Genomic DNA, 72,089 nt, shown 5'->3' with positions numbered 1-72,089 from the left:
TCCTTCTGCAGGCACCTCTTAGCCCACGTGATAATCTTGGGGCACTCCACCTCTATGTTGATATTTCCTAAGACCTCACAGGCATGGAACCAGCTGTAGAAAGTGATAAAAGAAAGGTCCACATACCCAAATGTTTCACCCCCGAAGTAAGGCTTGTTACCAAGCTCCACCTCCAATGTCTTTAAGATTTCAAAGAATTCCTTCTTGCCTGCCTCTTGCTCTTCTCCTTTTGTGCTGCATACCTTCCTTGAAGCTCCATAAACCTGAATTTTCCACACATTGTATTACTAGGATGAACAATGAAAGAAATGAGTTTCAAATCAAGTCTACTTGGCAAACTGAATATTCCTCTCGACATTAGCAAGTGGGAAAGGCCCATAAATATGTTTTTGATTGTATGATAGAGAGAGACTAGAGGACTGACTCCTAAATTTTATTTTAATTAGTGACTTTTTTTTAATGAAAATTTTAATTAGTGACTTACAAAAAAACCAATGGGTCTTGAACATGACTAATGCTAAGAGAGGGCAGAAATAAGGTTAGAATTTGGTACCCAACAACTACATAAATTGAACATGGTCAGTGAAATGCAAATATTAACCATCAAATTTTCTTTCCTTCTTTTTCTCCCTGCTCTTATTTCTTTCATTTTTTTTTTCTTTTTCTGAAAGACATCTTAGTAATCACTTAGGCGTTTAACTTAATTCACTGCTTACACTCTGCTTTGATCTCTAGGATCTCCTAGGATTGGAAACAAAAACTTGAAATTGAGTGTGAACTGCAGGAGCAGATGTAAGAGACTGAATATTAGTTTTATGTTCAATTTGAATTTCTTAATACTTCTTGTTACACTTCAAAAACGACACTCCTAAATCCATAAATGGTTTCTTGAATTCACAAGGAGAACTACTCTAGTAATGAAACAGGGGCTACTTTAGTATCTTGAAGCAAATTTAGGGCCCGTTTGGTAGAGGAGTTTGAGTAATGTTATTTGTAATTTTTTAAAATACATGTGGATGAAAAAGTGTGTAGAAATGTGTGTAATGTTGTTTAAAAACTGAAAATATGTTGTTTAGATAGTCTACCAAACAGGGCCTTAATCTTCCTCGTATACATGAAATCCTTGGCAAACACCTTAAGGGATAGAAGAACAAGACTCAGTATCTTAGTCTACTCGTCAAATATAAAACTCAAGGAGTTTTAAGATTTAGTCCAAATTCACAACTTCTTTCTTTAATCACAATATTTTATGTAGTTTCATAGAATTCGCAGTTCTTTGGTCAAATATTTTCTAGGGTCATCTTGCATGTCTAATTAAATCATTTCCTTGACATGACCTACGAACTAGTAAATTATTATCATTATCTTTTTAGTATAATTTAAAAAAAAAAAAGAACTAGTAAATTATAATAGAATTTAAACATTCCAAATAACATTTTTAAAAAAGAAATCAAGCGAATCCAACCTCATAAACATAAACTAAAATATTTCAACTAGTATTAAGTATTAACTGAACATTAAAAAACTAAAATAAAACAACAAAAAGGGTTAAATGTATGAGACACCCATGAAAACCGAGAAATTAAAAATTAACTTTGAATCATATACTCTTTTTTTTTTTTTTTTAATAATAATATTTGAGCTTCCTAAGAAAAATAAATACATAATATTTGGGGATTAATTTATTTATTCGAGAAATATAAATATTTAACTGCTTAAGAATAATGCTAAAGCTCAGACATATTTCTTAAACCCAAAATGGAAAGAAATTAAAATAGCAAAAAGAAAAGGACAATGAAAAGAAATTGCAGAAAAAGGTACCTTCTTATCAACAAAATCGGCCCAGAACCTGGCTTGAGCTCTCTGGTAAGGATCAGAGGGAAGCAATGGAGACTTATCATTCCAGACCTCGTCTATGTACTGAACAATGATGAGGGACTCACACACAGGCTTCCCGTTGTGGATGAGAACTGGGATCTGCTTGTTAATGGGGTTCATCTCTAATAGCAGTGGGCTCTTGTTCTTCAAGTCTTCTTCCTTGTACTCATACTTGATACCCTTCTCAGCCAGAGCAATCCTGACTCTCATCCCAAACACGCTAGGCCAGAAATCCAACAGAACCACCTCGTTCCCCATTGTCACAGAACTCTAGGTGTTGAAGCAATGAGAGAAATGCAAAGATAAGTGGCAAAGAGACTTTGAAGAGAGAGTCGGATTTTTTTTTTTTTTTTTCCCCACTAATATTCACTAATATTACAAGGAGAATGTTAACAAGCACCGGAGTCTCCTTCTTGGATCCCACTTAAATAAAAAATTTGAGTAAATTAGTGCAAAAACATGACATGACATTGTAAGGAAAATTTGGACGGATTTGCCCTCCTAGTATGGGACACGGCTGGCACTACTGAGGGTTCTTTTTTCTTTGCATAAAATTGCCCTCTTATCACATTTCCTTACCTTTCACTTTTTATTTTCCACCAAATCTTATTTTACTTAGACATGGCAAAACTCTGACTCGACCCGAAAAATATCCGATCCGAATCTGATTTTTTTTTGACCCGAAGCAAAAACGGGTTGACCTGTGACTCGACACATGTTTTTTACGAGTCAACCCGACTCGACCTGCGACCCGACCCGAACCCGAACCATTTTTTTAAAACTTTTTTTTTGGGTAAAAAAAAAAAAGTGAAATTAAGACAATATTGGTTTAATTGTTTATTGTGAGTTTTAAGGAAACAATTGATACATTTACATAACTGCATGCAAATTAATTGAAAAATAAATGGTTGAGCATTCTGTAATGAGTAAAGATTTTTAGATATCAAATAACAAAGTACATGCCAAGATAATCTGGTTACAGTAAAATTAAAAACAGATTTAAAATTATAGATATGTGTGAGACACATTCACAAGTGTAAAAATAGTAAATCCAAAGTATCAAATTAGCGTAAATTATGAATGCTTAGATCTATTTTTTAACAATTTATATTCAAAATAAACGGTTTTTCAAAATAAATTATGATATTTCCTAAAGTGTGTGCTGGGCAAAATTTGCTATTTAGACTGAATTTAGAAATTTTTTTGGAGAATAGCATGCGCGTCAAACTAATTAGTTAGTTGGACTATTTTTGGAACTCTAGTTTGCCAAACTCGATTTTGGGCTGGAAAGCAAACCCTATAGTGGCGTTTTTTTAGTTCCTATAGCAGCGTTTATAGAAAACGCCACTAAAAAAAATGCCACTATAGTTTGAATTTTGGGCTGGAACTCAAGTTTGCCAAACTCGAGTTCCAAAATCAGTCCAACTAACTAAATAGTTTGACGCGCATGCTGTTCACAAATTTTTTTTTTTTGAAAACAGTCTAAATACCAAATTTTGCCGTGTGTGCTGCTTAACAATGATATGATCTTCATAAAAAAGACTATGTATAAATAAGTAAGTAATCAAACTTTAATGTATATCTCAAATTGAAATAGAGTGTCAATCACAATTGATAATAGATTATAAAATTAATTTTTAAAATTGTAACTTTCTTATATGTTTTTATTCTTTATCAAATGAGTTATCCAATAAGTCATTTGTAATTTTTTTTTGGAATGTTGATATTGTGTAAAAATAAAACTTGTATATTTGTTTTACTTATCTTTGTGTTGTTTTGGTTTAGATAGCAATGTTAGGATTTGTATAATTTTAAAATTATTGAATGAGTATTAATAAGTTTAACTGAGTTTATTCTTGATATAAGTAGTGAATTCAAAATAATGCATTTTACATCAAGTAATATGTTGCATAACTATCTAAATGACAAATACATATTGTTTTCTTTATAAAAAAAATAAAAAATAAAGAATTTCATGTGAAAAATACGGGTCAACCCGACTCGAACCCAACCCGACCCGCCTGTTTTGCCATGTCTATTTTTACTAATATTTTATCATCCACTTTCTTTCACTTTACCAATATTTTACCATCCACTTTTTTTCACTTTACCAATATCAAATTAAATTTCTTCTCCTTTACCAATATCAAAAAAAAAGAAAAGATGAAAAAATGTCACTAAAAGATTAAGAAATAATTAAACAAGTTACCACTATTGTATTTTATTTGATTCATAGTTATTTATAAAAAATAGGTTAAAATTAATATGTTGTTAATTTTTATTTTTGATACATGTATATTGTAGCACTAATGGATGGAGATGTAGTTTCAAAAGATTGCTTTGACTTAAATGAATCACTTCATGAAGGTATTATAATTTTATTTTATTTGTGATTTACATTTCATTTATCATAGAAGATTTTTAAACTCTTGTTTTTATATAGCACCAAAATTAATATGATGTTAATTTTTATTTCTAATACATGTATTATAGCATCAATGGATGAGAATGTAGTTGCAAGTGAGAGTCACTACTTTACTCTAAAATATTGTTTTGACTTAAATGAACCCCTTCAAGAAGGTATTATAATTTTATTTTATTTATAAATTTACATTTCATTTATCATAGAATATGATGTTTATATTTTAAACTCTTGTTTTAAAATATAGCACCAATGGATGACAATGTAGATGCAAGTGAGGCTCATTAATTTGTTCCAATGGATTGTTTTGACTTAAATGAATTATCTCAAGAAGGTATTATTATTTTCATTTTATTTGTAATATATAATTCATATATCACATAATATGATGTTGATTGTTTTTTTAATTTTTGTTTTAATATAGCACAAGTTGATGATGATTTGATTGCAAGTGGGGTTCATGGAAGTGTTTCAAAGAATTGTGTTGAATTAAATGAGTTTCCAAATGATGGAATAATTGATTGGAATGAATGTCCAATAGATAAAATGGGAGAACATGAAGATATAAACTCAATAGAAAATGAGTTTGAGCCTTTTGTTGGTTAATGTTTTTCTAGTGAAGAGGAAGCTTTCATTTTCTATAAAAATTATGCAAATCAATATGGTTTTACAATTCGAAAAGGTCATACTGAGAAAAAAAAAATGAGAAATAGTAAAATGTGATTTCTTTTGTCATCGACAAGATAAACAACCACTAAAAATAGTGGATCCATCTAAGGAGCAAAGAAATAGGAAGTTTTTAAAATGTGGATGTAATGCTCATTTAAGTATCATTTTGCGAAAGTCATTTGATATTTTTCCTTGAGAATGGCATGTCAATAAGTTTGTTGTAGACCACAATCATGATTTGTTCTCCCCTTCAGAGGTGCGATTTCTTCCAGCCAATCGAGTTATCACTATAGATGATGAAAAACGCATTTTCTTATTGAAAAAAGCTGGACTTTCAACTAGAGAGGTAATGCGTGTTATGGAACTTGAGAGGCATTTGAAACATGGACAACTTCCATTTTTTCAAAGGGATATTCGTAATCTTTATGTGAAAATGAGAAGGAAGAATGCAAATAATGATGCTATGGATCTTATACAATTTTACAAGGTTGCTAAAGAAGAGAACTCTAGATTCCAATATGCATTTACAACCGATGAAGAAAATAGATTGGAACATATTTTTTGGTCACCTTCTCATTGTTTTGATTGGTACCAAAAATATAGAAATGTGGTTGTTTTTGATACTACTTATAAGGTGAATGCTTATTATATGCCTTTTGGTATTTTTGTTGGTGTCAATAATCATGGAAAGACAATTCTCTTTGGTTGTGCACTTCTTCAAAATGAAACAACAAGTGCCTTTCGATGGCTAATGAAGGTACATTCTTTGTCTTATAAATTTGTACAATTATTTTTTAAATTTTATTTGATTAATTAGTAGAATAATTACGTATATCGTTTGAAATATTTTCATGCGTTAGCAAATTTGTATTTGATTAGCAGACTTTTGCATGCTTAATGAGGAATCAACCCAAGACAATTTTGACGGACCAAGATTCATGGATTATAGAGACAATATCAAAAGAATTGCCAGCTACAAAGCATGCCTTTTGTATATGGCATATTACCGCTAAATTTAGTGGTTGGTTTACATCAATTCTTTGTAATCAATATTCAAATTGGTGCATGAATTTCTATGAGTTATACAAGTTAGAGTCATGTGAAGATTTTAACAATCAGTGGCTTCAAGTTATAACAAAATATGACATGCTCTCTAACAAACATGTAATTGGTTTATATTAAATCAAGCACTTTTGGGTACCATGTTACCTTCGTGGGCATTTTTTTGGTGGAATGACAACAACCGGAAGATCGGAAAGTATAAATGCATTTATTAAACGATTTGTTAGTTCTCACACAAACTTGATCCAACTCATCAAACAAGTAAGTCATTATTTACCATTGATTTCTTTTGTTGTATAATTTTTTTTTTTTTTGTAAATATTTCTGGTCTTCATGTGTCATACAAAAGTTTTTAATTTATTTTACTATTTGTAATTTTAGGTTGATCTTGCCATTGAAGATATTGAACAAACACAATCACACGATACGATGTTGGAGACATATAGAGGTTCTTCTTTAAGATCATTGTCACCATTAGAAGACCAAGCATAGTGTTTTGACACCCTATGCTTTCAAGATTTTTCAAGAGGAATTTGGGAGAGCAACACAATATTTGGTGCTTCAAGAAAATGGTATTGAATTTGTGCTACAATATTATAAAGATGAAACTAGTCAAGGGCACAAAGTATTATGGGATGGTAAGATGACATATTATAGTTGCAAGAATTTTGAATTTTGGGGTATACTTTGTCGTCATGTACTTAGTGTATTCCTTCATAAAGATTATTACCAAATTCCATCCTTGTATTTACCACCACGTTGGTGTCGTGAAGCATCATTAAGTGAAAAGGAATTGCTAGTGGTGGATGATGAAAATTTAGTGGATAAGGAAAATATGGTTGATGCTAATGTTAATTACTTTTACTTCTCCTTTTTTTCTCAACCACACGTATCCCATCACCCTTACACTTATCTTCTCTCATTCTTTATGCTTCTCCTTTCTCATCTTTTGAAATTTTTATGTTCTCCCATCCGAAACTCTTGGCTCAACTTCCTTGTCTTCTATTTTTTTTTTCACAGCTTTCTTTTCTAACTCAGCTCATCTCCTCCTTGATTTCCCCTCCATCGACCCAGTTCATCTCCCTCAAAAATTTTTTATGTTCTCCCATATGTTCTTATGGGTTTTTTTTTGGATGTATTGATGTTGTTGTTTTTCTGTGAGATGGCTTTTTTTTTTTGGATGTATTGATGTTAATTGTTTCTTGTGAGATAGTTTTATTTTTTTTGGATCTACTGATACTTTGTTGTTTCCTGAGGATTGTGATTTTCGTTTTTTTTTTTTTTAAATATTTTTTTATGTTGGTTGTTTCCTGTGAGAGGATTGTGATTTCAGTTTTTTCTTTTTTGTAAGATGTTTGGTGTTGTTTTCCTGCGAAAGACGCATGAGTTTTCAAATTTTCCTGTGTGAGACGCTTAACTAGGCTTGAGTTGGTGAGAGACATGAAAAAGGGTATTTTGGTCTCTTTGTTCATTTTTCTTTTTGCCTATAAAGCTGACCCACATCTGATAAAAAGATACGTAAAGCTATGTAAAAGACTGCAAAAAAGCTGGGTATTAACGGGCATCGTAAGGTGCCCGTTAACACGACCCATATTACAAAAGCAAATAAATAGTGCACCAAGCTCTGCAGCCTATATTCCTGGACTCTTTCGCACTCTGGACGATGTCATTGCTTTCGTCATATAATTTATCACTTTTGCATTTCTCACTTTTCATTGCGTGTTGACTATTGAGTCCCTCAGTATTTCTAGCCTTTCATTGGGTGTTGAGTCTGTCAGTCTGCATCTCTTTTACTTTACTTTAAAAACCAAAAAAAAAAAAAAAAAAAAACCAAACAAAATAGACGTGACCTTTTTCTATTTCTAGAAATTTCGTTGTCCTTGCTTCCGAGGGTCGTTTGGTAATGTTGTTTTAATAACATTTTTTGTATTTTTTAAAAATATGTAAAAAATGTGTGAAAATTCATGTAATTTTGTTTAAAAACTGAAAACATATATTTAAACACATGTACCAAATGGCCTTGTCTTTAGTTATTGTTTTGTTTGAGAAATCGAAATGTATATTAATTCATAAAAGCTCAGTGGTCAAGTTCCATTCACATACATCTAAAATTTAACCAAAAAAAAAAAAAATCTAATAAAAATTTACTTTTATTTTTTATTTTTCACAATCGTCTTTCAAAATATCTACATTACACCATTTATTATACACATTATTTTATTTAAATAATAATTTTTATTCTTTTATTAATATTCTCTCCATTAAAATATATCTCTTATCTCAAGTCTCTCTCTATTCATGTCTCTTCATCTCCTTCCTCAACTCTTTGCTTCTCTCATATACCAAATCCATGCCACTCTCACACATGGAGGCGAGGAGATCCGACAACGATGACGACAACTCTGAGGTCATATCGGTTGCATCTTCGACAATTTTTCTGTTGGGTTTGGTTTTGAATCTTCTGATTTCATTTTGGTTTGGATTGGTTTTGAGTTGGGTTTGGGATGAGTTTTTTGGTGGGTTTGGGTTGATTTTGGGCTGTAGTGGCAGTGTTGGTGGTGCTTGGTTGTGGTGTTGCTAGTGGTTATTGGTGGTTGGGTCTTCTTCTTCTTCTTCATGTTGAAGAGACTGAGGAAGAGAGAGATTGAAGAGAGCAGAGTTGAGAGAAAATAAATAAATAAAAAAGCGGTATACACGGCTATAGTAACCGTGTAAATATACAATTACTATAGCAATTGTGTATATTAACACAACAATAACTTGACTGATGTGGGACAATTTTAGAAGATATTGTTTAAATTTTGCACCCATTGAATGACCCCTTGTGATAGAAATTAATTAGCCAAGTTATTAATTAATCAGCCAAGTTATTAATTAATCAATTTATCATGCAAACGCGTGGTAGCACAAACAAATCACCAATAAACTAATAACGCAGCGGAAAATAAATAACACGATGATTTGTTTACGAATGGGGAAAACCTAACGGAAAAAACCCCACCGGGTGATTTTCAGGTCACCACTCCCAAAATTCCACTATTATCACAACAAGCGGTTACAAGTAAAGGAATTCCAAGTACCTTACCAACCTACAGTTGAACCTTTACCCCAATACCTAATTGAACTTGTTCTGTAGTGACAGTTCCCCTTTCAGATGCACGACTCCCAAGCACGTGACTAACCAATTGCGCGGATCCCAATACGCGACTTCAATCATCAACTAAGAAGGTTGTTGGTTGCAAAGTTCTTCAGTTCATCCACACGATGAAGATCAAGAAGATGCTTGGTCACAAAACCCTACGTTGCACATACACAACAACTTCTTCAGGAGAAAGAGATGAACTAGGGCAAGAACTTCGTCTCCGATCACAATTTGCTTGAATAGAGTTTGCTCAAAGCTTGTGCAACTTGTGAACTGTTTGATGGCTCTTAAAACAATCCTTTTATATGTCTAGGATTAGGAGAAAAGAAGGCCCAAAGACATATTCACGGATCCCAAGAAAATTAGATTTGAATTCTGAAAATCTTAAATCTCGACGGATAGGAGGTGTCGAGCACACTGAACTTTGAACAGCTTTCTTTAGCTCGATAGATACAACTGTCGAGTTTTAATGAATTTGCACTATCAACTTGTTTTCTTGGACAGACTTGAAGGCTATAACACTTGAAGGCTATAACACTTGATCTTGAAACATGGTTTTTTGAAGTATTTAAACACATCCTAAATCTACCAAAGTACAAGTAAAGTACATTTTGTCAAAGGATAAGCCAATTACATAAAGTCATGACATATGTTCTTAACATGTGAAACACATATGTCCTAACAATCTCCCCCTTTAGCAATCCGTGACAAAACCACAACAAACAAATGAACATATGAGAGAAGTCATAAATCACTCAACTTATATTCACTTGTTAAATACAATAAAATCTATTCTAACACAAACTCTTGAAAAACTTTGCAAGAAGAGAGTTTATGGCAAGTAGACTTTAACAACCTGTATTTCTGAAATACTTTAAAACAAAACTTATCAAGGTATCTTTTTGTGAAATAGAAATAATAGATTGCATACAAATATAAGAAACATGTGTATTAAGGGAGAAAAGAACAACACATGAAGGGGTAGGTAAAAGAAAAACATACATCAATATAAAGAAAGAGATAAATACAATGTATGTCTATAAATGGTCACAAAACCTCATGTACAAGAGTTATGTATCTAAAAAGAAAGAAAAAAAAAGATATATACTATCCTCACTACATCCCTCAAAATGTATCAACCCCCTAACAAAAAATGGCCCTATACTAACTCTCCCCCTACGACTGACTACTCTCATATCAAAACTACTCCCCTTTTTTGTCACAAGTGACAAAGGGTTAGAGTGTCAAGTAGACATCTCATCGGTAGAGCTAGCATCTCCATCAGCATCATCCGAAGCATCATCATCATCACCATTAGCATCATCCTCATCCTCAGAATTAGATGCCACGGGAGAAGGTGGTGAAGGAGTAGCCTCAGGAGCAAAACCACCTATGGACGCCTGTCGCTATGCAATACGACCGACACGAACGTTCACCTGATACAACTCTGTAAAGAGTGTATCTAGGCAAGCATCCATGTACTGTAATTGCGCCATGATGTCTCCTAAAGTCACATCACCCGAAGAAGAGGGAGGAGCGGATGTGGATGGAGCAGAACGGGATGGAGCTGAATGGGAGGGAGGAGTTGCTGAATCCGACTGCCGCGACCGAAGCTGGGCCTCGCTACATTTAACGGTAGCGTAATCTATGGCACACATGATGGTGAAATGATCGGAAGAGGGAAAAGGAACGGAAAAGTGGCGTAAGATCCTCGTGATAGTGGAAGGAAAGATGAGCTTATCACGGGACGCCGAATTTAGATGAACATCTATAATAGACAGAATGAAATGAGAAGGGAAATCTATAGTAAGTTGCTTAAGAAGAGATAACAAAAATCGAGCACGAGGCTCTGTAATGGAGTTATAGTGAGAGAGTGGATGCAAAACAAAGGTCATCACCATGTTCATGAATCTAGGACCTTTAGCAAAAGGTCGACATGGTGTAAACAGACGCTCACCCCAAGCAGAAGGGCGCTCACAAAAAGCAGACATGAGCTTATCCCTAGACACAGTCCTCAGACGCTCACAACTAGGATAGTCAGGAAACTCTATCCTAGGGACCCAAAGCACATCCGCAACAAGTTGCGGTGTGATAGGAATGTGCGTACCTCGAACGCGAGTAAAGAAAAGAGATACTAAACGATCAATCCCGTGCATGTTGGAGTAAAACTCCTAGATAAGCATGAGAGGATAGATGACCAGGACGTCACACAGTGACTCCCATCCCCTACTGTGAATGACAGAGGGAAGGCCGGTGTCGGCAAAGTCTGACAAAACGACTTGGCATTCTGAATGAATGCCTCGTCTAGAAAAGTTTTCCGAAAATGCCTTAAAGGCATCATCATCACGGAATCGAATATGAGATAGAGTAGGATCAAATGATGAAGAAGCTCCAGAATGAAGAGGGTTCTGGGCAAGAGTGGATTTACGCTTAGGTGCTATAGACACGACTAACGTAAACAGAAAGAGAGGGAGAGAAAGAAAGACAATAAGAAAAGTCCCAAGCAATTTCAAGTATAACAAGTATTACAAGGGCATGGCTATAGCTCCAGAATCTAGATTGAATAACGAGAGAGAGGAGAGTTTCTAAAAGTAAAAGGTACAGATTTATATTTTTAATTTTTTAAGGAAAAGTGTGGATCTTTGTGAAGAATGAAATTAAAATATGCATGACTGGGTCGGGTATCTAAAGAATGCCTTGCACCTAAAAATAAAAGTCTCTAAAGGATAAGAACTGGGTCGGGTGTTTACAAAAAAAAAAATTGCATCAACAGTGACCATCATAAGGAAATTGCATGTCCTACAACGCCTTCATCACTTTATTTGAAAAACTGGATCGTCAAAACTCTACTAGTCATAGCAGAATGATTAAAAAAAAACTGGCCATAGTTGGGAGCTGATGACGACTAACAGACAACAGTGTCATCAAAAATAGCTAGTAACAAAATATATAAGTTGCTCGAAAATTCAGCTTCAATGTTCTTGACTTAGTCTGGAAATTCCCAGCTAAGAAAGCCAACATGTCAAACCTTGCCTTGCTATTCAAGCAGTGGCAAAAAGCTCTAGTGCATGATGCTAAGAATCAAGTAGAAAAGCATGTTTTCATTTCACTTCTGCGGAATATTATGCAACGATATTAATCATTTTTAGAGATCTGCGGTTCTAGTACATCCATGCATGGGCTTATTGAGATTGTGACATGTGGTTAAAAGTGGACATGTGTTACAATTTCAATGGGTCCAGACACTGGACCAAAGCTTTATCCATTTGTAAATATCCATACCAACTAGAAGAATAGACCCACTTCATATAAAATTTGAAATCTAAAACAATAAATTAATGTGAGGCTTTTTATATTTACATACCAATTAAATAAATTATTTAATACTAATCAAAATAATATAAATTGATTAATTTCATATAAAAAAAATCAAATATCACGGTTCAAGTATAGAAATATTTAGTAAAAAGAAATGAAAATTTATCATTATTTTAAAATAGATATTGACTTTTATCTTAGATAAGGCTATACATAATTAAGTAAAGTTGTGATCTAATTTTCACTTTTGATTTTGGTTGAGAGAGAGAGAGAGAGAGAGAGAGAGAGAGAGAGTTTGATGTGTGGCCATTGAGAAATTATGTGGTCAATGTTGGCAATTTATTGGTTTATTAAAGTTAAAACCTTAAGCTACTAAAGGGAATTAATCAATTTCATAGATGACTTTTTTATATAGAAAGTTTCAACCTATGGCGTTCGTTCCTGATGATAGCTCTTTATTTTTAGACCAAGACATTAATCGATTTTTGGTGTAGGTGGGAATTAAACTCCAAAATTCTTATTTAATCATTAGAGACTTTATTAGTTGAGCTAACTAGAACTCACCATCGTAGATGATTTGAAACATCATTTGGGTTTCACTTGTAATAAGGGTATTTTCATAATAAGATCAAGATTCTTGAATGACAGAGCCCATCAAGGAAAAGGAATTGTACTGACAATAAAAGCCGACGGCCTCAAAGGAACTATCGGCCCCAAAGAAACAGTTGGTCTCAAAAGAATTTGTTCGAGACCTCGTACCCTACGCTAGCAAGAGGCCGATGGCTATGCCCAGACGGGCAAATGAGAAGATGTTGGGAAGAGTATTGCACAAGCTTTGATTTGAGGGGTCGGTTATGAAATTTCACAATATATGCTTTAACTCACAAAGAAGTGGAAAGTGGGATTTTTTCTTGAAAATGGTTTAAGGTACCGCTTTCATGTGCTTGTAACTGATCAAATAGGAAGCCAAAAGAAACAAAATAGATAAGGTCAAAAAAATTGACATGGCAAGCTTTCCATAGACACCTAATTTGAGCAAAACCGGGATTGGGAAGGTCACGATCCAAATGGTTGAAAGTGGGAAGATTGCCTGCATCTGAAAGTCATCTGCACAGAAGTTCAAATCATGTAAACTTGATTTCATTGGAAAGAAGTCTTCAGTAAAATTCCAACAGTACCAAGTACCAACAATGCACAAAACGAAAAGATCTAAATGGCTGTCAAAAAGTTAATTGGAAGTTAACTGATTGACTGAAGATCAAAATGTACAAAACCAAGAATTGAGTCGCATGGAGCAGGAAAGCTCTTGGGCATTTTTCGAACCTAGGAAATATATCGTACAAAACCATGGTCCTGCATCAAAAGAACACAAACCTACCATCCCCAACTTATGAATTTTGACAACTTTAATATGTACATGATGCTCAATAGCTAAAGAGAGATACACAGAAAACTAGGATCTAAGTGCTCTTATATGGCGGTGGTTTGTTGATATTGGAAACTTCAAGGAACTTGCTATTAGAACCACTAGTTTGCATCCTTTTGGATTTAGGAGCTTGTTAATTTTTAAGCATACCACTTTTGATGGAATCCTCCACTTGCATGCCCACTGCTATTAATTTTTTTTTTTAAATTTTTTAATTTATTTTTGGACAATAATGGGAAAATAGATGATTGTGATAACTGGGCAGAAGATTCTTTATAATCATCTGAATTTTTTCTTTTTCACCAGTTCTTACAGTCATTTGGATAGTCTACCCTCCATCTACCAATGAAAGCTATAAATGTCTCATGTGTATCTTGTTCGTAGTCTTAAGGTCCCTTTGAGTAATATTGTAACCATAGTATTGTACTAATATTGCTTAGCAAGCTCTATGTAGATGTATTCCTAATTTCTTGCCCTCATATCTTCCAAAGTTAATGTTATGTTTTAGTAGTGGAAAATTCCATGATGTGAAAATACTGTTTGCGTTGTCATGTTGAATAACAAGTATAAGATTAAGTGTTCAAGATTCAGCTTAAGAGAAGACAATTTTTGTAATCTCAACTAACCTTTGATCGAGGCTCAAAACACTCTCGATTGATCGAGAATAGCATCACAAAATAATAAGATAGAAGAAGATTCTATAATCTTGATTGACTCTTGATCGATTGGGAAATTAGATTTTTCTTGAGCGTTTTATTTGAAGTTGGTTGTGTTTTACTAAACACTATTTGGGTCACATATAAAGACTTGTTATACTAGACTTCATACAACTAAGAGGCAAACTTTTTAGAGTTATCTATATATAATATCTAAAAGTTGAAATGTGAAATTTATTGTTGTTATGCTCTTGTTGAGCCATATCAAGGTAGCATTTCGATCCATTTAGGTCCAATTTGGTCCATTCAGTCCATTATAGTCTACTTTGATTCATTCGGTCCAAATCAACCCAATTATATCTCATTTTGTCCATTCAATCTACTTTAGTCAATTCAGTCCACATTTTCAAGTCTTAATCCTTAAGTTTCTGAAAGACCTTTCTTTGAGGCATATAAAGCTCATGGAAATCCTCGGTGAACTAGAAAAAATGATCTTGTATGGTTGTGGTAATTTGTTGATGTTGAATACTTCAGGAGACTTCTTGTTCGAACCTTTAGAATTTAAGAGCTTCTTCATTATTTAGTATATCACTATTGATAACATCCTCCACTTGTGTGCTAACTGCGAGTAATGCTTTAGAGTGAGGCAAAGTAATGGGCAAATATATGCCTAATAATTGGGTAGAAGATTATTTATAATCATCAGAATTTGTTCTTCTTCATTAGGTCTTATAGTCATTTGGTAGCCTTTGCTCTCCATCTACTAATGAAAGCTGAAAAGGTCTCCTTGTATGTGGTTTAGTAGTCTCTAGGCCCTTCCCTGTGATCCTTGCAACAAATTTGGAAATAATCTGGGAAACAGTGGCATTTGGAGCTCATTGTACTCTGAATGTAAATTACCAATCCAACAATTGAAAAAATTAGCAAAAAAGATTATAGATCCATCCTCCTCCTCAGGATCTTCTTTTTCTACCTTGGGCTCATTATTTGTCATAAACACTTCTTCTAGACCAAGGTCAGACAAGTCTAGATCAGAATCCTCAATTATTGGGAGCACAAAAGGTTCTCTTGAATCTTCAAGGGTGAGGGTTTTGAGAAAGGATGAAATTGGGTTTGGGGGGTCAAGATCCACAGCCAACATATTCATATCTGGAGGTCTTGAAGAAGCACCTACAGTTGGATATGGGGTTAGTATACTGGTTCTTTGTCCTTTTTCATAGGAGAAGATTCATTTTATGGGTTAACCTATGGTTCTGGTTGAGGTGGAATTGAATATGTTATGCCAGGGAAAATTCCACTTGGTTTAAAAGGATTATGATTAGGATGTGTCATGACTAGTGGTTGTAGGTTTTGGTAGGGAGAAGTTGGTGAAAATGGTGAGGTCAAGGGCATGGACAGGTCTTTATATAGTGATTGTCAAGGTTGGTAAGGCTTATAAACATGCATCAGAAGAATCTGAGTGGCTTCCTTCTGTGAACCTTCCATGGTTTGAAGTTGTAGTAACAACTGTTTTCTTTCTTTTTCTTTTTGTCCAATAAGAGGAAAAGAGATAGACAAGTCTTTAACTATGGAAGCATTTGTTGCTAACTCCTATTCAACCATCCTGATTTTCTTCTTCAAATCTTCAATAAGAGAATTTAAGGATGAGAAGGTATGAGTAACAACCTCAGCCATCTTTTGTTGATCATCAAGAATCTTTGAAAGGACTTGGTTTTGTGCCACATCATTTGCTGCTTGCCAGTTTAAAGCTGCTTTTGCCAAAGAGACCTGTTTCTTGGTTCCATTTGGATTGGTTCCAACATGATTTTTGATTTTCCAAACATGTTTTGTGTTGATTTGGGGATGATCAAAACTTTCAAGAGGAGGATAATTCTGTGAGTAGGAAGTTGAACTATGATCAAACATATAACAAGGGTAAAGGGTTCTATGTTTGAGTTTGTTTGGTAGAAAAAGATTGGTATTTTGATATTTGGGGAAGGACTTTCTGGTAGTATGGAATCAATGGAGGTTTCAGATTTTGATCATGATTTTTTGCACATGGTGGGGAAGGAAGGGTTTTTTGCTTTCTGGTTCTAGGATAAAGAACGTAATAATCAAACTTTGTAAAGGGTTTTCCAAGGAGGTCAACTTTTGGATCTCCTACTTCATATCTTTCTTTGAGTATTTGCTGGGAAGATTTTTTCTTTCTTCTAGAATAGTCTTCTTCAAAAACTCCTTCTTCTTGGCAATCAACACAAGAACAAATATCCCACCATATGTGACTAGAAGGTGATTTTCCTTCGTAACAGGGCTTTCCATCTTCTCAAAATGCCTTAATTTTAAGACCATCTTCACAAACATGGGACACCGGTTGGAGCATAACAATTTGAGTTGGAAAGACCGTTACATCTTTCTTCTTTGGTGAAGCTGTCAAGAATCATGTCTCAACTTCGCCATTTGCTTTTCTGATAAAAAGAGTATCATTTGACTAGATTAGTTTAGTCGCCTGATGAAGCATCTCATATTTCGTAATCCATGATTTTGGAAAGAGAGAAGTCATCTAGTCTCTGTTGAGTTGTCTTGGAACAAACGTACACATAGGTGTCATTTCTGAATCAACTTGAATATAAAGCATCATTGGATTTGGCTATTTTTGGAATCGCCATGTGAAAAGCATGATTCTGAAGTCTATAAGCAAGCTGGTAATGAAGTGTAGCAGCAAATGTGTCTTGCACTTGAGAGGCTCCTGTAATCTGGACTTGTACTTTGAGAGCATCACAGAGGTGAGGATCTTTGAGAGACATATTGAAGTTAGGAAAAAGTGTGACAAAAACTGTTCCCGTATTTAAAGTAGTTTGGATTGTTCCTATGACAGCATTTTAATATTCCAAGAATCTAGAATCAAGGAGTGAAATTTTAGATACTACAGGGAGTCCCTTTCTTCCATGGAAAGTTAGCGCCAACCTTACTGCACCAAAATGAAGGTGTGTGTATCCTTGTTTTTGCCATGGAATTACAAATTCTCTAGGAAGGGCAAGGGTAATGAAATTTTCTGTTTCACTTGCTGGAATATTATACTGGTCAAACTTGGAAGCTTGGACATATTCTTTTACAGTAGAAGGTTGGGAAGGACTTAAAAGCTTTTTTATGGATTGTTTGAAAGAAGCTTGGGGTTTATCATACACAGTATAAGGATTTACAATAGGAAAGTTAGTAATAGGGATCTTACTATCTTCAGGTACATGGGAGATTTCATACAAATAATCTAACCTGTTTGCAGTGGATTTACGAAGGGAAAGATCAAAGGCAGGTTTAGTGGTATTAGTAACTTCTAAAGATGAATTTGCCATGATAGTTTCTTCTAGAAAGACCTATTTACCAAAGACCTAATAGGACTAAAACGCCAACTCTAGGCTGAAACGTCCACAAGGTAAGTATGGAAAACAAGGTTCTTTAAGGATTTTAAAAGCAAACTCCTTAGTGTTCTACTTGATTATCAAATCTAGTGTTTTGATGTGATTAATATAGAGGATCCACGTATTGTGGCAACAGTAAATCACAGAGCATACTAATCAGGACAATAATCAAAGCACACTAATCAAAGGAGGGAGAAACAAATCACTGGCTCTGATACCAACTATTACTATTACTATTGAGAGAAAGACCAAGAAACGAGAGAAAGAGGATGTAAGAAGATTATGGAAAATGGTTAATAACATAGATTACTAAGAAGATATAAAAAGATAACATGAAAATATGGGATAGAGCACAACACAAGATACAACAAGCTAAGAGATATTATAAGATTCAACAGCTTTTTTACATTAGACATAAGAGACACTGATGAACATCTTACAAAGACTGATAATCCTACAAGAACTTTTAAGGGTTTTATTTCTTTCTTCACTTTTCCCTTTACAAAGGCACCAGAAATATTCAAGGAATAGGGTTGACTTCCTCCTCATGCTTTTCAGAAATAGCATGAGAGCAATAACCATGATTTGTGGGTCTTTGTTGTTGGGAGGTTGGATTATGAAATGGATGTCTTCCTCAGTTGGATTTGGATGGTAACCATAGTTTCCATAATGCAGTTCGATCATGGGTTCATGCTTGGTAGACTTTAAGAGTGGATATCTCATGTATTTGGGTATGGATTATATGGTGGACTAGGAAATGGGTTTGGATCCAAACTGTTACGAGGATGAGGGAATAGGCTATGTGTCAAGTTAAATGGTGGGCTTGATAATGATCTAGCTAGGGATGTCTCTAGGTAAACAAATGGTTAGAATATTGGTTGTTGACTCAATTGTTTGTAGGGGTAATTGAGATCTAATTGGATTGGGCTAAGATGTTTAAGCTTGAAGTATTTGTGTTGGGGTAGGGGTTTGAGCCTTGGATTAATCCTTCAATAGTTTGGCTTGACTCAAATTGACCTTAAAACAGTGATGTTGGAGCCCATTGAATTGAATTGAAAATTGTGAACCAATGTTCTTGAATCTGTGTAACAGCTAAAGGTAAATTTTTATTTTTATTTTTTCTTATATGTGTTTTGTTTTTTTAGAAAATTTTTTTTATCATTTTATCATATTTTTTAATTAAAAAGACCCAAAAAAAAAATGTTCACTATTTGGTGAATGAGTGGGTCACCTTGGCGGAGACCTCTCGAAGGATAGATGTTTTGTGAGCAACACTGTTGATGAGGACAGAGTATGATACCGATGTGATGTATTGCATGACCAAGTTAATCCATCTATTGCAAAACCCCATTTTTTCCATAACCTTAGATATGAAACCCCATTCAACCCTATCAAATGCATTACTCATGTCAAGTTTGATGGCCATAAAGCTCTCTTTCCCTAATGTTTTGTGATCTAAATAATGCATCAACTCGAAAGCCACTAGCACATTATCTGTGATGAGCCTATCAGAGGTGAAGGCATTTTGATTCTTTGATATAATGTGGGGTAGGAGAGCTTTTAGATGGTTGGCAAGAATTTTAGAAATGAGCTTATAAACTACATTGTATAGGCTAATGGGGTGAAAGTCAGTCATTCTTTTGGGGTTATTTATTTTTGGAATTAGGGAGATATTGGTTTTGTTGAGCTCTGGTATGGGAATGTTATGGTTGAGGACATTTAGGGCCATATTTGTAACATTGTTACCAACAATACTCCAATATTTCTAAAAAAATACGGCGGACATACCGTCTAGTCCTAGAGCCTTGTTAGGGTGGATTTGTTTTAGTGCAACTACTACTTTTTTATTGGTTAATTCCCTTGTTAGGCTTTCATTCATGTCATCTATCACCTTAGAAGAGATTGCTTCAATTACTTCCTCAATATGGCTTGGGTGGGAGGAGCTGTATATGTTGTCAAAATAAGACATGGCAGCTTGGGCAATGCTTTCTTCTTCATCACACCATCTTCCCTGCTCATCCCAAATGCCCACAATAGTATTCTGTTTTCTCATTTCTAAAGCTTGTGCATGGAAAAACTTAGTGTTTCTGTCACCCTCTTTAAGCCAGTGGGCTTTTGCCCGTTGTCCCCAATAAAATTCCTCATCATCAAGGAGATCATTAATCTTTCCCTTTAGCTTGTTAATCTTCAGACTCACATCCTCATCCTTTTCTTGCATGGCTAGGGCATTCAACACATTTCTTTTTCCTGGATTTTCTTTGGAATTTGCCCATAGATCGTAGAATTCCATCTGGAAAGTTCAGCAGCACAGTTTCTGAGATTTTTTGATATGCCTTCCGGTGTGCTAAGGTCCACTCTGAATCCCTAAGAGGCCTCAATAATGGCCTTGCAATCCTCTCTTTTAGTCCACTAAGCTTCAAAGTGGAAGTGTCTAACCCTTGGCCGGTGCCTAGTTTTGGAGTTTGTGACTAGTAATGCACAATGGTCTAAAGCTGAATCCACTAAATGGTACATTTTCATCCCTCCAAATTTGGCTGACCACTCAGAGGTAGCCAATGCCCTATCTAATCTGAGGCAAATTCTATTCTCCCCCTCTTGCATATTGCTCCATGTATAGTCCGGACTAGAATATCCCAAGTCATGGAAACCACAATAATTTACTATTCCCCTAAAACCATCCATCTGTTGCTGGGTGCGATTTTCTCCCCCAAATTTCTCATCCATTGAAAGGATTTCATTAAAATCACCGAAGCATAACTAGGGTAGTTGGAATTGATTATTAAGGAAAGCAAGAAGGTTCCAGGATTCATACCTTTTATGTGTCTCTGGATGGCCGTAGAAACCAATTAATCTACATTTGTAATCATTGTTGGGCTCTGAGATTATTACGTCAATGTGGAATCTTGTGTAGCTTTTAACCTCCAAATTAATTTCCCTTGTCCAGAGAAGAGAATTCCCCCACTTCTGCCAACACTAGGTACTATCAAACCATTTGCAAAACCAATTCTATTCTTTATTCTTTCCATGCGATTCTTCCTTGATTTTGTCTCCATAAGGAAGACAATCTTGGGGTTCCAACGCCGCACAAGATCATATAGTGCCTTGACTGACCGGGGATTTCCCAGTCCCCGGCAGTTCCAACTTATGGGATTCATGGCTCTCGGAAATGCTACCTAGCAGACATCGTCGTTCTATCTACCATCTCATTTAGGAGTTTGGTAGTTTCAGAGCAATGTTTTTTTGTGTTGGAGCTTCTTCTTCTGTTAAGATTATTTTTCCCACCCGTTTAGCCCCAAAAGTTTGAGTTTGAACTTCAGAAGTTGGGCTTTTATTTTTACCTTTTTCTCTTGCTATTTTTTTCCAATGGCATTTTGCCTTGCCATTTCCTTCTCCCGTTGGGTTTAAGTTGTCCTCCAAGATTGTCTTGATGTTTGTTGGGCTTGCCTTTGGTTTCATTGGGCTAGAGACCTCCATCATCTCCTTTTCAACATGTGGATGCTGGCCCACAAAGGATAATGCATTATTAGCTCCCTTGTCTTTATCCATAACACCGAAGGGCTCCCCTTGTCGCTTAGTGTTTGCTTCCCATTGTTTCCGTAACTTCCCTCACCTCCTTCCATCACTGACGCATGAGAGTTTTTTGCCGTTGTTTGGACGTTTTCTTCATTTCTATCTCTGCCATTTTCATCTCTGCCCCCATTAATGGTAGACCGTGACTTATCAAGACCCACCTTCCCATTTGCTCTTAACCATTCTCCGTATTGCCTAGGAGTGTTGCACCAATTTGAAGTTTTTGGGCAATGTTTGTTGTCATGCCCCATTTTGCCACATAGGAAGCAAAAATTTGGGAGCCTTTCATATTTGAAGGTTACCCAAAATTTTCCTCCCTTCGTGTTAGTTATCTTCCCCCCACGTCAGAGAGGTTTTTCCAACGGAAGATCGACTTTAATCCTCATAAACCTAGAATGGAAAGTGTGAGAAATCGATATTGGATGTCGTAAGACCTCTTCTCCATCTGCTTAGTAACAAGAGGTTTTTGTTGAAGTTCCAAGGTCCATTTTTCTTGACCCATTTGAGTTGGTATACTGAGTTGAACTTTAACTGCAGAACATTATTTCCGACGTCCACAATCTGTAAATTTGATCACATTTTCCTTGCCGATCTCGGAGTATTTTTCAGCGCACGTTGGTTTTGTTGTCTATTCAACAAGAGTTTGCTGAAGATACTCAAGGAACACTCTTCTAACAGGCCTGATCTATAGCTCGTTGTGATGGTTATTTCCTCTTCCTCCTCCTTTGTTAAACAAAGGTTGAGAAGGCCTTCTACCACCGCTTGCTCCATGGCGGCGTTAGAGGGAGAGAAGGACGAACCCTAAAGAAAACCCTGACAGCGTGAGAGGGAGAGAGGTACTCGACTTGCTAGACGAGAGAAAGAGACTCCTACTTGGGAGAGAACTATTTAGAAACGGTAAGTGAAGACTTCTAATTGATATGTTAATATGTTTTAAGTGTATAAGACATATTGAACTGGATCGCTGTGGGATTTTTTATTCTATTAATGACTGTCAAATGAATAATAAATCTCACGACTTTCATTTACATAAACTCTCAATTCTATGGGAATAATGAATCCAATCATGAAATGTGAGTTGCTTTAATATATTTGGAGTGAGATCTAAACAAATAGTCAAAATCTCAGTATGTTAGGCAACCACACGTAATGTTGAAGGAACACATATTCTGAAGATGGAATTCATAGTCTCTTTATAGAGATATAAAAATTCTCTTGAGATAAGTTTAATGAATTGGGTTATTCGGAGTGTTATGCCTAACCAATTTAGTAAAGAATTACTAAAGTTTATATTTTATGAAATTAGATTTCATAAAATATATATGAATAACTTAAAGGATTAAACCGGGTACTCAAGGATTAAGATGTAGTAATCTTCAAAGTGATAATTATATATTATGACTTTGTATTACTGTGTATATTTTCATGAAGGGGTTAAATGTTTAATAAAGACTTTAGATATAATTTATTAATAAAGTCTAGAGTGCAATTATATTTATATAGTGGTATTAAATATAATTAATGGTAATTTTGGGCTTGTCAAGAGTTGATAGATAAGTCCAAAGTCCATTGGAGCTAGAGCTTTATTTGTTCCTTTTGGTCTTACTCCAAGCCACACACTAAGGCTCAATTGGGCTGGCTCAAAAGGCTAATCCAATTAGATAATTAGTTATTTATTTAATAAGAGTTATTAAATAAAGTAACTGACAAGTGTAGAAAAAATATATACTTATGATTTAAAAAGAGACACTTTGAGAGTTTTTCTCAAGACACTTAGTTATTCTCTTGAAAAAATAAGTATAGAACTGATTGAGAGACCACACATTTTGGGCACATTGTGAAATTAGAGTGAAGGTTAAAAGTTTTCTCAAGTTCAATCTTCATTTGTTTTTGAATTTCGCTGAATCAAGGTACGCCTTCTTATTCTTTGTTTCTAAAATCAAATGTTGCATGTTATCTCACATAAATGAAGTAGATCCGTTTATATTCTGCTGCGTGTTTTTGTATGAGATACAAAATTGTATTTTTCCATGTGTTTACTCAACAGTGGCAACTTCATCGGAGGACAATCTTGGCGGAGTTGCTAATTCTGGTGCTCTAGTGGCAACTTCAATTAGGTTTTGTGATGGATGATTTGAGTTGTGACTTGTGGGGGTGGTGGTGATTGGGTTTATTTGAAAGAGATCGTGAAAAGAAGAAGAAGAAAGGAAGAGAGAGATTAGATAATAGGAAATTAATTAAATATTAGGATGCAAAGCTAAAGTAACTGTGTATATTTACACGATTATTGTAGTAAAAATGTAAATCTACAGTGTTTTAGATGGATTGATGTGATGTGTTTTTGAAAAAATGTGTAAAATTGACAACTTATCTTTCTTATCTTTTTCTCTTTTTCCACATTCCGATGGTTCCCATATTTCCTACACTTAATACAAGCAATAGATATGTCTATAGAATCTTTCAATTTAAAAAATAGTCTTTTTTGTCTTTTAAATGATTAGGTAGGTTGTCTATCAATTTTATTATTCCGTCTTCTTCTTTCCTTTTTCTTTTATTGATTTTGAGTGGGTTGGTTAATTTTAATTCTTTCTTGTTCTTAACTTGGTCATAGAATTTTTTTTTTTTTTTTTTTTTTCACAATTTTTTTCAAAACTTGCTAAGATAACAACTTGTTATTGGAACACACAACGCTTCCAAATGAAACCATCACTTATGTTACTTTTGCAATTATCCCAATCACGACATCCTACGTTAAGAGCTGTGAAAAATATTGTAAAAACTAAAAAGTTTTGTTTCCTCATATTTTTGGTACCAAAACTTTTGTATACACTAGATGGCATAAAGGGATAGTTTGAAGAAGTGTGATCTAAAATTTAGCTCACACAACAAAGTGTCTTTCTTATTCATGATTCAGTACAAGCCCTTTAGATCTAAGGCTCAGCAGACACATCAAAGTGTCTTACAAGTTAAACAGTACAATACACGCCCTTTAGAAAAGCTTAGCTGACACATCAAAGTGTCTTACAAGCTAAACGGACACTCATGAAACAAATCCAAACTTAAACAGTACAAACAACGAACGCTATTACAAAACCATCCAAAACCATAATATGCTAGCACTTCTAGATTGGGGCCTAATTATTACTCTACTCCGACACAAACCTTTTCCTCATCTGAGCAACAAACTCATAAACCTTCTTCTGGTCAGGTAGAGTCTTGGCCACACTCTCCTTCTGCAGGCATCTCTTAGCCCATGCGATAATCTTGGGGCACTCCACCTCTATGTTGATATTGCCAAAGACCTCATAGGCTTGGAACCAGCTGTAGAAAGTGATAAAAGAAAGGTCCACATACCCAAATGTTTCACCCCCAAAGTAAGGCTTGTCACCAAGCTCCACCTCCAATGTCTTTAAGATTTCAAAAAATTCCCTCTTGCCTGCCTCTTGCTCTTCTCCTTTTGTGCTCCATACCTTCCTTGAAGCTCCATAAACCTGAATTTTCCACACATTGTATTACTAGGATGAACAATGACAGTAATGAATTTCAAATCAAGTATACTGGGCAAGTGGGAAAGGCCCATAAAATATGTTCTTGGTTGCATGATAGAGAGAGACTACTGGACTGACTCCTAAATTTTATTTTAATTAGTGACTTTTTTTTTTAATGAAATTTTTAATTAGTGACTTACAAAAAAACCGATGGCTCTCGAACATGACTAATGCTAAGAGCGGAAAGAATAAAGTTTGAATTTGGTACCCAACAACTACATAAATTGAACACGGTCAATGAAAAGCAAATATAAACCATCAAATTTTCTTTCCTTCTTTTTCTCCCTGCTCTTATTTCTTTCAATTTTTTTCCCTTTTTCTGAAAGACATCTTAGTAATCACTTGGGCGTTTAAGTTAATTCACTGCTGCCGACACTCTGCTTTGATCTCTAGGATCTCCTAGGATTGGAAAAAAAAAAAAAAGCTTGAAATTAAGTGTGAATTCCAGGAGCAGATGTAAGAGACTCTTGATTCCACAAGGAGAACTACTCTAGTAATAAAAGAAATTATTAAAAAACTTTAACCGAGGAATAATAGATTTCAATTTGAATTGAAGGCCAATATAAAAGCTCCATATCTCAAAAAAAGTACCTTAATTTCAGTAGGAAATCATATTTGAGGTTTTTTTTTTTTTTTTTTTTTTTTCGTGAATTCTCAAGATGATGCAGGACAGAGTACGGAGTTGCCTTTTATCCACTGTTAATTTAATTTTTTTTTTTTTAATTTCATGTAATTTTCTGAATTTTATATTTTAGGTTGTTATTTAATCTTCCTCAATTATATGAAATCCTTGGTGAACAACTTAATGGATAAAGAACAAGACGCAGTATCTTAGACTACTTATCAAATAATAAAACTCTAGGAGTTTTAAGATTAAGTCCAAATTCACAATTTTTTTTTTTAATCACAATATTTTATATAGTTTCATAGAATTAGCATGTTCTTTGGTCAAATATTTTATACAGTCATCTTGCATGTCTAATTGAATCACTGCCTTGACATGACCTACGAATTAGTAAATTATAATAGAATCTATAAACATTCCAACATAACATTTTTTAAAAGAAATCTAGCGAATCCAACCTCAGAAACATAAACATAAAATATTTCACGCAGTATTAAGTATTAACTGAACATTAAAAAACTAAAATAAAACAAACAAACAAAAAAAGGTCAAATGTATAAGACTCAGACACCAATGAAAACCGAGAAAAAGAAAAACACAAGGAAAAGAAATTGTACAAAAGGTACCTTCTTATCAACAAAATCAGCCCAGAACCTGGCTTGAGCTCTCTGGTAAGGATCAGAGGGCAATAATGAAGACTTATCATTCCAGACCTCGTCTATGTACTGAACAATGATGAGGGACTCACACACAGGCTTCCCGTTGTGGATGAGAACTGGGATCTGCTTGTTAATGGGGTTCATCTCTAAAAGCAGAGGGTTCTTGTTCTTCAAGTCCTGTTCCTTGTACTCATACTTGATACCCTTCTCAGCCAGAGCAATCCTGACCCTCATCCCAAACATGCTAGGCCAGCAATCCAACAGAACCACCTCGCCCGCCATTGTCACAGAACTCTGGGTGTTAAAGCAAATGAGAGAAATTCAAAAATAAGTGTGAGAGAGTGCAAAGAGACTTGGAAGAGAGCATCAGTTTATAGTCAAGGGGTTGGTCAGGCGTCTTTCACTAAAATATGACTTACTGCTAGTGCTTTCTTCCTTCTTCTTTCACGACTGAGGATAAGAATGCCATAAAATTTACTCAATATAAATATACTTATTATACTACTTTTTTTTTTTTTTTGAGAAACACTTATTATACTACTTATAGACTAGAATATCTCTGGTCATAAGGAAAATGTTTTAGTTATTATAATATTTAGTACCAAAATTAATTTTTTTTTTAAAATAATAAGTATTTTAATTTTTTGAACTTATGCAATGATGGGTACTTGCATCGGTTTATGTAAGTTACAACCATACCCAGCTCAACCCTAGTCAGAATCCTCCAAACTATGCCTTTAGTCTAACAAAAGTAAAGAATTAATATGGGACACGTGCATGGTTAGATATAATTGCCACAGGCCTTTCAGGCACTTCAGACCTGTCTTTGTACTCTCATTTTGTCCATTAGAGACAGACAAACAACAAAAATTGGAAAGAAGTAAAAAAACGAAACAAATATTAATGAGAAGAATATCTGAAATCAAAAAAAGATTAAAATAATTTCATTAGAACCAAGGGGCTAGTGTTTTTTCAAAAAAATTTCTAGTCAACCTTTCTGTAGAAGATATTTTCTTAACATCAAGTACTTTGTAAAAATGATAATTTTAACAATTTTTTTGTCTTTAACACCCCTCAATTTCTAGGAATTAGTCACTTCAATTGTCTTTGATGGTTTGATGGTTATACAGGTATGCAAAATACGAACGAGGTACAACACAAATTTTGGTGAACTCAATCAACCCAATTTTAATTAGGCATTATGACATTAACGTAATTATGGCTTCAAATTTTTTTTTAAAAACAATCGAGAGTGCTGACGAAAATTGTTAACCAATGTTTAATAATAATTATTAGATTATGTTTAACGAACAATGTTAACTTATGTTTAACAAACGTCGTCAAATTATGTTTAACAAATATTGTTAAATTATGTTTAACAAATATTGTCAAATTCGTCAAATATAATTTCACTTATAGACCTTTTGGTGTATGAGTTTTATTGATATGAGTAGTGCCCATTCAAGGTAATGTATCTCTTAATTATAATCTCTTGTTTCAAAGGAAGACCTTTTGATTCCAACCATGTCATCATTACACATGAACTTATTTTTATTTTTTATTTTATGTTTAAGAGGATATGTGTTTATTTATTTATTTATGGCTGCACCTAATTTATTTAGGTTGCCTACGTACCCTTGGCGGGGATCAAACCATTTCGTAGTTCTTAATTTTGAGATTTTAGATTCAAAATCCTCAAATTGATTTTGCCCAATTTAAATGATGGACATTTAAGTCAAATACTTTGTATTTAATTAAGCATCGACTTAATTTTACTTTTGGGTGAGATAATTGGTTTTAATCTCAAGGATAAGTCAAAGACCATGTTTTCATGGAAATTGAATCAAGAATTCTCTTTTTGAGAAGTTAAAGTTCCAAGTAATTTTCCATTTCTTTCATAATATTTTGATTGAAGTTTCCAAATTTAATTAATGGAAAGAAAACTCCTTTGAAGCAATTATTATTTTTTTATGAACATTGGGAATTAGAAAATCTCCTTAAATCAATTTTTTATGGTCATTTTATTTTAAGAATTATTAACTCTAATCTTGTTTAAAGAATTAATAATCCCAAAGAATTAGTCACAATTAATTTGGTAGAGTTAATGCCTCTATTTATTTGATGGTGGAGTCAAGAACTCCATTAAAATGGTAGAGTCAAGGACTCCATTGATGGGGTAGAGTCAAGGACTCCAATAATGGTAGAATCAATGACTCCATTGATATGGTAAAGTCAAGAACTCCATTGATGGGGTAGAGTCGATGACTCCAATTAAAAGAAAGGACATTACATCACAATTTGAGAGAATTTTTATTTGGTAATTTTCAAATAGGATTTAAGAGTTAGAGACTCTTGTATAAAGCTTCATGTATGGAGTTAGGAACTCCTCGTGAAATCCAGCCCTATTTGTTTTCCCAAACAAAAATTCAAATTTGAGAATGAGGCAAAAAGAGATTTAGAGAAGAAAGGGACTGATGTGAAATCTCATATACGAACTTATGCTGCGTATTTCTTCTCTGCTTGATGTTGCTCTCTCTGTCTGTGCCCTTTTTTTTTGTCTTTTCTCTATGTCTTTGCCGTGTGTGTGTGCACTTGCTCTCTTTTATCTTTTTTCTTTTTTTCTTCCTACTTTTTTTTTTCTTGTGCGTGCCTCTCTCTCTATTTATAGAGAGATTCCAAATAAGCTGTTCCCTTATTTTTCTCTCAACTGATCAGATCATGGAGGAGTTGCGTCAGTTTTTCTCTTCACAACTCCTAATTTTATGTTGAGCCGTGACCCACTATTCAACCTTTTGCTCTTTTTATTTGTTCCGTTGCTTTTTAAACTCCCTCTTTTTGGTTTGTGACATCCCGCCTTTTCCAGTTTTCAGGCCCACTTTCATGAAATCTTGCTCCTTAGTTTATGGTGTTGCTACTTCCCATTTACTTTTCAGTTTTTTTTTTTTTTTTTTGATTAGTTTCTATCTTTTGCTTTTGTGCTAGGCAGCAGGCTATGAACGTGGCTCATATTATATATATATATATATATATATATATATATATATTTTGTAGTATTGGCTAGATGCCGACCATACATGACCACACTTTTTTTAACCTATGCTATTATTTAATCCTAGCTACCGTGTAGGTGCAACACTTTTTTTATAAAGTAATTTTTTAGTTTCAACAGAGAGAAATAATAAAATTTGGAACGTGAGCATGTACGTATGAATTCTGTTTGTTTCTTTCATCCAAATATCCAATCACAATCCTCAACCAAAAATAAGGCTACATTAATGGTAACTTATTTAAGTGACTAGTTCTATGACCACGAATTGTTTCACAATTTTTTTGTCATAATTTTAATGTTGCAGACTGTGAGTGGTTAACCATCATTTACTCATAGTTACACTATTTTTTCTTCATCAATCACAGTCTGACACATCACAGTTATAGCAAGAAGTTGTGAAATTAAAATTTTGTGTTCATAGACTTTTTCTATTTAAGCTCCATTGTCTTCTCTTTTGGATCTTTGGGAGTCTCTTCAATTGTCTCAATCCTTTGTTAACAAACTCTTGCACATTTTGTTCTTTAGAGTTGGTTTGTCTCTACTTCTCTTTTCCATATTGTATTATGTAGGAGTGGAATTTTGTTTCATTCTTGATTTCTACGTCTTTGAATGCAAATGATTTTTAGTTTTGATTTTTGGCTCAAATGGTTATTGATTTGTAAGAATAATTGTATTTGGTGAGTGATTAGGATCTTATTGTCAAAGCAGACGAATTTATGGTGTCGACCATAGTTTTTTATTCTGAGTTTTAATGCCAGGAATCATGTGGGTGAAACAAATTAAAGGACATGAAATAGTTGAAGTTTCAAAGAGGATAGACATGATTCTAAAGAGAAAATTCATCTTCTATCAATTTTAACATCAAGATTCTAAACCGAAAGTATGGGTGAACAATCCAAAGTCCAAAGTCCATATTTGTAACAATGACTGTAGTTTATCAGCCAAATATGTCATGAAAAGTTGTAATAGACCTGGAAATTTCACATTAACTATTACTTAAAATTACATGTTTGGTCCATTTTATTGGTTTTACTTTTAACTTTTTTTGTTTATACTATTATAGTTGATTAATCTTTATTTAATTATCCTATCATTTGGCAAACTTCCTGTTATAGCAAGCACACAAATTTGAAATTAATACTTAAATTTAAGACCCTTGATAGGATAAAAAATTCTATTGGTTTAAGTAATTATGCACTAGAAGTTTCCACCACATTAATTAAAAAAAAAAAAAAAAATTGCCTACAAGAGTGTAAGTGGCAAGATAAATGACACCATTATTTCAATCATTTAACCAAAGAAAAGAAAGTTGTTCTAAAATTTTCCTTTTTGAGGGGTCATCTATAGTTGCACAATACAGTTAAAATAGTAGGAGTCTATTCAAACATATCCCCCTAAATCTTGATCTTTGATACTTAATATAATATTAATTTATTGGCAAATATTGATGCCCATGTTATGCACTTCTACATTTTTTTTTTTTTTTTTGGTTGAAATAAAAGCATATCTTTGGGGTAAAATCCAAGCATTCACGTTTTAGGCTTTCAGGGATGGATATATATATATATATACACAACAAGTGTTTTTAAGCTCGATTGGTATTTCTTAATGTATCTGACAGAGACATTTTGGGTTCACATCTCTTCCTCCCCATTGTTTTAACTAACGGTTTTTTTTTTTTTTTTAAGTCGAGGCTTGTGGATCATTAATTTGAGACTTTAATATATTAATACTAACTTCTAAGCACACGCTACCTGAGCGCATTCTCATAAACTTTTCTATTTTTTTCCTCCTAAAACTTAACACTTTTTATTCATCCTAATTCGAAATTGTTGCATTTTCTTATCACAAAATTAAATTGAAGTATGATGAGATTTAGCACAAAAAAATTATTTTAGACTCAAACAAACACATAAATAAGTCTACCCATTCTTGTAGCATCCTATACAAAAGAATATTGATGCACAAAAGATGGACATGATTGATATCCAAATTCCAAAACCCTAGTAGTTTTGATTTTTGCCTTTCTTAAACATCGCAACATGGAAATTACACAGCCATCCGAAGCCACACTAATATATAGCATGTTACAAACCCATGAGTAGAACTCACCCTTAAAAATCGGCCTGCAAGGGGAGGGTGCCTAAGAGTTTAGAAACACATGGTCAAACTTACATTTAATCCATGTGGGTTACTAGGATCATAACATATAACCATGCTTCGCAGTCGACGTCCATGATGGCTCACTCTAGCAATATTGACCTGATGGTAGCCCTTTCTTTTTTGGTGGCTTCACTCACCTATCAGTTATTTTAATCTAGCCTCTAGGTCACCCTCTCTAGGATCCGACCACAAGGTCACTACTCCTTTGATTCCATACTCAATGAGCTACATTCGATTACTCAACATGGTGGTTGGCTCTGATATCAAATGTTACAAACACATGAATAGAACTCACCTTTGAAAACCGGCTTGCAAGAGGAGAGTGTTGTATATATATATATATATATATATATATACATAGATAGGTTGTAATAATAATGATGTTTGAGTTTGGAGAATATTGTTTCATTAAGTTGTTAAAGTGAAAATTCAAGTTTTGGAATTTTCTAAGTGAAAATTCGAAATTCGGCATTTTCGATTTGTCGAAACTTTGGCTCGATCGATCGAAATAGTAAGAAAATAATCATAGAGTTTCTAAATGGTTCAATCGCTATTCGATTCCTGCTTGATCAGTCGAAAAGAGAATTTGATCGATTGAAAGGACCTCTTGATCGATCGAAACTCGAAAAACTGAATTTTTTGCAGAATTTTTTGGTGATTGTTCAAAAAGGTTGAAGAGGTTTCAAGCCTTGTGAATGGTTTTATGAAAAATTTTAACTCTTCATATGTAGCTTTTGAGGGGTTATAACCCTATAGGTATAAATAGAGGTTGATGTTCACTTGAAGTAGTAAGTTACAAAGAAACACAAGAAATCCTGTGGGTATTCTCCAAAATTGCTATTTGTAGAACCCAATAAACTTGGTTGTATCCTGAGGACAAGTTTGTAGAAACCCTTTAGCAACTTGCGTATGGGGACAAATATTATCTCAGAATAACATTCAATTGTGCCTCCAAGTCAATCACTAATTTCTATTCACTTGATATGTTCATTTGTTCTTTCATAATTACTCCTTAATTTGGTAAAATCTCCAACAATCTTAGACAATATTTGCTACAAGACAAGGAGTAAATGATGGTACAACTTTAAACATGTTGAATCATGGTTTGGTGAAATTGGATCACTTTAATGGAAGCAATTTTACACGGTAGAAAGAGCAATTGGCTTGGATTTGAAGAGTTCTTCAAATGATGAATCAATCATAATGAAGATTCAATGCAACAAGGCTTAAAGAAACAAGTTTCTTTGTTGGCAAGACAAGGTGATGATTCTTTCACATTGTGAATGCAATAAAAGCCATGTTCATAGTTTGAACATTGAAATTGGATCACTTTAATGGAAGCAATTTACACAGTAGAAAGAGCAATTGGCTTGGATTTGAAGAGTTCTTCAAATGATGAATTGATCATAATGAAGATTCAATGGAACAAGGCTTAAAGAAACAAGTTTCTTTGTTGGCAAGACAAGGTGATGATTCTTTCACATTGTGAATTCAATAAAAGCCACGTTCATAGTTTGAACATTGAAGGTACGGATTTCTTGTTCATAGGCAATTTGAATTTCAAATTGATTGATGAGTTTTTTTGTTAGAATATTTGCATGCGTTGTGAATTTATTTGAATTGAGAAATAAGAATGAACTTTTGACATGTTTAAATGTTATAAAGTGAAGTAGAAAATCTAAAGGATGGGAATTTAAACTCTTAAAGTGATAGAGTATGTGAACATTTTCCTAAGTGATTTTCTAAACTATGTGAAAACATTAAATAACATGTCAGAATATCTCACTTTAGATCAATTCAGAGAACATCATTGAATTGAAGAAGAATGTCGAGTTAGAGGTGTAACTAACACCGATTCTAAAGTGAATGTGAACAATGTTAAAATTGGAAGTTCTACTAAGACCATTAAACACTTGAATGTGAATAAGAGTATGAATGGTTTTAAAAGAACAATTCCAAGAATCCCAACGATGACAAGTAGAGTATGTCATGTTTCCTTTGTGGAAAGAAAGACCATTACTTTTGAGAACGTAAATTCTTAAAGAATAAGAAGGATGAAAATGAAAATGCCAATGAAGCAATTTTCATCAAGGACATTATTGCTATGGTGAGTGATGTATATAATAAAGATCACTATATTTCATATGGCTGTAATTACAAATCCTTTCGATTGGTGTTTTGATTCATGTGCAATGTTGCATGTGTGCAACTACAAGACACAATTCAAGACTTATGAGGAGTCTTCCATAGAACTATAGGTGCTTGTGGGCATCCACAGTTCATGGAAAGTGTATTGTTGAAGTGAAATTGAATTTTGGTAAGAAGTTCTCTTTACCAATGCTATGTTTTCAAATACCTGATATTAAGAGAAGCAATTTGTTACCCGCGAGACACTTGCGAAAACGATAGCCTGGCATGACTCTTCAGCTTCCAACATATGCTTCTCACTTGGCTCTTTTGTGGGTTAGCTTCTCACGAAATCCATTGATTCTTCATTTTAGCTTGAGTCTTCACTAACTTAATACTAAACCCAATACAATAAAATCCCACAAAATACAAGGAACAAAATTAAAGCAATTACAACACTTTTTGTCATGAAATAAAGCCAACATAAAACATAGTTGTAAATCACAACTTTACAAACTTAAACCTTGGGTGGGGAAATTAAGTATGCATGCTTAAATCTCAAGATGAGGAAGTATTGACCTTATGGATTCAACACCACTTGGTAAGGTTCTCAATGGAGACAATGTGAACAATATGACAAGTTCAAAAGAGGAAGATTCATCAAGTTCAGAAAAGAGAGTTCATCAAAGCTAGGTAGAAAGGAAATCCATCAAGAAGAGATAAGATTTTGAGAAAGCATCAAACTGTGGGAAAAAAGAGAAGGCTATCAAGTTAGAAAAGACTTCAACTGAAGAAAAAGAAAAAAAAAGAAAAGTGAATTCAAGAATTTTCATCAAGTTGTGAGAGAATACTGATTCATCAAAAGACACGAGTCATGAAATTCCATGAAAGATCATTCAAGTTGAGAGGGATGAGAAAATATGAAGATTCATCAAGAGAAGAAATTTAATCAAATTGAGGAAGATGAGGAAAATAAAAAATAAGACACATTTCATCAAAAAAGTGTGTACAGTCAACTCAAGAAAAATGAAAGTGCATTAGAAAGGATAAAAGGATATCATGGACAATCATCCAGGAAAGATAGAAGGGTGTCAAATTGAAAAAATGCAGTTGAGTGAAAGCCAATAAAGTTCCAAAAAAAAAAAAAAAACATTTCAAAAAAGAAAAAAGAAAAAAGGAGAAGCTCGCTAGGTTGAAAACTTGAAAGGGCGGTCTAGGCAAAAATTAGAGCCAAAAAAAAAAAAGGAAAAGCTCGCTAGGCTGAAAACCTGAAAAGGTGGTCTAGGCAAAAAGAAAAAGAAAAAAGAGAGTGAGAGAGCTTGCTAGGCTGAAAACTTGAAAGGGTGGTCTAGGCAAAAATTAAGGTAAAAGAAAAAAAATTTCAAAAAAATAAATCTTTCAAAAATTGAAAAAAAAAAAAAAAACAAATATGAGAGTGAGTAATTTGACCACGAGATAGGATGCTAAGAAGACCAAAAAAAGGAAGTCATCAAGCTAAAAAGATCAAGACCAAATGAAAGGCATCAATGAAGACCATGAGAAGATGAAGAACATGACAAGGATTTTAGCACAAGAGTCAATGATAAAAGACGTCGAAAAATCTTCCAATGCTTGAATTTAAAGTACTGCATACTTGGGGAAACATCATAAGGGTTTTTGAGCCTTTTATATCCTTCCTTTCAATAATCTAAACCCGGCCTACATTACAACCTTTGAATAAAGCCCTCCTTGAAATCCTGTTGATTTAAAGCACACATTTAGCTCTGATGATATTTTCTCTTGGATTAAGAAGAAAAATTGCTCAAGATTATCAAGCCCTACTGGCTAATATCCTTAAAAGAAAATTTTCACAAATTCTCAAGTAACCAAAATTTTTTTCTAAGCCCCAAACACTCACTTTGTTTGCTCCCAACAGAAAATGACTCTCAAGCAAACAAATTTCCAAATTTTCAAAAATTTTCAAATCTTCAAACTTAGGATTTTTCCCTTTCTTGCTTATTACCAATATGTGTGATTCCCAAGCATTTCATTCCTTTGATTGTCTTTTAAGACTTAATCTAAAAATATTTTAGAATGAAGAAGCAAATTTGATTACATGTTTTTAATGATTTCGAATCCTTTTTAACCAATGAGATCGAGTTAACAATTGAGCATTATGATTGGTCAAAGAGGTTGTTCAAAGGATCACCTTTGGTTCATTTGGAAAAGATAAAATTTCAAAAAAATATCATTCTAATTAAAATGCTTTCTTTTCACAAAAAAAAAAAAGAAAAAAAGAGAGAGAAAAAAAGACTCATTTTAGAAAATTCATTTTTCAAAACTTCATTTTTTTCAAATTTTTTTTTTCTTTCGAACTATGTCTGGACTTGATCCTCTATGAGAGAAGTATGTAGGTAGCTTGTTCAAAGGCCTGGTCCCAATTACCAAAAGAGAAGTCTTCATTTCAAAATTTTCCAAAATATATATATATATATATCATTTTTCAAAAAACTTTTATTCAAACTATGTTTAGACCTGATCCTCTATGAGAGAGATACGTAGGCAGCCTTTTCAAAGGGCCCGATCAAAATCACTCAAAAAACTTTTTTTTTCAAAGACTCAAAATCAAAACATTTCCTTGTGTAAATCTAGGCTAGGAGCATCTATTTTGCGTTAAGCATATCATCAATTTTCTATGCAAGCATGTCTAAACTAGAGGCATTGGCCCAAAACATTTTTATAATAATTGATTACTAACAAGCTCATGGAAAGAATCTTTTGCAGGAGGTGGACATGGGTCTTTCATCTACTCAACAATCACTATCAATCTTCATTTTAGATGTGCCAATAGGCACTCCAACAGAGCCCATTGGCCCATCATCCCAACAATCCTTATTTTGCCCAGTTTTGTGATGATCTTATTTTACTCAAATTGGGATCCCTACACAATAACATTTTTCAAAATTCACATTGATTTCTGAACTAGGGGCATTCGGCCATGCCTTATCCATTTTTTTTTTTTAAAAACATCATCTTTTCCTCAAATATCAAGGTTTTCAAAAAGTCATGCATCTATCTGCAAACTAGGGGCATTCGACCATGCCTCATTCATTTTCAAAAAAAAAAAAAAAAACTGGGGACCACCATCATCATCTTTTCGTTAAAAAAAAAAAAAAAAACCCAAGATTTCAAAAAAATCATGCATTCATTTCTAAACTAGGGACATTTGGTTCTACCTCATCTAAGTAAGTGCAAATTCCAACAAAGCCAAGCAAGATAGTACTACAAGATCTCATTAGGTGAATTCTAAACTTGTCTTAGTTAAAGTTTATGCATGATCCGAGGTGATGCCAAGGACCAAGAGTTAAACATGGAAAATAATACAAGATTGTTTAAGGAACACTTCCTTTTGTTTTGCAGGAAAAACAAAAACACATATCATGCATCATTAGGACTCCAAGTCCGCCTGTGTGAGGATCTCCTTGATCCACCTCTAGAGGAGCCACCTTTAGTATTTCCTTCTTGACTTGCAAAGAAGTGAGGATCGTACTGACGATTTTCAAGTTCGAGGCTCCTGATCATTTCCTTTATAGTTCTTTTGGCAGCATCAGCAATTTCCATTCGATGTGCCTAAAAAGTCAGCAAAATCAGGTGTTAATTTCACCATCAAGCGCGGTTCAAGCAAAAGATGCTCAGAAAGCAACGTGGCATACCCAATTCAAATCATTGAGCACATATTGGGAAGACTGAGTGCGAACCAATGACTGCAAGCCTCCAATGACTTTAGAGACTTTTGCTCGTAGCTAAAGGTGAAGAACCACTACTTGTCGCCCGCCCACCCTTAGGCCAATGGACAAGTTGAGGTCACGAACTGATCCTTGCTTAAAATCATCAAGACTCGGTGTTGGTGCAAACACAATAATAATGGAAATAACACACAAAGAGAAATTGAATAATACTTTTGAAAATTATTGATGTAAAGAAAGGAAATACACAACACTATTTGGACTGAGGTGCGACATTCGCTCTCTTTAAGGAGATTCAAGCCCTTGGTTGGCTAAATTTTGTAATCGATGCAGACCTTCTCTAACTTGTCTCCCCTAGGATACAACAACCCAACAAGTTTCGTATGGCTAGAACAACCTTTGCACAAAGTGTTCAAGCCCAAAGCTCCACCAAAAAGAACACTCTTCCTTGTCAAGAACCTCACTATTTTTTTGTGTGTGTATTGTATATTGCAGTAACTTGGATTGGGTTTGAATGAGTCTATTTATAGGCTCAATGGGCCTCACGAAATTACTACCCAATTTATTCTAATTAATTAGGTCCATTATTTTGATGTAGTGGGTGTTATAAGATTAATTGTTGGATATTAATCTGATGGGCTGGAGTTACTCAATTAATGGTGAGATAAGGAGTTTCTGAAGAATGAATAGGCCCAAACGGATAGTCCATTAAGTGGGTTAATGGCTCTTCATTGTCCATAATAAAAATGGAGTATTAATTCAGGCCATTTACTCACCAATGGATATGATAATTATTCTGAATGGGCTGTCAAGTAGGAGGATCCAAGGGGCTGATTCATTTCCATTTTTGATACCTTTACTCTTCACCTCCTCCTTGCGCACGTATCTAGCCCAATATCTAAGACAATTCATGTTAGCCCATTAATCACCACAGTTAAAAAGAATAAAATAGTCTCTCTCCTTTTCAATATGAGATTAAACATTTTCACAACTCCTCATCTTCCATATTTACTCCCACATTTTACATTTAAGTTGTAACATTTATTCATTTTAATTATTTAATATTAAAATGCCCCAACAATCCCCTACTCATTTCAATATTAAATTTTAGTTAAAGAGAGATTACCAGGCAAAGATGGGTCACTATGTATCATGAAGGTGTGCTCTGCATTAAACCTTCACTTAGTAAAACAACGATCTCAACTCCAGAGTCGTAGTGGTCTCCGACTTGAACTAGGACTGCTTTAGGGAAATTAAGCGTCACTGCTTACACATAACAACTCAGGTGTTGACATGAGCTTTTATAGCTAGCACTTTACGGCCATGTGCTGATCCCAGTTTCATGAGTGTATTTGAGATGAAGTCCAAATCTCATAGGGAGCGGCCCCACCCCCACACTCACATAGGTGAAATTTTGTCAAGGGTGCTCCTATAATTCTGACACCCCACTCATACGAGCTACAAATTTCATTAAGAGTTTTTTACTCAACCTCTCCACATTACAGGATAAATGCACTTACATCATAGGGATGAACAATTAAAAAATTATTTACTGAATAAATAATTAAAAAATAAATAAATAATGCATTTCTTACAACCATCGTATGATTAGTTTTTCCCATTAAACCCAATTCTCAGGATCTCTGGTCCTTGGGTTGGGTATCCTCATACATGGCTTATGATTCTATGGACTTTAGTCCCATCCCCCTCGATGTATTCCAGACTCTATCTTTTGCCAAGGCCTTGGTAAATGGATCTGCAAGATTATCATTAGATTTAATATAATCCACAGTTATGATGCCACTACTCAAATAAGATTGCACGGTACTGTGCTTTCTTGTTATATGTCTGGATTTACCGTTGTAGTAACAGTTTCTAATTCCACCAATTGCGGCAGTGCTATCACAATGAATTAATATAGGTGGAATTGGCTTTTCCCAAAGTGGAATTTCATATAACAAATCTCTAAGCCCATTTGCCTCTTCACTAGCTGAAGCTAATGCTATTAATTCAACTTCCATTGTTAAATTAGCAATTATTGTTTGCTTTTTAGATTTCCAACAAATAGCACCACTACCTAAGGTAAAAATATAACTAATGGTAGAGAGAGAATCACCTGACAAAGTATTCCAGTTCGTATCACTAAAAGCTTCAATCACAGCAGGGTACTTTTTATAAAATAAGCCATAGTTTTTGGTACCAATTAAATATCTCATGACTCGCTCAATAGCTAGCCAATGATCTTTACTAGGCTTGCTAGTAAATCTACTAAGCACTCCTATTGCATATGCAATGTCAGGTCTAGTACAATCAGTAGCATAACGCAAACTACCAATGATACTAGCATAATCCTTTTGATTAAACATCTCATCATCATTATTCACAGGAAATAAATGAACACTAGAATCAAAAGGAGTAGCTACACTTTTATGATCATGAAAATTATATTTTCTCAATATTTTCTCAACATAATGTGATTGATCAAGAAATATTCCATCATATGTTTTTGTAATTTTCATGCCCAAAATAAAATTAGCCTCACCAAGATCTTTCATATCAAAATGGCTTTTAAGCATATTTTTTGTTTCATTTATAACATGCATATTTGAGCCAAAAATCAACATATCATCCACATAGAGGCTAATAATAATATGTAAATTATTCCATGATTTAGAATAAATACATTTATCACATTCATTTGATTTATGACCATTCTCAATCATGTAGGAATCAAACTTTTCATGCCACTGCTTAGCTGCTTGTTTTAAGCCATATAGGGATTTAGTTAGCTTACATACCTTGCTTTCTTGTCCAAGCTCTACAAAGCCTTCGGGTTGGTCCATATAAATCTCTTCCTTTAGGTCCCCATTTAGAAAAGCAGTTTTTACATCCATTTGATGAATTTTCAAATCAAAAATTGCAACAATAGCAATTAACAACCTAATAGATGTAATTCTTGTTACCGAAGAAAATGTATCAAAGAAATCAAGATCAACTTTTTGTTTAAAGCCTTTTGCAACAAGTCTAGCTTTAAACTTATCTATTGATCCATCTAGTTTCAACTTTTTTCTAAGGACCCATTTACAACCTATGGTCTTACAACCCGGTGGAAGATCTACTAATTTCCAAGTTCTATTAGAAATTAGAGATTCCATCTCATCATTTACAGCCTCTTTCCAAAATATAGCATCAGGTGATGTTAAAGCCTCTTTTAAATTTTGGGAATTTTCCTCAATGTTAAAAACATAATAATCAGGACTAAAATCCTTTTCAACTCTAGCTCTTTTACTCCTTCTAGGTTCCATTTCAAAATTTTCTTGATTTTGTAAATGTGAAGTAGAAGAACTAGGTTGTGACAAAATATTTTCTTCACCCCCACTATTTTTCAATTTAAAAGGAAATTTTTCTTCATGAAAATTGCATCACTAGATTCAAAAATTATTTTGTTTTCAAGATCAAAAAATCTATAGGCTGCATTATTAATCGCATAACCATGAAAAGCACAGGTAGTAGCTCTTATACCTAATTTAGGCATTTTAGAGTCAGTAAGCCTTACATAAGCAAGACAACCCCATACTCTCAAATATCCCAAATTTGGCTTATGTCTTTTCCACATCTCAAAAGGTGTAGTGTGTGACTTTTTATGTGGCACCCTATTCAAAACATGACATGCAGTTAAAATAGCTTCACCCCAAAAATGTAAAAGTGCACCAGATTCAATTAACATGGCATTTGTTAACTCAATTAAAGTTCTATTTTTTCTTTTAGCCACACCATTAGAAGCAGGTGAATATGGTGCAGTAGTTTCATGGATAATTCCCAAAGACTGAACAAATGAGTTGAATGCACTTGATTCATACTCCCGGCCTCTATCACTTCTTATTCTTTTTATTTTTCTACGGAATTGATTTTCAACTTCTTTTAAAAAATCTTGAAATTTTTCAAAAGCATCACTTTTATTTTTCAAAAAATAAATAGTTGTATATTTTGAGAAATCATCAATAAAAGTGATAATATATCTATTTCCTCCACGAACCGATCCTTGCTTAAAATCATCAAGACTCAGTGTTGGTGCAAACACAATAATAATGGAAATAACACACAAAGAGAAACTGAATAATACTTTTGAAAATTATTGATGTAAAGAAAGGAAATACACAACACTATTTGGATTGAGGTGTGGCACACGCTCTCTTTAAGGAGATTCAAGCCCTTGGTTGGCTAAATTTTGTAACCGATGCAGACCTTCTCTAACTTGTCTCCCCCAAGATATAACAGCCCAACAAGTGTCGTATGGCTAGAACAACCTCTGCACAAAGTGTTCAAGCCCAAATTTATTATGATTAATTAGGTCCATTAAAAATGGAGTATTAATTCGGGCCATTTACTCACCAATGGATATGGTAATTATTCTGAATGGGCTGTCAAGTAGGAGGATCCAAGGGGCTAATTCATTTCCATTTTTGATACCTCCACTCTTCACCTCCCCCTTGCGCACGTATCTAGCCCAATATCTGAGACAATTCATGTTAGCCCATTAATCACCACAATTAAAAAGAATAAAATAGTCTCTTTTTTTTTCAATGTGGGATTAAACATTTTCACAACTCCTCATCTTCCATATTTACTCCCACATTTTACATTTAAGTTGTAACATTTATTCATTTTAATTATTTAATATTAAAATGCCCCAACACTCGACTCGAGGGGGCGAAGGGTATATGGCTGGACGGACTACCAAGTGTTTTATGGGCATACAGGACGACAGCAAGAACACCTACAGGGTAGACACCGTTTCGACTAGCATACGGAAGCGAGGCGGTCATCCCTACTGAAGTAGGACTTACAAGCTACAGAGTAGGGAACCATAACGAGAGCAAGAATGACGAAGCTATGCGCCTACAGCTTGATCTGGTGGACAAAGTCAGAGTAATGACTAAGCAAAGGTTAGCACGATATCAGAACCTCATGGCCAAGCACTACAACTCCAAAGTCAGACATAGGGACTTCCAGGTTGGAGATCTTGTCTTGAGAAAGGTAACAGGCACCACAAAGGATGCCTCCCAAGGAAAGCTAGGACCTAACTGGGAAGGGCCGTACAGGATTGCATCATGGCATAGAAAGGGAACATACCACTTGGAGACATTGGATAGGCAAAAGTTGCATCACCTATGGAACACGGAGCACCTGAAGAAGTACTACCAGTAGACAGTGACGCAAAAACAACACTCCTCATTTCCAGTTTACTTCCTTTTAGTTAATTTTTATTATTTATAGTATTTTTAAGCCCGAACGACAACTTCTTATTATTGTTATTATTTTTAAGAACAATTTCTATGCATATTTTATCACATAATAAGAGGAGTTATTCAGAAATACCATGTGTACGCTATCTACATTTTCTACATTTAAAGTCCATAAGAGGCCGGGTTCATCCAAGAGGGTGATTCGAAAATTACTAAGTCCATAAGGTGGACGGATTCAACCACGCGTTGAATTGAAGTAACAAGTCCATAAGAGGACGAGTTCATCCAAAAGGATGATTCGAAAATAATTAAGTCCATAAGGTGGATGCATTCAACCACGCATTGAATTGAAGTAACAAGCCCATAAGAGGATGGGTTCATCCAAAAGGATGATTCGAAAATTATTAAGTCCATAAGGTGGACGGATTCAACCATGCGTTGAATTAAAGTAACAAGTCCATAAGAGGACGGGTTCATCCAAAATAGTGATTTGAAAATTATGAGGTCCATAAAGTGGACAGATTTAAACATGCGTTGAATTAAAGTAAACAGTCCTTAAGAGGACGGGTTCATCCAAAAGGATGATTTGAAAATTATTAAGTCCATAAGGTGGACGGGTTCAACTACTCGTTAAGTTAAAACCACAAGTCCATTAAAGGACAGGTTCATCCTTGAAGGTGATTTAAAATTAGCAAGTCCATAAGATGGACGGATCCGCTCCCTGGATTGATTTGAAATCACACATCCACACATGAACGGATAGAGTCATGGTTCAGAAATTGGTAACGGAAAGCACTATGCGAATAAACAGACATAAGCGACGGATAAATAGAGATAATAAATAGAAGCCCACAAAAAGGCAAATGTCTTACATTAAGAGCCAACGGAAGAAATACAATTCTTGAAAGTGAACAAAAGTAAATAATTTACAAGTTAAAAGAAAAACTACAACTAAGCAGTAGGGGTCCCTTCATTCCTCTCCTCCACAACTTGATCCCTCTCAAGATGACGGGTGGCGACCTCAACGGATTTTTCTTGCTCAACCTGATCAGCATCTCCGTCACTCTGAGGGTCGGGATTGGTGTCATCAGCAAAGAGCTCGTCAGTTCCTTCGGAGAGAGAGAGAGAGAGAGATTACCTTCAAGTTTTCTCAAGGCAAAGTCTGAATGAGGAAGGGAGACTGGAAGTATGATGAGAAAAGATACAATGAAATTCATATTTTGTACCATGAGGAAGGAAAACATTCATGTCTGATCAAGGGGTATGGATTATAGTACTGATGTCGGAATTTAGACACACACACAAAAAAAAAAAAAAGAAAAAGAAAAAGAAAAAAAGAAAAAGAGTGAGAGTCTTAATAGAGAGGAACAGAGAAGGGTCCAAGTGACATCGGTTTCAAGACAACAAAAGGACAGTGTCTTAGTGAGGGAAGAGTTACACAAGCCTGGTCTATATTTGACATGAAAACACAGTTTTAGTTGTGGTAATAATTATTGCCATTGATTGTATGCTTTATCTCAGCTGCTTCACTATCAATCAAATTAAACATGTGATGGAGAGGAGGGTGAAGCATCATTTTGTTAACAGTATTTAAGGGAATTTTGAGAAGTCAAGTACATCAGCATATACATATATGAGCATTATCCCTCATAAAATCTTTTTTTTTTTTTTTTCCCTTCATAGTCTTATGCGGCAATTGGCCAATAGCACCTTTAAGAGAAAAGCTAATGCCAGTCAAAATGAATGTAATTTAGAGTAGACAGACTCGACAATATATTTTGTCCTTTAATTATTCCTTTAATTATTGATTCAAATGCAACATTAGTACCTCAAAAATTATTGTTTTACCTTTGGTGGTACTCAAAGTTGGTAGAAATCAAGTTGGACAAACACTTTGATAAGGATTTGAAACCTAGACGTTTTATTTGAAATATTTGGAGGCATCAGTTAAATTATAAGACTCTTGAGGTCAAGTTAGCCAAAAAATTTCACACTTGTTAGATATGAAATCACAAAATTTCATGAAAGTACTAAAAAATATTAACTTTGATCTGGTTTATTTAAACACTAGACCATCTGGTCAAAGTAAATATGAGTTTATCTTGCAAAGGGTGAAATTTCATATATTTTGATTATTCATGCATCAAAATTAGCTTTAAATCAAGCAAGATATCTTAAAAACAAGTGGTTAATTTAGCCAATATCTCATCATTTTAAACTAGTGTTAGGTAAGTTCGACCCTAGTTTGACCATGGTCAAATTAGGGTCAAACGTTGTTGGATTTGGGCAAATGAGAAGACGTTGGGAAGAGTATTGCACAAGCTTTGATTTGAGGGATCGGTTATGAAATTTCACAATAGATGCTTGAACTCACAAAGAAGTGGAGAGTGGGATTTTTTTCTTGAAAATGGTTTAAGGTACCACTTCCATGTGCTTGTAACTAATCAAATAGGATTCCAAAAGAAACAAAATAGATGGTCAAAAAAATTGACATTGCAAGCTTTCCATAGACGCCTAATTTTAGCAAAACCGGGATTGGGAAGGTCACGATCCAAATGGCTGAAAGTGGGAAGATTGCCTGCTTCTGAAAGCCATTAGCACATGTAAAGACAACAGCTATCTGATATGATTTTGCAAAACCCAATCCAATTTGATTTGGTACTTATCATTTATAGAGTTATACAACTATACAAATTCAAATACAAAGGAAGTTCAAAATATAAATAACTCTATCCTATCCTATCTTATCATATCTCAATCTAATACTCTGTTACAATTCAAATCAAGAACTGAATTATCTCACTACAGCTGCTACACGGTTCTGGTTTCAATTTGAATTTACACAGCCACATATTAACAGCTACACGGTACTATCATATGGGCTGTCAACCTTATCCTCAACACTCCCCCACAAGCTCAACTGTGTTGGAAGGACGTTGAGATTGTTCTGAAGCAGAGCAGATCGAGATGAAGAAAGAGGCTTTGTAAAGACATCAGCTAACTGATCTTTGCTAGACAGAAAACGAACCACAAGAGAACCATCAACAACCATATCTCGAACAAAATGGAAATCAATCTCAACATGCTTGGTACGAGCATGGAAAACTGGATTTGATGACAAATAAGTTGCACCAATGTTGTCACACCATAACACTGGAAAACAAGTGACAGGTAACAGGGGCGCCAAGCTCAAAAAGAAGAGCACACAGCCACTTAGTTTCTGCAGCAGCATTAGCAAGTGCTTTATATTCCGCCTCTGTACTAGATTGAGCAACGGTCATTTGTTTTCTACAGCCCAAAGAAATTAGATTGTCACTAAGAAATATACAAAAGCGCCCCCAGTTGAATGTTGATCATCGTGGCGTTCAGCCCAATCTGCGTCAGAGAAAACTTGAAGAGAGTGAGTTTTTGACCGCTTCAACTATAAACCAAAGTGAATGGTTTGCTTGAGGTAACGCAGAAGTCGCTTAACAGCGTGCCAGTGAATGGTAGTTGGACGATGCATAAACTTAGAAAGTTTGTTGACAGTAAAATTAATGTCAAGGCGAGTGAGAGACAAATATTGCAAGGCTCCAATAGTGCTTTTGTACAAGGTAGCATTAGGGAGAGGATCCCCTTCAAAGGCAAAGAGATTAGTGGAGGAGGCCATTGGAGAACTAAGGGGCTTTGCTTCTAGCATCCTTATTTTGCTCAAAAGGTCCAGAATGTAGCGTTTCTGAGATATCAACAATCTAGTAGAATTAGGCAAGACTTCAACACCAAGAAAGAAATTCAAATTGCCCAAATCTTTTATGGCAAAATCAAGTTGCAAGTGATGAAGCATATCATCAATGACCGAAGGTTGAGATGCAGTAACAATTAAATCATCCACATATATTAGAAAATAAATAGTGACAGCGGCACTATGATAAATAAACAGAGATGAATCAGACCGTGAACCACAAAAACCCAATGCAAGTAATCAAGAAATGAGGCCAGAAAACCACGCCCGAGGAGATTGCTTTAACCTATAGAGTGCCTTTTTCAATTTGCAGACATGATCAGGGAATTGAGGATGAGAAAACCTCGGAGGTTGAGAAATGTAAACATCCTCATACAAATGGCCATGTTAAAAAGCATTTTGAACATCAAATTGACGTAAAACCCATCCTTTAGACACAGCAAGTGACAAGACGGTGTGTACAATAGTGGGTATGATCACAGGGCTAAAAGTCTCACCATAATCGATACCAGGAACTTGATGGAAGCCCTTAGCAACGAGACGGAATTTGTATCTTTCAATTGAGCCATCGGCATGCCTCTTAATCCAGAACACCCACTTGCATCCAATTATATTCTGAGCAAGATAAGAAGGAACAAGATCCCAAGCCTGATTCTTGAGTAATGCATCAAACTCGAGATTCATTGCAACACGCCATTTAGGGTCCTTCATTGCCGAGGTGTAGCAAGTTGGTTCAGCAGAGAAAGCCACATCAACATCATCTACAAGAAGAGCATGAGGCAGAGGATATCTCATAGTCCCATCAGTGAAGGACTTAGGCTTGGAGATGTGATTTTTGGAGCGAGTAGTCATTGGATGAGAAGGCAAATCTGGATGTGGGGAGGCAGAGAGCCGACTAAGAGAAGGGAGATCTGAAGCAGATGGCGTAGCGTGAAAATCTGGACTTTGGTCACTGGTATTTACAAGACCAGATGATTCTTAGTGCCATGATATCCTCCCTCTTTGAGCGTATTTTGGCTCATGTGGTCAACTTCAACACATCAAGGGATGTGTGGCAAGCCTTAGAGAGAATGTTTACCTCTCAGTCAAGGACTCGAACAATGCAAATCCACTATTAGCTCGACACTATAAAGAAAGGCAATTCCTCAATTGCTTATTATTTTCACCAATTTATAGCACTAGTTGATACACTTGCTGCTACTGCTCTGATACCATGTAAAGACAATAGCTATCTGATATGATTTTGCAAAACCCAATCCAATCTGATTTGGAACTTATCATTTATAGAGTTATACACTATACAAATTCAAATACAAAGGAAGTTCAAAATATAAATAACTCTACCCTATCCTATCTTATCATATCTCAATCTAATACTTTGTTACAATTCAAATCAAGAACTGAATTATCTCACTACAGCTGCTACACGGTTCTGGTTTCAATTTGAATTTACACAGCCACATATTCACAGCTACACGGCACTATCATTTGGGTTGTCAACCTTATCCTTAATAGCATAGCAGTTCAAATCATGCAAACTTGATTTCATTGGAAAGAAGTCTTCAGTAAATTTCCAACAGTACCAACAATGCACAGAACGAAGATCTAAAAGGCTGCCAAAAATTTAATTGGAAGTTAACTGATTGATTGAAGGTCAAAATGTACAAAACAAAGAATTGAGTTGCATGGAGCTGGAAAGCTCTTGGGCATTTTTCGAAATTAGGAAATATATCATACAAAACCATGGTCCTGCATCAAAAGAACACAAAAACCCCAACTTATGAATTCAGACAACTTTAATATGTACATGATGCTCAAAAGCTAAAGAGAGATACACAGAAAACTAGGATCTTCTCCGTGAGCTAGATTATAAGTGCTCTTATATGTCGGTGGTTTGTTGATATTGGAAACTTCAAGGAACTTGCTATTGGAACCACTAGTTTGCAACCTTTTGGATTTAGGAGCTTCTTAATTTTTAAGCGTAACACTGTTGATGGAATCCTCCACTTGCATGCCCACCTCTATTAATTTTTTATTTTTATATTTATTTTGGACAATAATGGGAAAATAGATGATTGTGATAAGAAGGTTCTTTATAATCATCTGAATTTGTTCTTTTTCACTAGTTCTTAAAGTCATTTGGGTAGTCTGCCCTTCATCTACCAATGAAAGCTAAAAATGTCTCATGTGTATCTTGTTCGGTAGTGTTTAGGTCCCTTTGAGTAATATTGTAACCTTTGTATTCTAGCAATATTGCTTAGCAAGCTCTATATAGATGTATTCCTAATTTCCTGTCCACAAATCTTCCAAAGTCAATGTTAGGTTTTAGTAATGGCAAATTCCATGATGGGAAAATACTGTTTGCATTGTAATGTCGAATCACAAGTACAAGATTAAGTGTCCAAGATTCAGCTTAAGAGAAGGCAGTTTTTGTAATCTCACCTAACCTTTGATCGAGGCTTGACACACTCTCGATTGATCTAGAATAGCATCTCAAAATAATAAGATAGAAGAAGATTCTATAATCTTGATTGACTCTTGATTGATCGAGAAATTAGTTTTTTCTTGAGCTTTATTTGATGTCAATTGTGTTTTACTAAACATTATATATTTGGGTCACATATAAAGGCTTGTTGTACCAGATTTCATACAATTGAGAGGTAGGTTTTTAAGAATTATCTATATAATATCTAAAAGTTGAAACGTGACATTTATTGTTGTTATGCTCTTATTAAGTGACATCAAGGTAGCATTTCGGTCCATTTAGGTCCAATTTGGTCCATTCGGTCCACTATAGTCTAATTTGATCTTTGGTCCAAATCGACCCAATTATATCCCATTTTGTCAATTCAGTCAACTTCGGTCAATTCAGTCCACATTTTCAAGTCTTAACCCTTAAGTTTCTAAAAGACCTTTCTTGGAGGCATATAAAGCTCATGGAAATCCTCGGTGAACTAGATAAAATGATCTCATATGGTTGTGGTAATTTGTTGATGTTGAATACTTCAGGAGACTTCTTGTTGGAACCTTTAGAATTTAAGAGCTTCTTCATTATAAAGTATATCATTGCTAATAACATCCTCCACTTGTGTGCTAACTGCGAGTAATGCTTTAGAGTGAGGCAAAGTAATGGGCAAATATATGCTGGATAATTGGGTAGAAGATTATTTACAATCATCGGAATTTGTTCTTCTTCATTAGGTCTTATAGTCATTTGGGCAGCCTTTGCTCTCCATCTACTAATGAAAGCTGAAAAGGTCTCCTTCGTATGTGGTTTAGTAGTCTCTAGGCCCCTTTGAGTAATACTAACCTCAATATTATGGTGATATTGCCTAGCAACTCTTCATTGGCCCCTAGTAGCTGAAGAGCTCTCATACATCTTCAAATGGGTTGTTTGACAATCCCTTCCATCATACTTACACAGAAAATGTATTTTGAACGTTGGAGTTTGGAGCACACAAGCATTTGAGAATAGGGATAGACTTTGTTGGTCTAAATCCTTATTAAATCTTTGGGCATTTTCACCATTTGTTCTGTAACGACCCAAGGAAAAGCGCTAGCCACATCTGCGCTATACTTCAAAAGGACTAGTCACAAATGAGGCTCCTTGTAGTTGTTAATAAAGCCCAGATCTACCTAGTAAATACCCGATGTGGGACTCATCACACACCTCCACACATCACACAATCAATCAAATTGGGGTATCACAATTCTGTAACGACCTCGCCCCAACTGTGTAGATATTGTCCGCTTTGGGGGCCATATCCCTCACGGTTTTGTTCTCCCCCAAAGCACATAGCAGTGGGGGAAAATGCCTCTACACATTGAAGGAAGGTCACTCCTTATAAGCACATCTCCATGTGCTTCCCTAGGCGATGTGGGATTCCATGGATTGCAAGACCCCCTTTTGTGTCACTACAATTCACCCCCCTTACGGGCACACGCGTCCTCGCATGTGGGGCCCACACTTCCGGCTAGGGCATGGCCTGATACCATTTGTAACGACCCCGCCCCAACTGTGTAGATATTGTCCACTTTGGGGCCCATACCCTTTATGGTTTTGTTCTTCCCCAGGTTGCGTTGGGGAAAAGGCCTCTACACATTGAAGGGAGATCATTCCTTATAAACACATTCCCATGTGCTTCCCTAGGCGATGTGGGATTCCATGGAATGCAAGACCCCCTTTCTTGGGTCACTACAATCCACCCCCCTTACGGGCACACGCGTCCTCGCGTGTGGGGCCCACACTTCCGGCTAGGGCATGGCTCTGATACCATCTGTAACGACCCCGCCCCAACTGTGTAGATATTGTCCACTTTGGGGCCCATACCCTTCACGGTTTTGTTCTTTCCCAGGTTGCGCTGGGGAAAAGGCCTCTACACATTGAAGGGAAATCATTCCTTATAAACACATTCTCATGTGCTTCCCTAGGCGATGTGGGATTCCATGGAATGTAAGACCCCACTTTTGGGTCACTACAATCCACCCCCCTTACGGGCACACGCGTCCTCGCGTGTGGGGCCCACACTTCCGGCTAGGGCATGGCTCTGATACCATCTGTAACGACCCCGCCCCAACTGTGTAAATATTGTCCGCTTTGGGGCCCATACCCTTCACGGTTTTGTTCTTCCCCAGGTTGCGCTGGGGAAAAGGCCTCTACACATTGAAGGGAAATCATTCCTTATAAACACATTCTCATGTGCTTCCCTAGGCGATGTGGGATTCCATGGACGCGTGTGCCCGTAAGGGGGGTGGATTGTAGTGACCCAAAAGTGGGGTCTTACATTCCATGGAATCCCACATCGCCTAGGGAAGCACATGAGAATGTGTTTATAAGGAATGATTTCCCTTCAATGTGTAGAGGCCTTTTCCCCAGCGCAACCTGGGAAAGAACAAAACCGTGAAGGGTATGAGCCCCAAAGCGGACAATATTTACACAGTTGGGGCGGGGTCGTTACATGTTCCATGTTCTCCATTCTTTCTGTTAGCTTCTTTCCAATGTCATATAGAGATTGCAAGGAATAGGGTTGACTTCCTCCTCATGCTTTTCAGAAATAGTATGAGAGCAATAACCATGATTTGTGGGTCTTTGTTATTAGGAGGTTGGATATGAAGTGGATGTCTTCCTCAGTTGGATTTGGATGGTAACAATAGTTTCCATAAGGCAATTCAATCATAGATTATGCTTGGTAGATTTTAAGAGTGGATATCTCATATATTTGGGTATGGATTATATGGTGGACTAGGAAATGGGTTTGGATCCAAAGTGTTATGAGGATTAGGGAATAGGCTATGGGTCAAGTTAAATGGTGGGCTTGATGATGATCTAGCTAGGGATGTCTCTAGGTAAACAAAGGGTTAGAATATTGGTTTGTTGACTCAATTGTTTGTGGGGCTAATGGAGATCTAACCGCATTGGGCTAAGATGTTTAAGCTTGAAGTATTTGTATTAGGGTAGGGGTTTGAGCCTTGGATTAATCCTTCAACAGTTGGGCTTGACTCAAACTGACCTTAAAACAGTGATGTTGGAGCCCATTGAATTGAATTGAAAAATAGTGAATCAATGTTCTTGAATCTGTGTAACAGCTGAAGGCAATTTTTTATTTTTATTTTTTCTTATATATGTTTTTTTTAGAAAAATATTTTATTATTTTATCATATTTTTAAATTTAAAAAACCGTATAAATAATGTTCACTACCAACAATTATCCAACAACAATTGATGGAATACATAAATTGAATATATTTGAAACTTAGAGAACTTAATTGAATAAAAGTAAAGTTGAAACCCTAAAATGAATTCCGGTGAAACTTAGAGAGTGAGTTTTGCATTTTTGCCTTATTATTATTAAATGGTTTAAATATTACAAATGCTAATATAAGTAGTAGACATAATCATAGAATGTTCGATAAATATTTATAGATTAATATTACTCGATATTTGCCATGCTTAAAGACTAAATACAGTGGCTCTAAGGTTTGAATGTGATGTAATAGTACTTTAGAGCATTAGTAATATTTAAACCAAATGCAAAATTTTTAGCATTTGGCACACAAAACACCAAAAATCATAGCTCATGAGATGTGTCAAATGTCAAATAAATTTGACATTTGTCAAGAGTAAATTTATAACAATAGCATTGTACGGCCAAATGTGCTATTTTTATTTTAGCAATTTTTTATTAACACTTTTCTCTCTCTTGATGTGATGGGAGGATTTGAATTTCGGTAATCCTGTTGCCGAAATTCTTGCTGTCCGAATTTGCTACCCCGTTGCTAGGTGAAGTGCCCGCATGAGGAGTGGCTGAAAGGAAACCAATTGTGGCAACCAAGTTGCCAAAATTCTAGGGGAGTGAGGAGAGAGAAAATAAGAATTGTGGCAACCAAGTTGCCGAAAATGGGAGGAAAAAAAAAAAAGAGAGTGAAACCAATTGTGGCAACCAAGTTGCCGAAATTCTAGGGGAGTGAGGAGAGAGAACATAAGAATTGTGGCAACCAAGTTGCCAAAAATGGGAGAAAAAAAAAAGAGAAACCAATTGTGGCAACCAAGTTGCTGAAATGGAAGGAAAAAAGGAAAGAAAAAAAAAAGAATTGTGGCAAAAATTTAATAGTAATTTAGGTAATGAAGTTGCTGAAAATTAAAGAAAAAAAATTGTAGCAATTGATTTGTGGGAAAAAAAATATTATGGCAATGGAGTTGCCGAAAATTGGAGGAGAGAGAGAGAGAATTGTCTGGATAATAATAATAATAAAAAAAGGGTCAATCACCTCACCTTTTACTCCTGATTCTATTCTCCATGTACTTCGGAATATATTCTTTGATCATTTCCAATGAACCCTATAAAACCTACTCTACTAATATGAATCTATGTGATGGATTCTTTTTTGTCTTTTCATTCCTCTCCTCGTTATAAAAAGGCAGGCATCATCACTAAAACATTGCATCTCCTTTGTTTTTCATATTGCTTCACTTCCCTCCGATTGTTCAATGCTATAGTACTCTTTTGCTTTACTTCAGTGTGCACATTTAAGGACTACAAGTTTTAGGTTAATATGAGTTTGCTTATTAACTTACCGCTCTAGAAATTAATAGATTTATTATTGTATAAATATATGCGTTGTAAATATTAGAAGCTAATACATTGTAAAATATTATGACTATGATTATGATTGTGATTATTGTTGTTGTTGTTGTTATTCAAATTTTAGATTAATGAATTTTTTATGGTTAGGACTACAAGCATTTTTAGTTATATTTGAAATTTACCATAATAAATTGTAGTAGTCACCATACAAAATTTGATTATTTTGTAGTTGATAACTTATAATCAGCCTATGACTTAGGTGCTTCTCAAAAAAAAAAAAAAAAAAAAGATTATGCTTTTATGTTAGGAATACTTTATTTTCACTCATTGCAAAATATTGCCTTGTATAGCAAATCTCAAGAATCTTGTCAATATCATTATAAATACAATATCTTGAACTCTTTTAAGGGCCAAACTGATTCACATAAACTTTTCAATATTGTTGTTATTTTGTGTTTATTTATTATTATCTGATTGTGGTTTTTTTTTTTTTTTGGTTGTTGTTGTTGTTGTTGTTGCAAGTATCATTCTATAATTCTCACTCTTTTAGTTGGTATCATGATTGTGGTAAGCATCTCGACTCTAATTAAATTTATGTATGCATTTTGTCAATTTTGAAATTATTTAATATTATTTATTGTTATTATTATTATATGAGTTTCTTTCAATTTTATTATGAACTATAAGCATTGTAAGTTATATTTAATATTTAGCATAAAAAACTGTAGTAGTCACTGTATATTAATTTTATTATTTTTTTATTATTGTTCTTTTGTTTTTATTTAGGATTATATTTTTTTTAGAAGATATTCATAGAGGTTATCTTAGTCCAAAAAAAATGGTTAATTTAGTTTGATTTATAGACAATTTCCTACTAATATAGAGGTAATGGATGTTGCATGGTTTAACTCATTGTAGCATTTAATGTAGGATATATTTGCAATGGAGCTTGGGCCATTCGATCCGTCTCTGCTAACCCAATAACAATATCACATCTCTAATGATGCAATGGAAGGCAATGTATGTTGCGAGATCAAAATTTATTAATGTCTTAATAATATCTACAATTATTCAATTTACATGCAAATAATTTCAACATTAGCAATATAACATTGTACATTTTTTTAAAAAAAATTTTAGATTCCCACCTTACGAGTGTTACCCCAACCGTTTGCAACCCCCCCCCCCCTCCCAGCAGTTAGGCGAGTGTATCACCTCATATTTGCATCAATGTATACTATACCATGTTACCCGCCTACCACTTGCTTACAATGTTGAAAACCTTCAATTGATGGACCAAAAGCTCAGAACACTCTCTCAAATATCGCATAGCCTGGCATAGTAGTAGGTATTGTTCTTCAAATAACCTTGCTGCCCGGGTTTGAATCAGTCAAAGCTTTCAACCATTTTGGCAATAATTGGTAAGATTTGTCCCAATCACCAAATGCTTTACCAATTGCCTTTTCTTTCGCCTCCCACACCTTAAAATAAGAAGGCCAGTATTGGTATTTATTGTAAAGAGTCTGTTGAAGCGAAGAAATCATTATAGTTGGATCATTTTTGACAACATCCCTCAACTCTTTCTCAATAACATGGGTGTCTAATTGCTCGTGATCTTGTGTGAGCATGGACTCTGTACATGTGTGTGGACCATTGTATTTCCTAACCTCAAACAACCCATGTGTAGCCCAAAAGCATGCTCGAAGATGTTAAGAACAATGTTTGCACCTTACAGACCAACATTCCCAAATACTTTAAGTGGGCTTTTCAAAAGGTGGGGTTGGATCAATCATATTATCCCACGTGTTCTGTGAAAAGCTTAGTGATGAAGGTTGATGGAATTCCATTGTTGGACTAATTTCATGATTAGGTTCATTGAGAGGCTCCTGTTCATCTCCAACATCATTAAGGACCTCATTGTTATCAAGTTGGTCATCACTATCCATGGCCCGCATCCTTTCTGATAATATATGAACTGCATTTTCAGTAGTAACAGCTATGCGGTGTGTATCATTGGGATCATTAGTAGCTCTCTGAGTGGTGGTTTGGTCTTACTGAGCTTCAAACTCAAAACAAGTAGTCTCTTATGCAACATGCTCAGTTGGATAATCATAGTCAGCATCACCGGTGTTCATTGGTCGATAAGGAACATGTTGGTCCTTAGTTGCAACATGGGTATATGGAGCATGATAGTCAGTACCACCAATGTTGATTGGGGAATGAACTGCATTTTCAGAATAATGACCAGTGTGAGTGGCATATGGATCATGAAAGTGCCTACCATGTGAATAACTAAACGATGCACTCGGTCCTTTGTTGGCATATCGAATGGGAAAAACATCTCGGTGGCTTCTTATGGGCTCTACACCCACATGCAACTTTGCACCTACAAATCCATATTGGCAGCCTAACATATCGAATATTGCATTGACACCATTATCATCTTTTACCAAAACTTGTAGGTAAATCACAGGATGTGGATAACATTGAAAAGGAAATCTATACCAAATAGTAAGTTTTGAACCTTCTCTGTTTATATGAAGCGTGGATGCTACTTTATCACATAGATCTTCAAATGTAACACCCTGGCTTAATGGAAGCATAGAAGGAGGTGACATGTCGTAATAAATCCCATTTTCGCCATGTTTAATTATTCTACCGAAATGGTTCAGAAAAATGAACAACTTTTCTGCCATCTACACTAAAACATAACAATAGTATTAATATATTAACACTACATAACCATTAAAATGCAATAAAGGAAAGTAATCCATTAAAAATATTCAATGTTTAAATAGCTAGAGTTGAGAGAATTATATTAAAGAGGATTGGTTCACTGATAATTTATTACTATCCATCATAGTAGTTAAAATTATTTTTTGTTTCCCTTTTCTTAAGTAACTTAGCATAGCATAAACATTTAGAAGGATCTGTTATGGTTACGTTAATTATTTTATGTAGCTCTTCATTTTACTTCTTCTAAAACAAGACAAATTATATAATGTTCTCATGCATCCATGCGATAATACATAAATATTTCTAATATCATACAATTTTCTTATTATTATTATACCTAAAATTTAGATATTAAGGTTTATAAGCATATACTAACCTTTTTTTTGGGGGGGGGGGGGGGGTTCTTATAGCATATGTGTATTTTATAGGCTAACAAAGTAAGTATTTCTTTAAGGAAAATTTATGTCAATCTTGAAATATATTTTTACTATATGAAATTTTAGGCAAGAATTCATGGACAAATAATTTAAAACATATTATACAAATCAGTTCATGTTGCAAAACACATAATACAAAAACAAGATTTGCATGAACAAATAATTTAACAAAAAATGATTTTCATGCTTAGTTATGTCCCTAAAACATATCAACATGAGTATTATAAAAAGAAAAGTAACTACTTAAGAGATGTAACTCACATTGTAAGAGATAAAGAATGGATAGATATTTGCAAGTGTTGTTCCTTATAGTTGTTTGTAGAATGTATGGCATGCATGAATTGAAAATGGTTGGTAGAATTATAAGAGCATTCACATCAGCTCTTGTATAAATGTGTAAAATACACATTTTGGCCACTTTTACACATTTTGAACCAAAAAACACACTACATCAGTCCATTTAAAATCGTGTATAATCATCTAAAATTTTCAACGAGCTACAGTACCCGTGTAAATTTACATAGGCACTGTAGCATGTGTATTTAGTTTTTTATTAATTTTCGTTCGCACCAATTTTTCTCTCTCTTCTCCGTGCACAACGACCTCAACTCCTCATCTTCTTTTCCTCAGATGCACACAAACACATCCTCACAGAAAAATCAACACAAAGATACACTTGCTAAAAAAAAAGAGATACATAAACACACCCACACACAAACAAACCCAAAAGGAAAAACAAAAAAGAGACAGATCGGTGCTTATTGGAATGATCGGAGCTCGTGGGTCTCGCTTGATCGGAGCTCGTGGGTATGGGTCTTGCCTAATCGGGGCCTGATCGGAGCTAGGGAGATCGGTGCTTGTGGATCGGAGCTAGGGAGAACTGAGCTGTGGATCGGTGCTTGTGATCGGAGCTATGGATCAGTGCAGCTGTGGATCGGAGTTGTGGATCGGTGCAATTGTGGATCGATGCTTATGATCGGAGTTGATCGGAGCTGTGGATTGGTGCTGCTGTGGATCGATGCTTGTGATCGGAGCTGTGGATCGGTGCTTGTGACCGAGATGATGTGGATTGGTTTGTGACCGAGAGGGAGAGAGATGAGTATAGAGAGATAGACTGAGAGGGAGAGAGTGGGTATGGAGAGATAGAAGAGAGAGAGCAAGAAATCAGAAAATATGGTAGAGAGAGAGAGAGAGAGAGTATAAAAACGGGTAAAATGGGTTTGGTGAGAGAAAAAATAAAATAATTGAGAAAATTGATTATTTAAATAAGAGAGGTGATAGAATAGATGAACTGATGTGGGTGTTTTGTAAAAGTGATGGTGTAAAATAGATAAAGTAGGTTTTTGGTGTAAAATAGACAGAATCTTTTAGATGAGCTGATGTGAATGCTCTAAGGGGAATAAGAATGAAGAAGAAGGTTGATGGAATTTTTAGGGGAAAAAGAGTAGAAAATAATAACCGTGGAAACTTCAGTAACATTAGTGCTGCTTAAATAGGATGCAAGTTTCATATAAGTTAAATTCTTAGATTTTAAACTATATAATTAGATATGCAATTGATCAAATACAACACAACACAAACCAAGATGGGACACTGTGATACAAATAAATTATTTAACTATAAACATATATTCACTACAAAGAATCTCTGCAAAAATCTCAAAAATTTTTTTTTTGTTTACAGTGTGCACATCAATCATTTTTTTTCTTCCATTTCATATTGTAAGAATCTATGTACTTTCTTTGTTTTTTTTTTTTTGTTTACAACGTGCACATCAATCATTTTTTTCCTTTTATAAGAATCTATGTACTTTTTTTTTTTTTTTTTTGTTTCAGCGTGCACATCAATCATTTTTTTTTCTTTCATTTCATATTGTAAGAATCTATGTACATTTTTTTAGAATAAGAATCAACGTACTTTGAATCTAGATTTATTATTTGTTTCATAGGGCAAATCATGCAAAAAATACTTTTACCATTCAAAATGAAAGAACATCACATAAACACAAACCAAACTGCTTCAGTCAAAATATCTACTGACACACTAATAGAATAAGAAAATGGGTACTTTTTAGAATAAGAATCCAGGGAATTTTTCTCTCTCCAATTTTCGGCAACTCCATTGCCACAAATCAATTGCCACCTTTTTTTTTTCGGCAACAACATTGTCATAAATCAATTGCTGCTATTTTTTTTTCCCTCCCATTTAGGCAATTCCATTGCCACAATTTTTTTCCCCTTCTATTTTTAGCCTAAATCATCCTTTTTTCCCCCCCTCATTTTCGGCAATTTCATTGCCTAAATTACTTTTAACTTTTTTCCCCACAACTTCGGCAACTTGGTTGCCACAATTGGTTCTCTCTCTCTCTCTCTCTCTCTCTCTCTCTCTCTCACTCTCTCTCTTTTCCCATTTTCGGCAATTTGGTTGCCACAATTCTTATTTTCTCTCTCCTCACTCGACTAGAATTTCGAAAACTTGGTTGCCACAATTGGTTTCTCTCTCTGTTTTTTTTCCCCTTCCTATTTTCAGCAACTTGGTTGCCACAATTAGTTTCCTCCACTCCTCATGCGGGCACTTCAACTAGCAGCTAGGCAGCAAGAATTTCGGCAACGGGATTTTCGAAATTCAAATCCTCCCATCACTTCACTTGTGTTTCCTCTATCAAACTTTTTGTTAGAATTTCGGCAACACCATTGCCGAAATTCAATCTCTTTCCTCAATTTGCCAAATAACTTTGAACAGTACCTATATCCCAAATAAACTCCATTTTCTGCAATATTCAGTCAAAAGACTCATAAAATGATGTGTTAAAATAAATAAAATAACTTTTTAATTTGTCAAAATAGATTTCTTTTTTTTTTAGAAATCCTTATGCTAGTGCTCTAAGTAATGTTAAGTTGTCTATTTTTAAGTAATATAAAATAAATAAATAGATGAGTTTGAAATGAGTTTGGATTCATTAAATATGTGGAGCAAATTTGATATTAATTTGCTAAAATTTAGTAGAATTTGAAACGAGTTTGAGATCTATATAAATTTTTTAATAAATTTAGATTTAAAATATGTAATTTCAACCCAAATATATGAATGAAATGCACTGAAACGGACCGAATAGGATCCAAATGCACTGAAATGGACTGATTTGAGACAAAATGGACCGAATTGAAAAGAATGGACCGAATAAGAATGAAGTGAACCGAATTAGAAAAAATAGACCGAAGTGGACCGAACGTCAAACGACTAGGTGTTTTCGATTAGACGCACTAGAAAGTAGAAACTCCTTAAAAAAACGAAGAGGCACCATTTTCTCTTCCTACTTACAAATGGCGGAAAATCCAAAGGAAATGGAGAATCCAGAGGAAGTGAAGCTCCACAGTGCGTTCTTGGCAGATTTTGGGGCTATTCATCAGGAACTTATGGATCAAGAAGCCAAAACGGCGCAAGCTGAAGCTGCAGCTGCTGAGATGGCAGAGACATTGAAGCTTGAACTTGTTTTGCCTATTACCTACATGCAGGAAGCTAAGGCACTCTCAAAGCTCCATGAGGAGTACGAATTTAAGGGTTCTGTGGAGCTCCTCCACCAGGGTCTTTCCATGGCTGAGAGGAGAGAATTATTGGAGGTCGCTAAAGCCTACATGCTCAAACTCAGTAACTGAAAAAAAAAAAAAAAAAGGGTATGGTTTTGAAGTTAATACTGTGATATAAATGTTGTCATTTTGTTGGGTTTTTAAGTAACTGAGTTTTTCCCAATGGCAATATTGTTATGGAGACCAATGTGTAACTGTTCTTGGTGTTGTGTTTCTATATAAAATGGTGTACTTGTTCATATGCTTATGTGCCTTGTTTAAGATAGAGATGTAAAATGTTATTGTGGATCCTTGGGATTCTCTACTTAGAATAGTGAGCTATATGTTAATTATGGATTCTGGTTTAGACGGTGGAATTGATCATTTAACCATGTAATTTTAACTCTCCCTCTCATGCGCGGACTCAAAACTCCTTTTTAATGGGTGAGACCCAACACGTGGTTTTTTAAATAGGAGATAGAATAGAGGTGATAAGGATCGAATTTTAGACTTCTTACTTTGATACCATGTTAAATTACTGATTATCTTAGATAATGGATTTAATCATTTGATCACATAATTCTAACAACATCATTCATGTTGTCTTTACGGATATATAGACCTTGGATTAAGTTGATGCCATTTCATGTTTTCGGCACATTTAACCATTAAAAGTTTGTCATGTCTAATGTGGTGCTTGTGTTGATAATTCTCATAGTGGTTTGGTTAGGTGGCTTAAAATTCTGATTTTAGTTTTTTTGTATGGTTTTATATGACTCATTTATTATTCGTTGAGTTTTAGTACTTTGTCTTTTAGATCTTAGAAATTTGACTTCTGTTAAATGGCTTGTTTATTATTGATTTTTCCTCCTTGGTGCTGTAGGTGGAAAATATTGGAGCAACTTTCACTTGGAGTTTGGAAATGGAAGCTCTTTTGTAATTACTTTAGCTTGTAATACTAATGTTCAATGATCTGGAGATATCTTAGCTATTTTAAGTAAACTATGGATGTTAGACTACTGATCTTGATATTGAGTAGGCAGTGATAGATTTTTAGCTTTTGACTTGTTGGCTATGGTTGTTAATATTTTTGGATTGCCTTTTTTTTTTTAATTTTGTTTTGGTTACTGCCTTATTGTTTTGTCTACTGCTTTGCTGTTGTTATTTTGTTTGAGTGTAGTTGTTATTTTCATTCTTTAATTTAGGTGATGCGATTTGCACATTAATTGTTTGGTCAAAAGTTGAGTTAATGAAGTTGTACATAGAGTTTTTCAATGCTTTATCTGGGATTTGTTGGGTATTGGATCTTATAAACAGTGAAAACAAGGCTGACTAGTTCTTTCTTTGGTGGGAGTGCTATTGTTGGTTCTGTTGAAAGTTGCATATGAGAGAATATTGGGAACTATTCAGGAGTTGAGAACTCTTTACTGCTTATGAAGTGATCTCTATTGGTGGCCTGTCTTTTAGCTGTCTATGCATCTGGAAAGAATATGGAGGCTTTGTCATGCCTTCTGCATGAATGAAGGCTTTAGAAATTTCGACTATGACTGACCAGATAGCGGCTATGCTTATAGGAAAAGGACTAGTCAAGTCTTGCAACTTTGCAATTGAGTTTAAATCATCTTTTCCTCTTATAAAATATGTCCGGCTTTCCCTTTCTCCAATCTGGTTTATTCTAGCCCTATTAATATCCTATGTTTCAATTATATCCTACAATAATTTTGGTTAGAATCTTAATGATCACCACTGCCACTAACCACTAACCGCTTTGAATCCCCAATTAGGCTGATTTTGCTCACCTACATCATAAGCAGTGGCTGCAATGCCCTGAATAGAGGACTTGTATGTATAACTTCTCATTCATAGGTTTCACATTTTGCCTTGCTTTTGTTGACCTTGATTACTCAATTATGATTATAAAAGTTTGCAACGTCTCAGCAACAAGGTGCATCAACCATCAATAATCAGTATTAGTATTAGTATAGAAATTGTCTTCTAATCTCATAGTGCTGGCAGTTGCCTTTTTGTTGTTGTTGTTGCTGTCGCTGTTGTCCTTGTTTCTGTTTCTTTGTCCAGGTCAAAAAAATTTCAGCTTTTCTGTGGGATGTAACATTGAGTTTGTAACAGTTTATTGTCCTTGTCTCTGGTGCTCTACTGCTCAGGTCATGAGTAATCCATTAATTGCATGAAGCAAATTACTGTGTATTTTGTTGCCTAGAAGAGAAACATGCTGCCAAGCTGCAATAATAGTAGAGTTCTCCTTCTGCTTTGCAATGTCTCATTAGTGAATGAAGGGTTTTAGTTGAAAATATGGCTTACACACCTAAGATGAAAGTGAGAAGCATATAGCCTTCAAAGGATTGTCAGAGTCCTTAGGAGTCAGGAATGAGAACCAGGCTGTTGACACAGTTCAAGTTACTCCTACTTGCAAAATTGACATTTTGTTTTTGGCAAGCGAATGTAAAAGAGAAGAACACACCACTAGGAGTCAGCAAAAAGAACCAAGAGGTGTTAACAAGCCTACTTGCAAAGTCAGGGGTTATGAAGTTTGCATTAATAGGAATTTTCTGGGCAGCCCATTAACAAAGCTTGGAAGAGAGGCTCGGATGTCCATGATAATGTACATATTTCTAGTGATTGGACCAGATTAGGATCATCTTCTATTTTAATGGATTCATTTCATGGTTCTGATTAAATATTATAAATCTAAAGGTGTATTTAATGTCATGTCATTTATGTTATTTAAAATGACATGACATGCCGTACACTATCAAATTTTTGAAATAAATTCTAGTAAGATAAGTTTTCAAAAAGAAAATTTTACCTAGCAAACTCCACACCATCAATTCATGAAAAATTAACACCATGTCAAACTAGCTATAAAGAAGGAGCCACTTTTTCAAATTGCCACAAACAAGAGTAAATAGGTAACAAGTATGAGTAATTACCTTGTAGTCATATATGAGAAAGTCTAGGTACATAACAAAATGCTACAACATTTTTGCCAAAGTTGTGATGGGTCCCGGTTTAGTATTTTATTGTTCTATTTTGACCTATGATGAACCGACACTTCAGTTGTTGTATTCTTAGAACAACTCGCTGCACATATAGGATCAACTTTGTCCCATTTCTCGAGTTAATTACCAAATAAGAGCCATCTCCACCTCTGCTCCAATTCTGCCCCCTTCTCTTTGCCAATCAATTCAAGCCCTCGCTTAATCACACAACAATTATTGTTGTTGTTATTCCCGGCTTTCCCAATAGACTACGCCTTCAGTGGGGCCCCAAATTTTCATCATCTGATAATTTTATATGTTTCTCAGTGATATATATAATATAGAGATCATAGATGGTCTATTAATCGTTTTGCTATATTACAAGCTAAATGTATAAAATCTAAATCAGTAACTGACTTCAATTTGAAAGGTTAAATAACAGTTCCAAGTAAAAAATAAAATAAAAAATAAAAAACGAAATGTTAAATTAAAATGGAGATTGTCAGCATTAGCTATTGCAATTCATATTGCCCATCATTAAGTACTTACAATGATAACAGTAAAAAGACAATCATCACATTTTAACAATTAATTTGTAGTCTCTCTCTCTATATATATCAACTGGTACCTAGCAAACAACACCACTTAAGCTAATATTAATGACAATGATTAAAGTACAAGTAATTCAGCTCCTTGAGGTAGATTTTTCTTGAGTTGGTTGGCACATTCTATAGCTCCTTCATTTTTCTCAGTCGTCTCAAACTCCCAAGGGGTTCCCACAAGAGCTGGAGATCGAGGATTAATAACAATCTTCTCAAGTTTGATGGCACTTTCAAGTAAGTAAACGGTAAGCTCCATGTCTATTGCACGCCCCACAAACCCCATTATTTCCACCTCCTTGAGGTGCTCATTTGGATATTTCATCACCTTCCTAAATTCTCTTTCTATCAGGGGTTTACTCCATAACAACTGCAATTAAGGAAAAGAAAATAAGAATCATATTGTGCATGATAAGTTGCAAGATAAACTAACTATTATAAACCAAATTTACTGGTAAAGAACTTTAGGCAAGTATGCTTCTTGATCCCGATTAAAAAAGTTAGCTATATGATTACAGCACGAGAAACAATGACTTGCTGCAACAAGTACACTCCGTATGTCATTTTGGAAGTGATAAAATGGTTCACATAAAATACATCAAACTAATTGTGAATCCACCTTAATTGAGTTGAACTAACATAAAATAATGAAGATAATATTTGAACTAAGACCTACCCCACCCCACCTTTCTCCACTCACTATGAATTGCTACATCTCATATATTACAAGGGTTTTGCATGTGCAACACAACATTTTAGTATAGTTCCCAAGTTTGTGTGTGTCAGCGCATGAGAGAGAGAGAGAGAGAGAGAGAAGTGAGTGATTCAAAACTCAAACTTTTACTAAGTAAAATAAAGATACAAGTCAAGCCAAGTAAAAAGTCAGTCAACATTGACTCAGAAGTCTTGTAAGAAAATAGGAGGCTTAACCCTGATTTTAGGAGTCATAACTCATAAGACTCATAATGCATCAAAAAAGTATAAAAAATCTGAATAGACAAAGTACAAAGTTTCTGCAACCCAGTTTGGAGGAATTCCTTCAAATTGTGTTAGGTAGCACATTATGAAGCTTACATGTGTGCTAACTCATGTAAGCTTTTTTTGATGTATAAAAAAAAATAAAAAATTCTAATATTTCAAATCAACTATCTCAAAAGATTACATCAAAATACAATTTCACAAAACTTGATGGTTAAGAGTTTCATATCCTATATATAGGTAACTTCAAAATTTAATACTTCTGCATCATAATTTAAAAAATAATAAACTAATACATTCCCTGGGTTTGATTCACAACCATGATAGCAATAATAAAAACAAAAGACATGAATAATTTAAAGTATACCCAGAAATAAAATATCACCTATTTAGTGACTTTTAGACAACAGGTTTGTGGGTTTTGGGTAGTGTTATAGCCTTTAGGTTTTAACCACTTGCTAAATTGAGCATATATGTTTAGGAATTGATTTATGCCTTGCAATGTCAGAAAAAAGCAAGCCAATTTGCATTAGGTGCACTTAATATGTAGGCTCACTAGTAAGCCAGTTTGCTAAAAAAATTTCCCCCGAGCTTTCTGAAAATGGGATTGTTTTAAAAAACTATATCTAAAAAAAAAAAAGTTCAAAAGTTACAGTTTGAAAAAGTGCAGCTAGAAACCGCATAACCAAACAAGCACTTAAGAAGCACTTTCCCTTTGGTGCTTTGGGCTTTAAGCAAGCCTAGAATGCTTCACAACTCAATTTTTGAGGCTTGTAAATATAGAAGTAACAGCTTTATGCGTTTTAATCATGCTAGAAAACAAAAGAAATTAAGTTGTACAAATTAGAAAAAAGAAAAAACTCTAAAAAAGGTATATTGATAATTAAATTAGGCACAATGATGACATTGGACACTGGATACAAAGAGATAACTTAGAATAATAATAATAATAATAACTCCAAAAATTCAATAGAACTAGTGACATTACTAGACTGATCACCACTGATACAAAATCATTTCTAGGTTTCATTTAATTATAAAGTTTCACTAAAAACACATCAACTTGCTGCTCTACATGCATGTATTAGGAGATTAAGCTTTCACTAATGTTTTCCTTGTTTTATATATCACAATCAAACTACAAATAATGATTATCAAATTACATGAAGGGAAAATTACATAAGCCATATTTGGAACCATTAGAGAGAATGTCAGAGCAAGGTTAGGGGGCTGTAGAAAAGTTGAAAATTCACTTATGGAAGAAATTGCTAAACCTTGAAGGGTGAAGATGATGATTCTAATACAACTCATAAAAATAATATAAATGCTCATGGCAAATGACAAGTCAAATTCAAGAGATATCTTTTCAATGGATAAAAAAAGATGGAAAACCATAAGCCAAATATGCAAATGGCATCACCTAAATTAAAGAATGAAAGTTATAACTATGCTCAAGTGGCAAGCTATGAAGTAAGAGTGGTCACCTCCAAAGTAAATTTCTGTAAGAAAGGTGCTGCTTCTACCATTGATATTAAATAGACAAGGCTCTCTCCATCAGATGCAGTAACTCTCCATTTGAGGTTTCTAAGATTGGTTAATGGTTGAAATTTCAAGAATTCCAATTTTTCCTGAATTAAACAATCGAGAAATGAGAGAACATTTTGTAAAACCATATAAACATAAATGCAAGAGATTGAAAAAGTATGTTAAAGTACTTACAATTGGATAAATGCAAATGTGAAGTATCAAACTCTGTAGCTGAGAAGGTAGCTTGAAAGAGGGCAAATTGCAAAATTCACAGGTTTGCTTCCCCCTATACGTACATCTAGCAGACAAGGTGCATGATTAACATGCATCTCGGTTTGTCTACCAACGAGGCCCAAAGACTCAAGATTTGGTGCAAAAATCTCAATACTTTTAAATTCTAAACAATGTATTATGTGTAAGTACTTCAACCGCAGTGATGAACCACAAACCTTCAAAGTCACTAGATCATCAGAATCAGAGACATGTAATCTTTCAAGCAAGGGACAATTGGATAGCAAGTGCTCAAGAAGCTTGCCAGTTACACGTACATTCATTAGAGTGAGGGACATCAGGGACTCGATGCAAGATACTCCAACAGAACTTTCAAGTTTTGTAAACCGTTCATGTGGAAATGTATAACGCATTTGACTCTTGCATACCCATGTTGGTGTAAAGTCCAATTCAAGCCTCTTAACTCTCTTTGACATTGCAAAGTCAATCCATCCATCAATGCGATGTTTAGAATATCTATTAAACTCAAAACATACTCTGAACTCGTCTATATTTGAGCCTTGATGTAATTTTAGAATACGGTTCACCCTTTTCGCAAAATTATTCCTTTCGACTTTCAATTGTTTCTTTTCGTCCGCAATGTCCCACATTGTATCCGGATCATCAAAGTCCAAACTACCAGTGAAGAATGGCCACAGATGTTTCCATCGGTGCGAAAGAACACTAGTTCTGACTGCTTCTTCAAAAGTCAAGAAAGACAGAATAGAGACTAGTATTTCGTCTGGGAACCGACTTATCCTATCCTCCAAACCCACATGGTTCCTCTTGCACTTAAACATTTCAAACACAAAATACACACAAGAAAATTTCAATAAAGCAAATACTAAGCTAATGGGTTCAACTTAAATTTTAATAAAGCAAATAATCAGCAAATGGGTTCAACTCACACAAGAAAGTTTCAATAAAGCAAATACTCAGCTAATGGGTTCAACTTAAATTTCAATAAAGCAAATAATCAGCTAATGGGTTCAACTCAACCAGAAAATTTCAATAAAGCAAATGCTCAGCTAATGGGTTCAATTTTAGAATTACAGTTTGTTCAAACTAATATACCACACTAGAGTGGACAGATTAAAAGGGGTCACTGAGCCTAAGAATCCCTATAAAGTTTACAACTTCTACATTATAATGAAACACTTGAAAAAGGAAAGTTCTTTGAAAGATTTCATTTATACCTTATTGGAAGGTTGAACTGTCTTCTCCATTTAAATGAATATAGAGCTGCAAACAAAATCAGGGAAAGAAAAAAAAAAGGTTATTCAATGACAGGGAGCTGGAGAGATTTTTTTGCTGGAAACCCAAAAAAACCTTTGTGAGGAAAAAAAAAAAACCCATTACATTGTTTTTTTTTTTTTTTGGAGAGGTTTGCTGGAAAGAGAGAGAACATAAAGAAACAAAGACTTAAAGGAAACGAAACGACGCCGTTTTCTTTCTTTCTTTTTATTTATTATTTACCAATATTCTTTTTTTTTTTTGATAAGTATTTACCAATATTCTGGAACTAGGTTGATTGGAAATTTAGATGCCATGTCACCACTTATATCTTAAGATATTTATAAAAATTAAATCTGAAATAAGAATAATATTAAAAAAAAAAGATTCTAAACTAAGAAATGGTACATTTCTACTTCAAGGTAAATGGAGAGACAATTGAACCCCCAATTTCCCATAGTACTTAAATCATAAAGAATTTATTTGATTGACGGGGCTAGAGTACAATATAAAATTATTACTATTATTATCTATATTTATATAATATTTAAAAGCTGAAATGTATTATTTATTGTTGGTACGTTTTTGTTGAAGAAAATGTATTTACTATCAATTGATACAATGTCAGCAATATCAAAATATAATACGTGAAAGATATTTATTTTTAGTGGATATTTATTTTTGTATGCATGCTTTTCGTTTATTGGATTTTGATACGAATGATATGGTATCATTTGATATAAAATGCTTTTTCCTTGGAGAGTCACACTAGTGTAGGATTTCAGACTACTTCGGTTCATCTTGTCAATTCGGTTTACTTCAGTTCGTTCGGTCCATTTCTATCATTTTGGTCCAATTTGGTCCATTCAGTCTACTTTGTTTCATTCGGTTCATTTTGATTAAAGTTGAAATGTTTTGCATATGGATTTTAGACTCTTCTTCGCCCACCATTGGATTTCAGACTAATTCGGTTCATCTTGTCAATTCGGTTCACTTCAGTTCGTTCGGTCCATTTCTATCATTTTGGTCTAATTTGGTCCATTCGGTCTACTTTGTTTCATTTCGTCCATTTCAATGAAAGTTGAAATGTTTTGCATATGGATTTTAGACTCTTCTTCGCCCACCATTGGCTAACGTTTCCACATTAAATCCAACTCATTGATAATTCAACCATTCTCCTATTCTATTTCTTTCTTTCTTGTCTCCTCCTCCGGAAATTAAAACCCATTGATTGAATTCAACAATGAACCATCCTCACGTTTCTTCGTATTCTTGGCAGAGTTTAACACTTTCCCATCTTTTCAACTCTATGATTTAACTCAAGTGTTACTACTCTCTTCTTTTTTTCTTATCTCAAGTGCAAGCTGCACAACTTGTTCTTCCACCTTGGAATTTTTACAGCTTTCAAACTTCAATTTTCTAAGCTAGGATTGCAGCAGTTGAGAAGAACACATGAACAAAACTGATCTGAACATCACCAATGTGGTGAGACTATGAGAGCCAGCATGTGTTGGAGGTCCATCAAAGGTGTTAGGTTTCATTAGAGAGAGGTCAATCCATATAAACTCTTAGCTCAATCCATATTTTTTCCACAGAAGGTGATTATTCTTTCTCTCCCTCTATATGTGTGTGTGTTTCTTCGTTTGGTGTATTTTTAATTTAATCTTGCATCTCTAATTTAAGTTGATGAACTTTTATGTTGAACTATATTTTTTGTTTTTTTTTTTTCTTTGATTGTTAGATGTAATCCAAATTATTATAAGTATTTAGTATATAATGATGTAATGTTATTCTATTACATAAAATGACTTAGATAATTTAGTGTTTACAACTATACCTTTCATTTTAAATATTCTTCACATCATCTTTTATTATATAAATTTGCTATTCTTTTTCATATTCTCTCTTGAAAAATGTGATTATGTGCTCGCTCTCTCTCAATTTTTCATTCTTTTTTATAACTCTACTTTAGGTTGATGAATTTTTATATATTTTAATATCTCTACTTTGGGTTGATACTTTTTAGTGTTGTGTTTTTTGAGTTTCCCATCACAAGTCCTCTATCTCCCTCTTAATACTTAGTTTGAAACTAAGAATTTGAGTTTATATCAAAACATAATCTACGTGACTATATATTTGAATGTGCCTATCAATTATTGGAGTAATATCAATTGTAATTATGTGATAAATCTTGAACTTAAAAATTTTAGTTGTATCGAAAGAAATTAAGAATATATAATGCATAAATAGTTAGAAGAATATGGACTACTTTATATATATATATATATAAGTCAAAAACACCAAAAATAATAAAGTTATATATTTGTAAAAATAGAGAGATAGTAATTACTTTTAAAAATTGTTAAATTTCTAAGGAGAACAAATTATCTACAATAAAATTTAAAGAATAAATTATAGATAAGAATTATATATTTTTACGCATTACATGGGTCTGCGATTAGTTGGTCTATAAATCACAAAGAATTTATTTGACTAATATAATCTTAATACAAGCAAACAGATTGAGGCTACATGCTTACATCGCTATCAATATGATCACAGCATGAACTATGAAAGTTAAAAAAAATAAAAAAATGCTTACATCACTGTCAATATGATCACAGCATCAACTATGAAAGTCTTTTATTATTATTATTATTATTATTATTATTATTATGTAGAACAGCTCAATCTTAAAAACAACAAACGGATAGGACCAGATTATAGAGTGTGCTTAGATACAATTGGAGATTACATAAAAGAAGATTAAAGATGTTGGGAAATTTAGACCCTGATTGATAGAATTAACAAGTTTTAAACCCAAGTTGTTAATTAAATTTATTATGAATAACCTTGTTCAAACAAACTAACATCAATATCATGCGCAGCGGAAAAGTAAATAAGACAAGATATGATAACCCAGGAAAATTAATGAAACAAACTAGTTTCACAGTAAAAAACTTGGAGGGAAACCTTCCAAAAAGAAATCCACAATAATAAAGAGAAATTTCAGATCTAGTACAAAATCTTTGTCCCTAAACTCTACAATCTCTGTAGATGAACTTACAGTAAAAACCTTCTACTGCTTCAGAACCTCTAAACTCTTCAATATATGAACGCTACCCTTTTGCATGGATCTCAGTACATGATTAACCAATGATGCATGGCTCCCAATACGTGACTAACTCACCAACTTGAAGAAGATGTTGGTTACAAAGTTCTTCACTTCATCAACAATAAAGATCAAGAAGTATATGATTACAAAACCCTACGGTGTACAAACATAGCAGCTTCTTGAAGAGAAAGATGAGCTAGGGCATATGTCTCCGGTTCACAAAATGCTTGTAAAAAACCTTTGCATCAAGTTGCACTCATTTGCATCAGCTGTGACGGCCCTTAAAACAATTCCTATATATGTTTAGGGTTGTGAGAAAAGAAAACCCAAACATCTATACACAAATTGGATGAAAATCAGAACTGAAAATCTGATTTTCTTAAATCTCGATAGATACCCTATCTGTCGAGCAGTTGTCGAGCATCGGGCTTAAACAGTTTTTTAAACTTCAATAAATACTAGTTGTTGAGCTTTAAAATCCAACACTTCTTCACTTGATTCTTGGATAGACTTGCATGGTTTTAACACTTGAACTTGAAACCTTGTTCCTTGAAATATTAAACACATTCTAGATCTACCCAATTACAAGTAAAGTTTTTGTCAAAGGATTAGCCAATTCTATATTGACATATGTTCCTAACATGATTCACATATGTCCTAACAAAAATAATAATAACAATATTACAAGGTTATGGCTATAGCTCCAGAATCTAGATTGAATAACGAGAGAGAGGAGAGTTTCTAAAAATGAAAGGTACAGATTTATATTTTTAATTTTTTAAGGAAAAGTGTGGATCTTTGTGAAGAATGAAATTAAAATATGCATGACTGGGTCGGGTATCTAAAGAATGCCTTGTACCCAAAAATAAAAGTCTCTAAAGTCTAAAGGATAAGAACTGGGTCGGGTGTTTACCAAAAAAAATTGCATCAACAGTGACCATCATAAAGAAACTGCATGTCCTACAACGCCTTCATCACTTTATTTCAAAAACTGGATCGTCAAAACTCTACTAGTCATAGCAGAATGATTTTTAAAAAAAAAACTGGCCATAGCTGGGAGCTGATGACGACTAACAGACAACAGCGTTATCAAAAATAGCTAGTAACAAAATATATAAGTTGCTCAAAAATTCAGCTTCAATGATC

At 34.5% G+C, this 72,089-nt stretch overlaps 4 protein-coding genes and 2 pseudogenes across 6 annotated transcripts; 2 read left to right on the top strand and 4 right to left on the bottom strand.

Annotated features, from left to right (window-relative positions):
• The window catches only part of LOC115984071, a 2,367-nt pseudogene extending 90 nt beyond the window's left edge, over nt 1–2,277 (bottom strand).
• Nucleotides 2,278–4,187: 1,910 nt separating this feature from the next.
• On the top strand, nt 4,188–7,439 carry LOC115985732 (annotated as a pseudogene).
• Nucleotides 7,440–16,163: 8,724 nt separating this feature from the next.
• Nucleotides 16,164–20,692, bottom strand: LOC115985731. Its single transcript, XM_031108639.1, has 4 exons — nt 20,405–20,692; nt 19,757–20,258; nt 19,200–19,567; nt 16,164–16,445 (listed from the first exon to the last, which is right to left on the bottom strand). The coding sequence occupies exons 1-4, from the start codon at nt 20,690–20,692 to the stop codon at nt 16,164–16,166; spliced, it is 1,440 nt and encodes a 479-aa protein (XP_030964499.1).
• Nucleotides 20,693–24,388: 3,696 nt separating this feature from the next.
• LOC115983549 (glutathione S-transferase U19-like) lies at nt 24,389–26,780 on the bottom strand. The gene is made up of 2 exons (XM_031106253.1): nt 26,338–26,780; nt 24,389–25,029 (listed from the first exon to the last, which is right to left on the bottom strand). Exons 1-2 carry the CDS (start codon nt 26,650–26,652, stop codon nt 24,685–24,687), a joined length of 660 nt encoding a protein of 219 aa, XP_030962113.1. The 5' UTR covers nt 26,653–26,780; the 3' UTR covers nt 24,389–24,684.
• A 33,161-nt stretch (nt 26,781–59,941) lies between these two features.
• On the top strand, nt 59,942–61,286 carry LOC115987763. Of its 2 annotated transcripts, none has more exons than XM_031111361.1 (2): nt 59,942–60,307; nt 61,109–61,286. In XM_031111361.1, the coding sequence occupies exons 1-2, from the start codon at nt 59,983–59,985 to the stop codon at nt 61,195–61,197; spliced, it is 414 nt and encodes a 137-aa protein (XP_030967221.1). In that variant the 5' UTR covers nt 59,942–59,982; the 3' UTR covers nt 61,198–61,286. The 2 variants fall into 2 exon arrangements, with proteins under 2 accessions (XP_030967221.1, XP_030967222.1); XM_031111362.1 differs by having other exon boundaries at nt 59,942–60,333.
• A 2,417-nt stretch (nt 61,287–63,703) lies between these two features.
• LOC115983954 (F-box/LRR-repeat protein 25-like) lies at nt 63,704–67,955 on the bottom strand. Of its 2 annotated transcripts, XR_004090316.1 has the most exons (4): nt 67,792–67,955; nt 66,518–67,386; nt 66,283–66,426; nt 63,704–64,190 (listed from the first exon to the last, which is right to left on the bottom strand). XR_004090316.1 is itself a non-coding variant. In XM_031106813.1 (2 exons), the coding sequence occupies exons 1-2, from the start codon at nt 67,819–67,821 to the stop codon at nt 66,544–66,546; spliced, it is 873 nt and encodes a 290-aa protein (XP_030962673.1). In that variant the 5' UTR covers nt 67,822–67,955; the 3' UTR covers nt 66,517–66,543. The 2 variants fall into 2 exon arrangements, 1 of the variants encoding a protein (XP_030962673.1); XM_031106813.1 differs by lacking the exons at nt 63,704–64,190; nt 66,283–66,426 and having other exon boundaries at nt 66,517–67,386.
• Nucleotides 67,956–72,089: the final 4,134 nt, after the last annotated feature.

The sequence above is a fragment of the Quercus lobata genome, chromosome 4, assembly GCF_001633185.2.
Source record: "Quercus lobata isolate SW786 chromosome 4, ValleyOak3.0 Primary Assembly, whole genome shotgun sequence".
Lineage (NCBI taxonomy): Eukaryota > Viridiplantae > Streptophyta > Magnoliopsida > Fagales > Fagaceae > Quercus > Quercus lobata.
This window is presented reverse-complemented; position numbering and strand designations above follow the sequence as displayed.

Bases quoted from the DNA above. Each gene is read 5' to 3' on its own strand.
- LOC115985731 (XM_031108639.1), bottom strand. From the start codon at position 20,692: ATGGATGAGAAATTTGGGGGAGAAAATCGCACCCAGCAACAGATGGAT. The intron at 20,259-20,404 runs GTTAGACACTTC...TGAACTTTCCAG, and splicing joins AAACTAGGCACCGGCCAAGG to ATGGAATTCTACGATCTATG. The intron at 16,446-19,199 runs GTGACCCACTCA...TCCTACTCACAG, and splicing joins TTCGAGAGGTCTCCGCCAAG to AATTATCCTCCTCTTGAAAG.
- LOC115983549 (XM_031106253.1), bottom strand. From the start codon at position 26,652: ATGGCGGGCGAGGTGGTTCTGTTGGATTGCTGGCCTAGCATGTTTGGG. The intron at 25,030-26,337 runs GTACCTTTTGTA...TGGAAAATTCAG, and splicing joins CTGATTTTGTTGATAAGAAG to GTTTATGGAGCTTCAAGGAA.
- LOC115987763 (XM_031111361.1), top strand. From the start codon at position 59,983: ATGGCGGAAAATCCAAAGGAAATGGAGAATCCAGAGGAAGTGAAGCTC. The intron at 60,308-61,108 runs GTAACTGAAAAA...TTGGTGCTGTAG, and splicing joins AGCCTACATGCTCAAACTCA to GTGGAAAATATTGGAGCAAC.
- LOC115983954 (XM_031106813.1), bottom strand. From the start codon at position 67,821: ATGGAGAAGACAGTTCAACCTTCCAATAAG. The intron at 67,387-67,791 runs GTATAAATGAAA...GAAATGTTTAAG, and splicing joins CAGTTCAACCTTCCAATAAG to TGCAAGAGGAACCATGTGGG.